General features: G+C 39.1%; 1 protein-coding gene and 1 non-coding gene across 2 annotated transcripts; one reads left to right on the forward strand and one right to left on the reverse strand.

Annotated features, from left to right (window-relative positions):
• Nucleotides 1–6,461: 6,461 nt before the first annotated feature.
• Nucleotides 6,462–6,568, forward strand: LOC133827882 (small nucleolar RNA R71). The gene has a single exon (XR_009890532.1). It is a non-coding gene; the product is annotated as a small nucleolar RNA R71 (small nucleolar RNA).
• Nucleotides 6,569–27,798: 21,230 nt separating this feature from the next.
• On the reverse strand, nt 27,799–32,698 carry LOC133822633 (glutamate decarboxylase-like). The gene is made up of 5 exons (XM_062255034.1): nt 32,328–32,698; nt 29,638–29,838; nt 29,020–29,488; nt 28,671–28,723; nt 27,799–28,527 (listed from the first exon to the last, which is right to left on the reverse strand). Exons 1-5 carry the CDS (start codon nt 32,640–32,642, stop codon nt 28,057–28,059), a joined length of 1,509 nt encoding a protein of 502 aa, XP_062111018.1. The 5' UTR covers nt 32,643–32,698; the 3' UTR covers nt 27,799–28,056.
• Nucleotides 32,699–72,089: the final 39,391 nt, after the last annotated feature.

The following is a 72,089-nucleotide window of genomic DNA, read 5'->3' on the forward strand; positions in this document are numbered from 1 at the left end:
TCGGTTTCTTAGGGGGGTTAGAAGAGTTTATGGTATCTAATTTATCTAAAAAACACTCAAGTGTTTTACTCCCACTTGACTTGACTTACTTAAAATGAGAATTTTATCTTTATTAAGTTAGGTTCACACCACTCTAAAATAGCACATGGCCGGCCACCCTTTGCCATATATGTGATCATTAATTTATTTTTTATTTTTTATAAAGGTTAATAAAGGTTTCATAAGAAGAAAAGTCCAAATTGGCTTTTGACACATTTTTTCACTCTTATTAAGTTTTAATCACCAAACTTAACATTAATTAATTAAATTTAATGTCTCTCACATTTAATTTAATTAATCACATAATAAAATTTAACCTAAGGTCCATTCATGGAATAAAATTCCCCATTTCGGCAAAATTAGGCATTTACCACAAAATGCCTTAAAATTTCCATTTTCTTTTAGGTTTATTATTTTTGACCAAACTTTAACTTTTATGAATGTATTTTATGCCCAAAATATAATTGCCATGATTTTTCGTTTTATTTTCCGAGATTTTTACCCGATCAGGGTTTTTGTGTCGGTCCAGGACCGAAAGTCTTATCTTGACTTTTAAAATCACAAAATTCATATTTTGGCTAGTAATAACTCATGGAATACTTACAAACAAAATATAATATTATTTAAAATAATATTCTTAACCCGGGGGAAAAATCCTGACCCGAGTCGTTTAAAGGTACCTGAAAACGTAGGACGTTACAGACGCGAACTAAGTTTTCAAATTAACGTCCTAAATATAACCAGGCCCTAAAACTTAGAAGTTAGTTCAAATCGATTGATCGATGTTTTTCTCAAAAAGCACGAGATATTGATAAAGGATTGACGCAAACTAAGTTTTCAAATTAACGTCCTGGATATAACCAGATCCTAAAACTTAGAAGTTAGTTCAAATTGATTGATCGATGTTTTTCTCAAAAAGCACGAGATATTGATAAAGGATTGACGCAAACTAAGTTTTCAAATTAACGTCCTGGATATAACCAGGTCCTAAAACTTAGAAGTTAGTTCAAATTGGTTGAATCGATGTTTTTCTTAAAAAGCACGAGATACCGATAAAGGATTGATGCGAACTAAGTTTTCAAATTAATGCCCTAGATACAACCAGGACTTAACTCTTAGAAGTTGGTTCAAGTTTGTTAACAGATGTTTTTCTTAGAAAAGCATAAGATGACAATCACAACACCAACAGAAACTAAGATTATTACCAAATGAATAGAAGAGAAGTAAGATAGAGGCAAATATGTGTAAATCAATTAAAATAAAGTTGAAGAAATCAATTGTCTCGAGGTTAAAAAACCTCATAACATAAAGTTACAAAAAATAAATAAATGATAAAGGAGAAGGAGAAAATTCGCCTGGCCGCTCTGTTGAAGTCACCCCCTCGCCGTCCAGCTCGGTTGCGGTCGGAGTTTCTCCGGTCTCAGAGGGCGCCTCTTGTTGGAGGCGAGCTTTGAACTTCCCCAGGAGGGACTCCCACGCTTCCGTCCCCAAGAAGGAAAAGTCACCATCCAGGTTAAAGGCCCAGCAATGGTACAACATGGTCTCCATGGAGGTGCTGGAGGTCGCCTTCTCCGCCACAAGGGCGACCTTAGCTTCTTCAAGTTCCACCTTCGCGGCGGCCAGGGAGACCTTGGTGGACTCGGCCTCCAGCAGCTTAGGTCGAGATGCGTCCAGCTCAGCCTGCACGATCGCCAGGGCATCTTTGCCGTCCTGCTCCTGTTTCCGGGCAGACGCAAGGGCGGACAGGGCAGTATGATGCTCGTTCCTCATCTCCTCGAGCCTGGCCCTGGATCGGGATATGCTCCGGTGAAGAGCCAAAACCGCCTGCAAGAAAGAAAAAATGTGTAAGGCAGGTGCCTTAGAAATAAAGCAAATGAAAAGAAACAAATGATAGAGCTTGCTTACCATGAGGGTCATTCCCATTGAAGACTCCCTCACGTTCTCAGGACTCCTCGTCTTGATCTCCCGCAGGTCCCTCGGGGTGGCGTTGTAATAGTGGTCCACTGTGTAGCTTGCAGTTTCGTAGACCGTCCCCCGAAAGACCTCAGGGATTTTCTCTAAGGCCTGGGTGTTGACTGGGATGCGCACCAAGGGAGCTGGGGTTGCCAAGGCCCCAGTTGACGCCTCATTTTCCCGAGTAGAAACAGGAGGTCGCGGGGGAGGAGGAGCCATCTTCTCTGCAGTAGGAGGGGGTGGAGGTACCTTTTCAGTGGTAGAGGGGCCTGGGTTTTTCCCCTTAGCCGGGGACTTGGAGGATGTCCCAGTAGCCTTCTTCATCATCCGAAGCTTCTTCACCAAGGGCCCAGAGGGAGGATTTCCCCCTTGGAACATGGCTCGCAAGTTGTCATCCTCGGCCTGCGACATCTCATCGGCTGAAACAAAGACAACAAAGTATTAAGTATACATGTAAAAATACTTTGATCACAAAAAAAAAAGAGGGCTAGTATATAGAGAAAGGTCTTACCCTCCGAGCTAGAGGAGGAATCTATTGTCACGACCTCTGGCCCCAGAGCTTCTATAGGAGAGGCTAAGGTAATGACCTCGTGGGTGAGAAGAGGTTCTGGATCTGGATCTGCCTCAGGGCTAGACTCCTCTACGTACTGCCTAATACCTGGAGCTATTGCACCCTCCAAAAGGGAGGGCCACGACCTAAGATTGGTCCCATACTCCTCAAAGTAGGCCGACCTAAAGGCTAGGGTGTTGACTACTACTACAGTTCCCCTAGGGCGGCCCATGTCATTACGCAACATGAGCTGATCAACACACAGGAGTAAGGTGACGTTGCGGTCTAGGTTCGTTCGGTGGCGGCGAACAAGTTGGCTGGGGTTAAACTTAGCAAGCCTTAGGTCTGCGGCAGCCCTGTCTAAGTCCCTAAATAAGTAAGGGTTACCTTGACCAGAGGAGCCGGCTGTTGCTCTGGGCTGGATCCTCACCGCATTAACTTCCTGGGCGACCTCCAGAGCCTGCTTCCGTCGCACAAGGGGCACCTCGTCCTCCTCGTCCGTGACATCCTCCTCGGGGATTGGCGGCATCTCGCGAGCAGCGGGGATGGGGGGCATCTCGCGAGCAGCGGGGATGGCCCGCGGCCTCCTCAAGGCCAGAGTCTGGCCAGGGAAGATTAACTTACATGCCAGCATCATCTCGTCAGGCACGAGCTGGCGATAATCTTTTTCACTTGGGGGAAGCCCCGCCAAGGTTTCATATTGACCCCCAAGGGTTACTGACTTGGCCGTTAACCTTATTCCCGATTAAATATGGCCTGAGCTTGTCACAAGCGAAGACGATGGCCAGCATCTCCTTTTCAGTAGTAGCATAATTCAACTGAGCATCATTCAAGGTCCTACTAGCATAGTAGATGGTGCGAAAAACCTTGTCAACTCGTTGACCCAACACAGCCCCGACAGCATAATCACTTGCATCACACATCAACTCGAACGGAAGCTCCCAATTCGGTGCAATGACTATAGGTGCCGAAATCAATTTTTCCTTAAGAGTTTGAAAAGCCTCCATACACTCCTTTCCAAACTCAAAGGGCACTCCATTAACAAGCAAACTAGACAATGGCTTGGAGATCTTTGAGAAATCCTTTATAAACCGTCTGTAGAAACCAGCATGACCCAAAAAAATACGAATCCCCTTTATCGAAACTGGAGGGGGAAAATTCTCAATAGTAGACACCTTGGTTCTGTCTACCTCAAGGCCTTCCTGTGAGATCTTGTGTCCCAAAACAATCCCCTCTCTAACCATGAAATGGCACTTCTCCCAATTAAGCACCAAATTGGATTCTTCACATCGAATCAATACCAGCTCCAAGTTCCTCAAACAATGATCAAACGATGAGCCAAACACTGAGAAATCATCCATGAAAATTTCTAGCCATCATACACCGTTGGAAAGTTGCTGGTGCGTTACATAGCCCAAATGGCATTCGTCGGAAAGCGAATGTGCCATAAGGACATGTAAATGTCGTTTTCTCTTGGTCCTCTGGTGCAATGACTATTTGATGATACCCGGAGTAACCATCCAAAAAGCAATAATACTCCTTTCCTGCCAGTCTGTTTAACATCTGATCAATGAATGGAAGGGGAAAATGGTCTTTCCTTGTTGCCATGTTGAGCTTGCGGTAGTCAATGCATATTCTCCAACCAGTAACAGTTCTTGTTGGAATTAACTCATTCTTCTCATTCTTCACTACCGTCATCCCCCCCTTTTTAGGTACTACCTGAACTGGACTCACCCACTCACTGTCAGAAATTGGGTAAGCCACCCCTGCATCTAACCACTTCACCACTTCCTTTCTCACAATTTCCTTCATTGGCGGATTGAGTCTTCTTTGGGCATCTATGGTTGGTTTGACTCCGTCCTCCATTAAAATCCGATGCATAACAGTAGAGGGGCTGATCCCCTTGATGTCTGCCAAAGTCCACCCAATGGCCTTCATGTGCTCTCTCAAAATTCTCAACAATTTTTCAATCTCCATATCAGAAAGTGAAGCTAAAACTATAACCGGAAGTGTCTTGTTTTCACCCAAAAACTCATACCTCAGATGGTTGGGAAGTACCTTCAGTTCTAACTCTGGGGGTTTCTCAACTGAGGGCAATGACCTTTTTGGTACTGCCCCAAGCTCTTCAAAGTATTTCCTCTTCAATGGCCCATAAGAATTAAGCCATTTTGCGTACTCCATAGCTTCCTTTCCATCTTGATCACTAAGCTCATCTTCAACCAAACTTAACTCAAGAGGATCATTTATCAGTTTTCTCTCTTCCACTAAATTACCCATTACATCCACCGAAAAGCAATTGTCACTAGCTTCTGGATAGGTCATGGCCTTGAGCACATTGAATACAACTTCTTCCCCTTGCACTCTCAACTTCAACTCACCCTTTTGAACATCTATGAGCGCTTGGCCTGTTGCCAAGAAGGGTCTCCCAAGAATAATGGGAACATTGCTATCCTCTTCCATGTCAAGAACTATGAAATCGGCAGGAAAAATAAACTTGTCTACTTTGACAAGGACATCTTCAATTACCCCTCTTGGATGTGCCAACGAACGATCAGCTAGTTGCAAAGTTACAGTTGTGGGCTTGGCTTCACCAAGTTGCAATCTCTTGAAAACTGACAATGGCATCAGGTTGATACTGACCCCCAAATCACAAAGAGCATTTATTCCCTCTATTCTCCCAATAGTGCACGGTATTGTGAAACTCCCAGGATCTCTCAGTTTAGGGGGGAGCTTCTTTTGCAGTATAGCACTACACTCTTCCGTCAATGCCACAGTTTCAAAGTCCTCCATCTTCCTTTTCTTGGACAAGATGTCCTTCATGAACTTGACATAGCTCGGCATTTGCTCTAAGGCCTCCGCAAATGGAATGTTGATGTGTAGTTTCTTGAATACTTTCAGGAATTTAGTAAACTGCTTGTCCATGTTGTTCTTACAGAGCCTTTGGGGGTAGGGAATCTTTATGTGATGCTCAATACTGATTGGTGGCGAAGCTTCTTTTGCTGGTATGCCTTCAGTAGCTTTCTTCTCACTGTGCTTCTTTTCCTCTTGTGTCGGTGCCTGTGCCTGTTGATCCTGACCCACTTCTTCATCTGGCTGCTTCTCACTTGGTCCCTCATAATTCTTCCCACTTCTTAACGTGATTGCCTTGTAATTCTCTTTCGGATTGACGTCAGTGGTGCTAGGCAAGTTACCTTGGGCACGATTAGCCATGAGAGTAGCCAATTGTCCCATTTGGGTCTCCAAATTTCTAATAGAAGATCGAGTTTCAACCATGAATTGGTTTAACACATCTGACTGAGCATTAGAATTTCCACCAAAATTTTGTTGTTGCTGATGATGAATGGGCGATTGGGGTTGTTGCTGCTGCCTAAATCTCGGCTGAAAGAACCCCTGTGGCTGTTGTTGGAATGACTGTTGTTGGTTTGAAGATTGGCCTTGCTGATCATTCTTCCAAGAAAAGTTGGGATGATTCCTCCACCCTTGATTAAAAGAATTGGAGTAAGGGTTATTGTTGCTCTGTCGAGGAAAATTCCCAATAGCCTGAGCTTGCTCCATAGGCATGTTGTTTACATCAGCATACTGACACTGTTCATAGGCATGAGGGCCCCCACATATTTCACACAGAGTCTGGGCCTGTTGCACTGGAGTTGTTATTACATTGCCTTGCAATTGCTTAGTCAAGGCCTCAACTTGAGCGGTCAATTTCGAAATTGCATCCACTTCATACATACCGGCCACTTTCCTTGAAGAGCTTCTTTCACTTGGCCACTGCTGATTATTCATGGCCATTTCTTCCAACAAGTCATATGCCTCATTGGCGCTTTTTCTCATAAACGCACCACCAGCTGCTGCATCAATGAGTGTGCGAGTAGTACCACACAGCCCATTATAAAAATTATGGACTAGCATCCATTTCTCTATTCCGTGATGCGGGCACTTTCTTATCAATTCTTTGAATCTCTCCCAAGCTTCATAAAGAGACTCATTATCCAACTGAGAAAAATTATTGATCTCTCCTCTCAACTTAGCTGCTTTAGCTGGAGGGAAAAACTTGGAGAGGAACTTTAGTGCTAGATCATTCCATGTATTGATTGAGTTAGGTGGCAAAGATACCAACCAACTCTTAGCTCACTCCCTCAGAGAAAATGGGAACAATCTAAGTCTGATAGCATCATCACTAACTCCATTCATCTTAAATGTCTGACAGAGCTCCATGAAGTTAGAGAGATGCATGTTTGGGTCTTCAGTGGGTAGTCCCCCAAACTGGACTATGGATTGAACCATCTGAAGTATGGCTGGCTTTATTTCAAAATTTTTTGCATCTACGGTGGGTGGTCTTATACAAGACTGGACCCCTGTCATTGTTGGCAACACATAGTCCCTCAGGCTACGGTCGGGTGGATTCTGACCATTAGCTAGGTCTTCTATGGCACCCCCATTATTACCGTAGTTGGCCATAACTTCCTCTTGCTCAATCCTGTGTACAACTCTTTCCAACCTTTTGTTTCTTCTGTTCTGCCGGCAAGTCTTCTCTATCTCAGGATCAACAGGCACTCTTACAGCTGGTCCTTGACGTCACATAAACCAATGGTACCTGAGATGAGATAAGAAGAATTTGACACAAACAAGTTAGCAAAAAGTGAAAAGAAAACCAAATTAGAATTTAATCCAATTAACGTAATATTAACTAAACAATTCCCCGGCAACAGCGCCAAAAACTTGTTGCTATAATTTTAATACACGCAAGTGCACGTATCATACAAGTAGTACTCACACAGGTGAGGTCAAACCCAAGGGAATTGCAGCTAAGTACTAACAAAATTGGATCTATATTTCTATTTGGCAACAATAAAATTTGGTGTTTAAATAATAATGCAGAAAACAAAACAAGCAAAACAACAATTAAAATGGGTTTAACAATGGATGTAAAATTAGGAATATGATTTCAATTGCTTTGATTACCCAATTGTTAATACTAGTCAACTATTCTTCTTCCTCCTATGTGATGACAGATTATAAAATCACCTAAACTCTTTTCAGATCATAAAGGTACTAAATTGCATTGTCAACTATTGCATCTCTGAGATAGTACAACAAACAATTCGCATTAAGCAATAATCTAAAAAGTCACATAAGCTATGCGAATACTTTCGTTTCACATCAAAACCTATGTTTATTCATTTAGAGCATTCCTAATATTCACTTTTCAGATTTCATATTAGGATCATGAATCATGCTTAAGGTGATCAATCTCAAACATGTATTGAGCACAAAAATGAACAAATCACATAAACAAGGAAAAAGGAATAATCAAATAGCATTAATCCATGGAATAATCTCAGTCAATATCCATCAAATCCCTAAATAGGAGTTCAGTTCATAATCTCAATATTCAAATCCATAATCAAACTAAACATAAAAAATAACATAGGAAATCAAAGAAAAAGAGAATGAAACTAGATGGGGAATTGTCACAGATTGCCCACGCTTGCTCCAAAGTCTGTCTTCTCTTGTCTTTCCTCCCTTTCTTTCTGTCTCTCCCTCTAATTCACGTTTTTCCTCTTCAAAAATCGCATAAGAACTCGTTACCCTAAAATAGCCCTTGTGAATGGACCAAAATGCCCTTCATTTAAAAATCTGCCGAATTTCAATTTCCAGCAACCTAGCGCGGTCGCGCTCTACAGTAGCGAGGTCGCTCTACTCTCTCAGAAAAGACATTTTTGACAGCTTTACGAATTTTTGTGCTTTTTGGCATCTTTTTCATTCTAAATCATCCCAATCCTTCAAAACCTGAAAATAAACAAAAACAACACAAAACAAGCGTAAAATAGAACAAAACAATCCTAAACCTCTAAAATACTTCCTAAGTAGACACACTAAAACAAGTCTAAAACTTGCTAATCAGCCGTCCTCACAATAATAGCTGCATGATAGTTTCTAAGTCAGAAACGAATAAAAAGAGGCTAATCGGCAGTCAACTTACGAGTTGAGAGTAGGAGGTACTTACGAGGACGGTTGAAATAATGGTGCTCGTAGTTGCGAAACTCCTTTGACATAAAGAACTGGTCCTTAAAGTCATTGGGGTGGCTGGGCAGCTCGATGACCGCAGCCGAATTTGGAAAACGGGTCAGGTAGTAGAACCCGTTGCCTCGCCCCCGCTGCTCCGGGATGGCTTTGAGGCAGAAGAAGTAGAGGATGTCCGCCGGCGTGGGGACCTCCCATTCCTGCTTCAGGAATAGATACTTCAACCCCGCTAATAGACGATATGAGTTAGGGGGAGCTGGAAGGGAGCCAGCTTCACATAATTTAAAAAATCCGCAAAGTACTGGTCCAGTGGGAGGAAGGCCCCGGCCTTGAGATGCTCGTCGCTCCAGGTGGCGTACTCCTCATCGAGTGGCGCGCAGCTCCGCTCGCCTTCAAGAGGAGTTCAGGCGTCCAGGGCGCCCCTCCCTATCTCAATGTTATGGGAAAGCAAGATTTTATTCACTTTCTCCTGGGTGGTGACCTTCGAGGCGATCCTCTCGGCCTCTAAAAAAGCGTTGGGCCTCACCTTGACCTCCTTCTCCACAGTTGGACCGAAGTCGGGGATCGGGGAGTCCATGGCCACCTCCTTTCCTTTGTTGGTTTGCTGGGAAGACGAGCCGCCAGCACTCTTCTTGGGTGCGCTCTTCTTTGGTCCCATTTGGTTGCCTAACTAAAAAAGAAGAAAATTTAGAAAGGGTGACCTAAGCATAAGAAATAATCTAGCGCGAGGTTTTTTCTTTACACGAGTTGAGGTAATCTCAACCCGTGGTGAGTGAGACCACGCGATTCTATGAACACGCACCTGTGCTCCGAACGGGTCCCCGATTACTCGGAATCCGTGTCAGGAGGGTCAGGGTAAAAGTTTGCCTTGGAAGGAAAGTTTCAGTAGGCAACAGTAGACAAAAACCACCTGTGAAGCGTGTCCCCTAAGCGTCTCGGTTTTTGCACCCTAAGAACTGGTTATTCCAAATAGGCATACAAATTTTATCTAGAAAATCACCCCAGAAATTGTATCCTATGAGTCATGCTCCTAAGTGGTTTTTTTCCTACGGTCGACACCCCTAGGATAAAAACCTATGCAAAAAATACCAGCAAAAAACAAGCAACCTACCGCATGCGATTAAAGAGAAAGTTTACCTAAGCAACAGTGAAGGAAAACATTTAAAACATGCACCAACGGATGAATTACATAAATGTTTTGCTGTGAAGAGGTTGAAAGGGTCGTCTGGGTTGAAATCCTGTTGAGATCGCTGGTACTGGAGTCTCGAAGGAGCTATCGTGTCTGAACTTCTAGGACGCTGGGAACAGTGACCGGAAGAAAAGAAGGATTTTGAGACTGAGAAGAAAGAAGAAAATGAGAAAATTTTCAAATGAGAGGGTAGCCCATGGAAAGGGTGGCCAGCCCTTTCATATACGTAAAAGGCCAAAGGATGAGGGCCATTCGATCGCCTTGATGTAGGATACGAGGATCACTACTCGAAAGATGAAACGACGGCCGAAGATAGGCTAGGCCATTTAATGCGGTTCTCGGGATACGGACTGTCACCAACCACGATGCTCCACGTATTCGATACCAGCGTAATGGGTGGAATGTGAAAAGTCCACAAAGAAGCCTAAAAGCCCCCACTGTGGCCCCAAGAGACGTCATGTGCCACGAGCAGGGGCTTGGGGGGCAAATGTACGCCCTAATTATCCACGGGCTATTAGCGAGCTGAGAAATGGCATAGTTATATCAGCCACGTGGATGCCATGTACCCGAAGCTGTTGTTACAAGATCCTACCTCTTTAGCTCGAGGTAACCAAAGGCTTAACGAGATTACTAAGGAGTCCAGTTAGAAGTATGGGCACCACAGGCTAAGGCTACGTCAAGCTCGGGGTACGAGCTTGGGTTGGCACCTCTGAACTTTTATAAATTCAACCACGCAATGTAAACGTGCATATATCAGACATCACGTGTCTGATCCATCCCTGAATTCTAGAACACGTAGCATAAACGTGCGTGTTCAAGCACCCACGACTAGGTTGGGCTGTGCGGCCCATTATCCCCCTTACCTATTGATTAGACCACACTTCATTGTCAGGTTTTAGGAATTAATCATGAATGTCACAGAAGTGACATGATAGGTAAGAAGGTCACGGGATGACCTCCCTTGCCAACCCCTAGGTGCCCTCTCCCTATAAATGTGGAGACCCTGGGAGTTGCAAGGGGTTGGATTCTAATTTGCAAGGAAATACCCTGTAAAGAATATCAGAGAGATATCAATAATATTGGCTGGTGGACTAGAATGATTTTAACCTTTGAACCACCTAAAAAAGTATTCGTGTTATCATTTTGCGTTGAGATCATTCATCTATTACGGTTCATTATTCCGCACTAATCCCACTCATTATTCTATTAATTATCTGTTGCCGAAGAACCGCGTCAACAATAACCAAATCATAAAAGGAGACAATTTAGTAAATTTTGGAATACAAAGTGTACCGTTCGGTTGCATTAGTATACTTAAAACAAAAATCTACCTATACAAGAAACCAATTGGTTTATAAAATATAATCTTGATTTTTCTACCTTTATGAAAAATAAGTTTCAAAATAATTCTAAAGTTTATATCCAAATTTAAATTTTATTGTTTGGTTGCTTTACTGTTTAGTTTCTTTAAATTGCGTAGCCATATAATGAATTCATAAAAAAGGATACAATTTAGTAAATTTTTTAAGACAAATTGTACTGTTTTGGTTCATTTAATAAAATTGAATTAACAAGCTACTTATATAGGAAACCAATTTGAATATAAAAAATTGACTTGATTTTTGTTAAGAAATACTAGCAACAAATTAGTTAGGCAACATACTACACAGATAATTAAAACATACAAGAAACCAACTAGTATCTTTTGTTGCATTATAAATCTCAAATAACACTAAGCTTAGTTAGGCAACTAATTGGTACAATATGAACCACACTCACTAAAAATAAACTTTTGATATGGTTTCCTATTTGTAACTTGAACAGGTTATGGATCCACGAACAATAATAATTTTTTACAACAGAAAATGGATAGACATGAGTGATAACTCCATTTTAGTATCATTTTAGGATGTGTTTTTGTGGTAATCTTGAGTCTTTATGTTTGTTTTGTGCAAGATTACGCTCGTGTTTGTCTTTGTTGTAGGATGGTGTTATGAATTATGAGCTAAACGTGGAAAGAAGTAGAAATGGTGTAAAATGGAATTTTTTGTGGTTGTTTGAGTCAAATTGGCATCAAGGAGGAGTTAGAAGAAGTTTGGATGAAGGTTGGACTTAAAATGGTCAAGTTTTGAAAAAAATAAAATTAGAGTTGCGGCATGGGCTTAAGGGCCGTGACTTTAGCAAAGTCATAAACTACCCAAATCTGGCAAGAATTAATGTCGCGGCATGCCATTTAGGGTCATGGCATGATGAGTGGCAGAGAGAAAATAAAATCTGGGTTTTCACATAGGCTGCAGCATGGAGTTTAAGGGTCGCGACGCTTGAAGATGGAGGCACAAATCTCCTGGGCATTTTGAAGACACGGGCTGCGGCATGGTCTCCTAAGGGTTGCGGTGCGCCTCCCTGAAGAGAAAAAAAAAATCTTATTTAGGTTTACAACATTATAAATTAAGAGATGGATTAGGGTTTTTACTGAGGAGTTTTCAGAGACTTCTTGGATTCAGGATTAGCAATTGTTCAACATTATTGATCTATTTTTCTTCACATTTCTCTTAGTTTTTAGTAGTTTATTTTTATGTTTCTGAACAATTGTTTTATGATTTTAGTCATGGCTGATATGAACTAAACATTTGTTCTAGGGTTTAATGTAGTCACTTGGATATTTGTTAATTTTCTATGAAGTTTATATAATTTCTTATTCTTCAATCCTTTATCAATGTGATTTGTGCTTAATGTGTGTGGATAATTGATCACTATTTACATGATGTATGATTTTGATTTGAGATTCGAGAGGGGAGAGTTAAATATTCTATAATTATATAGACATAAATTTCATATAGGACGATAGTACCTATAGGGTTTGTGTAGCGTTTAGGGTTTCTATGCTTCACGCCTGTTATATGTTAAAACTTATCACAGATTTGTAGAATGTTTGCATATAGGTTGAGATCTTTTTATCTTAAAAAAGAATTAGGATTGTTTTAATTAACCCGCTATTAGGATAGAAATTGAAGAATTATAATCGTTGATTAGTAAGATTAACAGGTTGAAAAGTTGATGAAGTTAATACCCTAGGTTTTTAAATTCTTGAATCAATCTTTATTAATACAAATTTTATTTCAATTTTAAGTCTTAGTTTAAAAATCACTCTATTTTCGACCGCCAAATAGAAATTCAAAAGCAATTATTGGTAATTGGTTGATATTCCTTGTGGGAACGATACTTTACTTACTATTTTATTACTTGAATCGATTATGTATACTTGCACATCATATTTTACCGATCAAGGAGCTACTACACAGAATATGAAGTGGTCGAAATATTAATACCAAGAATTTGTTCCTATGAAAATATTGTGCAAAAAATTTGTGTTGCTTTGGATTTTGAATAGGCTCAATTTTGACATTGATGTCCAATTTCAAATTAAAGAAGGAATCCCACCTATGAAGATCAAAGACGATAGTGGGTGCAAATTCTATGAACAAATCAGAAAGAAAAATGATGATGAGACTACTTACCCTCTAATGGTAAGTTCTGTAGAAAAGGAAGCATCTACAATTAAAGACACACACCCATTACATTGCATTGCTTTGAATCATACATGGAAATGATTGAAAAGTTGCCTACCCCAGACATAATATGCACAATCCATAGAAGATTTCATACTTGAACAAGCTAAAGAAGCAGTTGCCACAAGCTGGGAAAATAATACAAAAGTTATTTCTTATCCTAAAGTTGATGTGATAGTTGTTGGATAAGTTTTCAGCAACAAAGAAACGCTAAAAACTGCCATTAGCCTTTACTCAATAAAAAAAAAAAAACCTTTTAAGGAAAAAAGATCATCATCTCTTGATTACAAACTAGCTAGTGTGGATGACAATTGCAAATGGGGCTTTTTGGCATCAAAACATGGCAAAACAATAATGTTCATGATTATAAAAATAAAGAATACGCATACATGCTCATAAAAACATTACTTCTAAAGATCATCCTCAAGCTACAAGCAATCTAGTTGGGAGTGTCATAAAAACAAAATTCAGAAACCCAAAAAGAAACTACACACACAATGAAATTGTTGATGACATGGTAGAGGATTATAGCGTCTTAATTTCTTATCAAAAAGCGTGGAGAGCTAGAGAGAAAGTTATAAAGCATGTTAGATGCTGCCCACAAGATTTATATAGTGAAATACCAGCAATTTTATACATGATGCAAAAATGCAACCCATGTATTACTTACTTTAAACTACTCTAAATTACCTACAGAAACTTTTAGCTAAATAACTATATAATATTATACTCTTTGCTTACTTTTATAATAGGAACAGTAGTAGACCTTGTCACATATGAAGATAGGCGGTTCAAGTATCTTTTCTTCGCTGTAGGGGCTTCAATCAAAGGTTGGCAACATTGTACTCCAATACTTGTCACTGATGGAACTTTCTTAAAAAACTCACATGGAGGAACATTACTATTTGCTAGTGCCAAAAACGCCAATATATATATATATATTCCCAATTGCCTAAGCTGTTGTAGACTCTGAAAATGATGAATCATGACACTGGTTCTTCCACAAAATAAAAGAATCCTATGGTGAAAGACAAGTCCAATGAATCATTTCAGATAGACATGAAAGTATTGTAAAAGCAGCACAAGCAACCTTCCCAAACCTCATGCATGGGGTATGTACTTCAATCAAAACACAGTGAATCAACTGAGCATGCATTGCCATCAACTTCATCTCTAAAAAGTGGCCAAAACATGTACCACTAAACAGACTAAGTTGTTCACTAGTCAACTTAGACTTTATAGTAGCAATGCATAATATCTCTGAAGAAGGATAGAAAATGACTACCAAGAACGCTATTTTCAGGCTTGAAATAAAACTCCCATTCCTGAAAAAGTAAATTAAATAAAACAAGTAGAAAAAACACAAACATGAAACTCAATCTAAAAAATGGAAACCAAACAGATTCTAAAACATACAATACAACATAAACCATTTTGAAACCCCCCCAAAAAAATGACACAAAAAAGTAACCAAATACATAAACTCTAACATAAAAGAACAACTAACTCATTCAAAACCCCTAAAAAAGATACCAACTAGATAACCAAAAATTTAATAAAAAAAGAAAAACAAAATCAAAATCAAACTGACCCTAAAAATAAGATACCAAAATGTAACCAATAACTAAAAAATTTAACAAAATTGCGAACAATAAAAAAACCTAAAAAAAAGAAACCAATTAGATACCCTTAAAATCACACAAAACACATACAAAAAATAAAAATAAAAAAGAAACCCTCCCCTTAGATTTATTCTTCACGTACTTCCTCTTACTAGAACCCTCACTACTCAGATTCTTCTCACAAAAATCACCAACATTGTAACGCCCTAAACTCCAGGGACCGTTACGGTGTGCCTTATAAACAGTGCTAAACTCGCTAATCGAGTAATTTGGCCAAAATCGTGTAACTAAGTATGATTAGCAGTTTAGGGATTAAAATTTTTGGTTAAGATATAACGTTTCATTAGAACGTTAACTGTATACATTGGGATCCCAAAAAAATAATAATTTAAAAGTCTATTACAAGAAAATATTTACAACTGGCCGATCTAAGTGGCAAAACAGGGTTTAACCCTAGTTCCTCTTTCAACCCTCGGCCATGGCGGTCGAGTAGCCGCATATGTACACATCGTCACCTAAGCTCTCCAACTCAAGGATGGTCCAACTTTCTTTTGCCTTTACTTGCACCACATAGCACCCGTGAGCCGAAGCCCAACAAGAAAACTTAATATGCTCAAGATCAGTAATAACAAGTCATCAAATCATAAGGCACACACCTAGCAAATATAGCCCTATTCAAGCAGGCAAACAAATTCACAAAATGATGGGTATCCAGGATAAAGAATCATGCCCTCCTGAATGGATGACTATCAAATCAATCTCAATCAGATAAGTGATTTAACACTGGTGGTTTCGGTAACCATACCGGGCTTATAGCCCTAAATAGAAGAGTGACAGTTGTAATAGTCACTAAGGTGGGTTCCGTTCCCTTTAGCCATGTAACGATAGGGTCACTGGGGCTTTATAGATAAGTGATCATTTCACTAGCTTGAACAAGATAGGTGCTCGATGAACTAGGCACCAATATAACCTATCGCATGACCATAGAGTCACAACCATGTGATTCCGCTCCCTAGCCACGTGACAAACCGTCACCTAGGCCTTTGGCCTTGGCTCTGAGTAACTAGTCCTAGACTAGTCAAGCACTTATAAGTTTCATCGACCGTAGGGCCGGTCCAGCATTAATGCTCCTAGAGTCATTCAACGTTGATATTGATTAGATCTAATATTTTATCAGCCCTACGTTCATGACGCTTATGCCGTTCTCGGCTCTTAGGTCCGTAATACGCGACCAGTGCCGACCCTGACTAATCAGTGCCATACACAAGTAAGCAATGCTACCAAACATATATCATATGTCAAATATCTAAATACAGGGCATTCAACATGCTTACTTAACAATTGCTAGCACAATTAGGATTATGCATAAACACAGAGACTCAAGCTTTGACCAATCTCATATCCAATATTCACGGCATGCCCTAATCACATGTTTCTTGTGCATTACATGCATCACATTTAGACATCCATCATGCATCAAGAATAACTATGCATGTCACATATACACAGGGTGCAGTTTTCTTACCTCTAGTTCGAGCGAGAATTAGAACAAGAATGACCCTTGAGAACAATCGGTCCTTTAATCCCTTAACGGTCACCTAGTCATAACCAAATAAAATATCCGATGAATGAAAATCAACAATAATAGGGTCTTGATCTAAACCCCACTCTCGGGACCCCAAAATGTACCCACACGGTGAGTAGATTCGATCCTGGGCCTTAAGGATTGAAACCCCGAGCCAAAAACCCTTAAAAACACTCAAAACGGGGTTCAGAAGAAATAGGGTAGCGCTGTAGCGCTACCCCCTAGCTCCCCAGTGCTCAAGATAGAACCAAACCTCCCCAGCACCTCTTCAGGTAGCGCTGTAGCGCCCCCCACTGGGTGCTGTAGCGCTACCTTCAGCCTGAAAATTCCCAACAACTTCTTTCTTCGATTCCACCATTTCTAACCCAAACCAAAAGCTTCCAAACATCAAATTAAGTCCCAAATGAACCCAAAAATCATCCCCACATGTCCTAGGCACCACAACCCCAAGAACCCTAGCCAAAAACATCCATTGAAACTCAACTTTCCAACTCACAAACCAGCTGAAACTCAACTAGGAAAACAGAGCAAAAACAAGAGTTCTAATGGCTAAAAACTCACCTCAATCTCAGCAACACACCCTCTTCAATGGTAGAGCATAACCCTATCTCATCACATCTTGGTTCCTCAAAAAGAGCTTGAAAATTCAAAGAGAAATGGAGGAGAAAAACCATCGGGAGAGAAGGGAAGTGAGACTCTGTTTTTGGTAAGCTTCTATAGCCTTAATGGCTCGTTAATCATAATTAACACTGTAACGACCCAAAATCACTAATATGGCTTAAGGGCCTTGATTAGCGTGCCGGGAGGGCATAACTGGTTTATGTGTGAATTTATTGATTTAATGCATGATTACATGATAAGCATGCTTGTATGATTATATGAATATAAATGTGATTAAATGTTATACTTGTGAGAACCACATTATTATGTGGGTAAATCTGCAGTAGGCGACTTGAAGCGATCTTAGGGAGCTAGATAGCGGGAAAGTCACAACGGGGCTTAATATTTGACTTTGGACAAGTCAAGGGGTATTTAAGGTATTAGGTGGTTATTTATATTATCGGGTTATGAAAATAAATAATTGGAGATATATTCGAGGTTAGGAAGTCTAGGTGGGAGTATTGGGGAATTTTACTATTTTGCCCTCGGGGACGTTTCCGGTACCCCGAGCCTTGGGATTAACTTGATTGCTTAAGGTTAGACTTAAGAAGATTTTAGAAAATTGTGGAATATAGCAAACCGACCCTCTCTTCCTTTCTCTCCCAAAGAAAAACACAGAAACTTAGAGGTCTTGGCTGGAATTCTAAGAATTGAAGCTGGAGTTTAGAGGATTAGCTCAAGGATTATCAAAGGAACTTAATCAAGGTTGAGGTAAGCATTGAATTCCATTTTCTGTGGTTGAAATTCTGTGTTTTTGAGTGTGTTCTAAGAGGTTTTGGGTTTTTGGATTTGAAGATTAAATTGAGGTTGGAACCTTGGAAGTTAGGCCAGAAAACTCTTGGAGGATTGGTTTTGCAGCTGAGGTAAGCTCTAATTTAAGTTTTAAAGGTTGAGTTATAGTGTTTCCATGGCTGGGTTTTGAGTTCTTGAGTTAGAAAGTTTCAGTGATTGAAGTGGGTTTTTGATGGGTTTCTAGTCTAGGTTTCAGCTGGGTTGTGTTGTTGGAATCTTGTGGGAAGCTTTTGGATAATTGGGTTGTGGAATTGGGGTAGTTTTGGGTGAGTTTGCATGAGGTTTGAGAGTTAAAAATGGAGGTTTTTCTGGGTTCGAAGGGGTCGGGCCGCGGCATAGTTCTTGGTGAGCCGCGGCCCTTCGAAACTGATGTGTGCTGAGGAAGGAGGGTGGGCCGCGGCATGGTCTGAGTAGGGCCGCAGCCCTTAGCTGTTTTTGGGCATTGGGATGCCTCTGGTTGGGGCCATTCCGCGGCATGGGTGGCTAATGCCGCGGCCCTTACGGGATTTTGGGATTTTGAGATTCTAGGCTTGGGAATTTAACCTAGGGTGCTCGGGATTGAATCTTTTACCATGTTTGGTAAAGTTCAATGTTCCGGAGACTAGAACTTTGTCTAGAAGCTCATTTAAGATTGTTGATGGTATCCTTTATCTTGGTTGTGACTAGGTGCTAAGCTAGGGCTCGGGGATCGGATTGCGCTCAAGGAGCATCGCTCGTAACTAGTTCACTTGGAAGCCAAAGGTAAGAAAACTGCACCTGGTTGTGTATATGTAATGGGACTAAGGGTTTCCTAATATGTATGCATTGAAAATGATGGTATTATGCCATGTAAATAGTAAACCAATGGCCTAAGAGTGCCAAAGGTTACACTTGCGCATAGGGCGCAGCTCAGCCACTGGTAGCCGAGGACAGCTTATTATACACCAAGCTCGGTTTAAGCAGGTCGGAGTCAGTGGGGTAAACAGAGGGTGCGGCCTAAGTTGTCGGCCCTAATTATTATGTGATTTGACTGTTGTTAATGATTGGTTGCATCTCTGATTATGATTACATGCTATGTGATTAATGTGGAATGTTAAGTGGTTGATCATGCTTGATGAATTATTCTCTTGATATGATTGTTGAGATGTGTAATATGTTTTCTTGCTGGGCCTTGGATCACGGGTGCTACGTGGTGCAGGTAAAGGCAAGGGCAAACTTGATCAGCCCTGACTTGGAGAGCTCTGTGAGCGGAATGTACATGACCAGCTGCTCAGCCGCCACAGTTGAGAGGATAACAGGAACAGAAAAGCTATAAATGTCTGTTTTGCCTTAGAGTGGCTGATGGTAGTCTGTATTTTGGAAATTTTGTAAACTAACCTTTAAACACTGTTCCTTTCTGGGATCCCATATGTAAATTTGTTTAAGTATATGAAATGTATCTTTTGAGACCAAAACCATTTTATCCTTAGCACATTTATGATTTAGTGACACGTTTTGACTAAATGACTTGATTAGCAAGTCCTGCACCTTTATAAGTACACAGTGTAGCGGTCCTGGCTATCCAGGGCGTTACAAACACTCTCCAATTCTCATTATTCTCAATATTCTCAAATACCAATAAATCATATCACATTACCCTTTAACTCCTGGTAAGGTTCTAACCATTAAAATCACCCCGAGCCCCTAACTTAAACTCGTTATGACCAGACCGAACACTTGCATTTCATGATCGTGTCATGCCAAAAGGCTCGAAAAAATCCACATATAATGTGGTACCATTCATAACTCACCCACATGCACGAAAATACACAATTACGCCATCAATGGGCCAAATTACCAAAATGCCCTTATAATTAAAAGTAAACCCATATGCATGCATTTATCATCATTTTATAATATAATTCACATGAACATGCATATAATCATTTAATAACATAATAAACCAATTATGGTCCTCCTGGCCTCCTAATCAAGGTCCTAAACCTTATTAGGAAATTTGGGGCATTACAACTATCCCCTCCTTACAGAAATTTCGTCCTCGAAATTTATCTAAACAGCTCGGAATAAGAATTCTGCACAATTAATTCCAGTTTCCTAGGTCGCTCCCTCGACCTCACTGTTTCTGTAACATTTCCTTAACTCAAGGTACACTCTGTTCCTCAGCACCTTATTTCTTCCGTTACAATCTGAATTGGCTATTCCTTACCGGAATACCTAACCTCAACCTTTAGATCCTTATGACTCAACTCATGAGTTCCTTTTAACCCACGTCTGCTGCATGGAAATACATAACACACTGAATACAACTGACAGTGCCAAAGATAAGGCTGATCCAAAGTCAACCTAACCAGTCCTATCCAGGATTCAAACTATTATACTACTCTAGGGCTCAACTTGCCCTTAACTCCTCACTCCTTTCCCTGGTGATACTTTAAGGAAGACACAATTCCCTTCTTGGAACTCCATGTTCCTGCTTTTCTATTCAGTAAAATTTTTCCATTTATTCTGAGAAGTGAGCATTTACGCTCTAACCTCTAACAATCTCAATGGTCCCCTGAACCATCACATGATCTAGAATCAACACCTCACCCATCTCATTTCAATGAACTGGTGCTAAGTATTCTCAACATACCTCATCTCATAAGGTACTTTTTCAATACTGGATAACTCTTTTTCTCTCTCTGATTTACTATCAATTTGAGAATCATGAACTGTAATGGATTCCATCTATATATTCATTGCCTTCTTTAACCCTTCCATAACTTGGAAGTAACAATAAAGTCTTCATTTGATAAGATAGACCTTGAATTCTCAAGAAGGCATACTATCTCTTTCACATAGAGATCTAATTACTAATCAGCTGCATTATTCATCCTTGCTGACAAAAATAAACCCACTTAAAACACTGGTCCACAATGACCTAAACCAATTCACGCTGACCCACTAACCTGGGCAATCCCACCACAAAACCCATTGCGATGTTTCCTTATTTCCATTACAAAATACTCAAAGGCTGCAATGGCCCCACTGATTCTGATACTCTGATTTGACCTGCTAACAGGTTAAGAACTTTATCACGCATTCTCTTATGCCCCTGTCCATCTCAGGCCACCACATAAAAGCTTTCAAACTCTGATACACTGACAGGATGCTTGAATGAAAAGAATAAAAAAAAGTAACATGAGATTCATCCAGAATCTCCCCTTTTAATCCCAGTGTCCATCGGATTCCAAATCCGATCTCTATACCACAATAAATTCATACCTGACACTGTATGACCCTTAGCTAATCCAGCTAAGACATTCTCCTTAATCTTCCTATCTGTGGTTCACTTAATTGTTTTTCCCTTTTAAATCTTTCTGAGATAGTCATCTCAAGCACAAACCTGGACACATGGCCCACCAGAAACTCTACTCTAGTTCTGGTCAGATCCTTTAACCAACATGTTGCATAGGCAATCATTTTTTTCTGCCACTGAGGTGTCATAAACACCTACTAACTGATTCTAATCTGCAAGAAGACTCAAAACTCTTTCTCATGGCACATGTAATATCCTGCCCACCGAGGTGTTCCTTGACCTTGGCAAATCTTCGCAGAGAAAACATCACGATACCATCGTCCAAGATGATCACAATTTCCCATTCAAATAAACCTTTGAATGCTCCATCTATCTAATTCATCAAGATAACTCAACGTTAATCAAACTCCCACATCATAACTCAGCACTCCCAGTGCTCTTATCTGTTATAACAGCAGACTTCTGCATATTCTTTTCCCCTGATCTCTAGCTGGTACTAACCAGATCAAAGATCCACCTTAGAGAATACCATCTAACTCATTAGCTGAACCTTAAATTCTTACAACTCCGCTGAGCCATTCAAAACAGTGCCCTAAAACCTGTTTCCATTCCTGGCATTAACTCAATCACCATTCTATCTCTTCACATAAAGGAACCCTGGCACAACCCCTGGAAACACATCCAGAACTCACAGACCAATCCAATCTGTCCTGACCCCGCTGGCACAATCTAAGTGGTATCCACCACACTAGCTAAGAGTTCCATGCATCTCTCTGCCATAAAACTCTAGCTCTCACTACGGATGTCATAAGCATACCAAATCCATGCACAGTGCCAATTGTCACAAGGCTTCCCACTCTCAAGCTCAAGAGTTACTATACCTTCCTTGCCATTTAAAATTGCCCCATAATTACTTAACCAATCCATACCCTGGATCAAACCAAAGCCAGTCATAACTAGCTTTATCAAAGTCACTGATGAGTCCTTCCACAATAATTCACCTGATCTCTTAAATTACCAATACAATATCACTTTTTCATCATAACATAACCATATAACCTGTATAAAAACTTTATACCTCTCTATATGCAACAAATAAAGGACAACATGGCACCAAATCAGTCATCACAAAATAAAGATCAGAACCAAAAAGCTGACCTGCCACCCTCGAGGAACTAGTCTCGGTCTCAGACTCTGACTACCTTGGAATAAACACTCGAGTTGGAATTGAGATGTCTATCCCCTTTTTCTCATCCTCTCTTAGCCTTGGGCAGTTCTTCATGATATGCCCAACCATATCACATGCAAAACATGCCTTTGCTCGACATTCTCCCAGATGACGCCTATTGCACCGAGTGCATATTGGATAAGTCTTCCAGCTTTTCTTCTTGCTTGCTCCAATAAGTGGAGGTACCACTATCTGAGCTCCGTGCTCCCTAGCACTCTTCTTCTCATCTTTTGTGCTCTCAACAGCAAGAGCCTTCTCTACCACCTGAGCATAGGTAGAGATTTCATGCACTGGGGCAACTCTAATGCCCTGAGCTATTCCAGGATTCAATCCCTGAACAAACTTTTCCTTCCGAGCTACATCTGTGGGTACCATGTATAAAGCAAACTTGGTCAACCCATAAAATCTGCTAACATACTCGGTTACTGTTGCTTTTCCCTGAACGAGATTCAGAAACTCATTCATCTTAGCAGTCTTAGCTGCATCACAATAATATCTTTCATTGAACAACTGTCTAAACTCCTTCCAGTCCATCACAGCTGTATCTCGTGTCTGGGATACTATTTCCCACCACGTCCGGGCATCATCCTGCAATACAAATGTTGCACAAGCCATCATATCGTGACCTACCAGCCCTATGCTATCAAGAATGGAACTGATCATGACCATCCATTGCTCAACTTCGAATGGATCTAGGCCTCCCTCGAAGACTGGAGGGTAATACTCCTGGAATCTTCCACAGAGAAATTCCCATTTGTTCTCAACCCTAGGTTGAGCCAAAGCTGGTGCCACTCCTGGCATAACAAAGGAAGGGGTACTCCCCAACAGATTCTGCTGTTGCTTCAAACACCTAATCTCTTCCTCCTGTCTCAGCAATCTTGATTGCAAATCTGTGAACATCTGTTGGAAATTCATAGGAGCAGATGAGGAACTAATACCCTGGCTATAACTCCCAGCCTCTGTATAACCACCACTAGGCCTCATTATCTGCCTTGAATATAAACCTGTTGATCAAATCTACAGTCAAATACTTGACCCATTAATCATGATGAGCATATCAAGAGTTTTCCCCCACAGGATCAATCTTACCACACCACATTCTCAAACCACTTGCAGTGCTAAAAACATACCCATGGCATTCATACATTAATCATGATCCCTGCTCTTCCAACATTCACACCATGCCTCTAACTCTAGCATGCAAATATTACGATTATATATTCATGGAGCAGGTAATCATATGATCGCATTCATATACATATATATTCACGGAGCATATAATCATATAGTCAAGAGCCAGGCTCTATCAGAATCTCATGCTCCCTAATACAATGTGCAGGTAAAGCATTTACATTCTATTTAAGCAATTAAGCACATAACTATAGAAATAGTTACCATTCCCTGAGTGAAGCTATCTTCAGTGACGAGTGTACATGCCCGGCTTGTCTTCAGGAACCATAAACCTTGGCAAGCTCTGATACCAAGTTGTAACGCCCTAAACTCTAGGCACCGTTACGGTGTGCCTTATAAACAGTGCTAAACTCGCTAATCGAGTCATTTGACCAAAATCGTGTAACTAAGTATGATTAGCGGTTTAGGGATTAAATTTTTTGGTTAAGATATAACGTTTCATTAGAACGTTTATTGTATACATTGGGATCCCAAAAAAAAAATTTAAAAGTCTATTACAAGAAAATATTTACAACTGGCCGATCTAAGTGGCAAAACAGGGTTTAACCCTAGTTCCTCTTTCAACCCTCGGCCGTAAAAGCAGTCGAGCAGCCGCATATGTACACATCGTCACCTAAGCTCTCCAACTCAAGGATGGTCCAGCTTTCTTTTGCCTTTACCTGCACCACATAGCACCCGTGAGCCGAAGCCCAGCAAGAAAACTTAATATGCTCATGATTAGTAATAACAGGTCATCAAATCATAAGGCACACGCCTAGCAAATATAGCCCTATTCAAGCAGGCAAACAAATTCACGAAATGATGGGTATCTAGGATAAAGAATCATGCCCTCCTGAATGGATGACTATCAAGTCAATCTCAATCAGATAAGTGATTTAACACTGGTGGTTTCGGTAACCATACCGGGCTTATAGCCCTAAATAGAAGAGTGAAAGTTGTAATAGTCACTAAGGTGGGTTCCGTTCCCTTTAGCCATGTAACGATATGGTCACCGGGGCTTTATAGATAAATGATCATTTCACTAGCTTGAACAAGATAGGTGCTCGATGAACTAGTCACCAATATAACCTATCGCATGACCATAGAGTCACAACCATGTGATTCCGCTCCCTAGCCACGTGACAAACCGTCACCTAGGCCTTTGGCCTTGGCTCTGAGTAACTAGTCCTAGACTAGTCAAGCGCTTATAAGTTTCATTGACCTTAGGGTCGGTCCAGCATTAATGCTCCTAGAGTCATTCAACGCTGATATAGATTAGATCTAATATTTTATCAGCCCTGCGTTCATGATGCTTATGCCATTCTGGGCTCTTAGGTCCGTAATATGCGACTAGTGCCGATCCTGACTAGTCAGTGTCATACACAAGTAAGCAATGCTACCAAACATATATCATATGTCAAATATCTAAATACAGGGCATTCAACATGCTTACTTAACAATTACTAGCACAATTAGGAATATGCATAAACACAGAGACTCAAGCTTTGACCAATCTCGTATCCAATATTCATGGCATGCCCTAATCACATGTTTCTCGTGCATTACATGCATCACATTTAGGCATCCATCATGCATCAAGAATAACCATGCATGTCACATATACACAGTGTGCAGTTTTCTTACCTCTGGTTCGAGTGAGAATTAGAACAAGAACGATCGGTCCTTTAATCCCTTAACGATCACCTAGTCGTAACCAAATAAAATCTCTGATTAATGAAATTCAACAATAATAGGGTCTTGATCTAAACCCCACTCTCGGGACCCCGAAATGTACCCACACGGTGAGTAGATTCGATCCTGGGCCTTAAGGATTGAAACCCCGAGCCAAAAACCCTTCAAAACACTCAAAACGGGGTTCAGAAGAAACAGGGTAGCGCTGTAGCGCTACCCCCCTAGCGCCCCAACGCTCAAGACAGAACCAAACCGCCCCAGCACCTCTTCAGGTAGCGCTGTAGCGCTACCTTCAGCTTGAAAATTCCCAACAACTTCTTTCTTCGATTCCACCATTTCTAACCCAAACCAAAAGCTCCCAAACATCAAACTAAGTCCCAAATGAACCCAAAAATCATCCCCACATGTCCTAGGCACCACAACCCCAAGAACCCTAGCCAAAAACATCCATTGAAACTCAACTTTCCAACTCACAAACCAGCTGAAACTCAACTAGGAAAACAGAGCAAAAACAAGAGTTCTAATGGCTAAAAACTCACCTCAATCTCAGCAACACACCCTCTTCAATGGTAGAGCATAACCCTAGCTCATCACAGCTTGGGTCCTTGGCTTGGTTCCTCAAAAAGAGCTTGAAAATTCAATGAGAAATGGAGGAGAAAAACCATCGGGAGAGAAGGGAAGTGAGAGACTGTTTTTGGTAAGCTTCTATAGCCTTAATGGATGCTATAAATCCTTAAGGGTGAAAAGACCTAAATGCCCTCAAGTCTAGAATAGAACCTCAACAACCACCAAGGGCAAAACCGTCATTTCGCACCTATTTCGTTAATCATAATTAACACTCTCCCATTCCCGTTATTCTCAATATTCTCAAATACCAATAAATCATATCACATTACCTTTTAACTCCCGGTAAGGTTCTAACCATTAAAATCACCCCGAGACTCGCTTCGAGCCCCGAACTTAAACTCGTTATGACCAGACCGAACACTTGCATTTCATGATCGTGTCATGCCGAAAGGCTCGAAAAAATCCACATATAATGTTGTACCATTCATAACTCACCCACATGCACGAAAATACACAATTACGCCCTCAACAGGACAAATTACCAAAATGCCCTTATAATTAAAAGTAAACCCATATGCATGCATTTATCATCATTTTATAATATAATTCACATGAACATGCATATAATCATTTAATAACATAATAAACCAATTATGGCCCTCCTGGCCTCCTAATCAAGGTCCTAAACCTTATTAGGATATTTGGGGCATTACAAACATCTTCCTCTGAATCATTTTTTCCTGAATCAGACATGGCTTTTTTCTTTTTATTTCTATTTTTAGTGACAGACTTGGACGATGGAGAAATGGACGAGCGAGTTATCGCCATTACTTAAACTCTTACAGTATTTAAAGAAAGAACCCTCAAGAACACCACTAACCTATAACTCCTATATCGACTATACCGCTACTCAATAATAGAGGAATTGGGAAGACCCTATAAACCACGATCGGACGGAAAAACTTTTATTAGACTAGAGGTGCTGCAAAAACATGTCAGAGACGTGCTTCACAAAAAGTACATGCACCATACGTGAAGCAAAATGTGGCAACCTATTAAAGTCTAAAAAACAGTATAAAAAAACGGTATATTAGTAAATAAAAAAACCAGCGGTAAAATCAGAATTAAAATGTAAAAAAAGGATGCCACATGTAATTTTTCCAAATAAAATAGGGCAAACTTAGTAATGGAGTGTAATTATAATTTTTTTGGTACAAATATAATGCCCCTTATACCTAAAGTATTTCAAGTTAATATGTACATTTGTTTTCCTTTTTTTCTAATTTTTATTTTTGGATAGCTTAAAAAAAATTAAGCAAAAAGTTAAACATAATATAACATATAATGTGATTCATAATCCGGAGTAATGATTGAGACATACTTAAATTACAAACACTTTTTACCCACAATAATATTTATTTAATTTTAGTTATATATATATGTTTAAGTGAGGATCAAATCAATTTTAATTGTGTGGTTAATAATTTTTTTTATTGCAATTTTGTGATTAAGATTAATTACAAATCATTATATAAAAAATGTGTACAGTGTGTCTAACATTACTCAATCCTTCATAGATTATTTAAAAAAAATCATAAATAGATGGATATTATTATAATTATTTCTCTAATAATGCTAGACAGTATTTTATATCACGCAAAAATGGTGTTCTTACTTATACGCGGGTGATTTAAAACACATACTACAAAATTGTGTGTATTTTTTTTTTAACCACAAAAAGTAAATGTGTATCATTACATAGCAATAAACATAGAAAGGGTCCCTTTCAATAATAATAAAAAAAAACATTGAAAGGGCAATTTGTTTTCCAATTTGAGAAGTCTGCTATGCAGATTTTTTTTCTCCAATTTGACTGGCAAATACGAAACCTTTTCTTCTTCAAGCTTTCATTATTACCCTTTACATGGTTCTTTTACCTCAAAGACTACAATCTTCTCAATTTCACACACAGTTTTTGCTTTTTGGGTTCGTTTTATTTCATTTCTCAGTACATAACTCTATTGCAATCATGTAATACAAACACATATAGTAAAAGTCCCATAAACCACACACCATATCATATGATTTCAGTAGTTTTTTATGTGTTTTGGTGACACAAGTACTAATAGTTTTGGAAGCTTAGCATACTCCAGTTTTACGTTCCTTAACAAACCGCTTCCAATGGCTGGTTACTTCTTCTTGAATCTGTCTCATAGTCTTATTGACATGGCCATCATCGACCAAAGCAACGTGGGCTGTTTCAGAGGACACAATGTGACTTGGTAGAGTGTCCATTTCCTTCAAAACTTTCTCAATGTCCGAGATAAGTCTCTCAGCCAAGCTGCGGCTGAAGTCCTCCCTGATCACCACCCGAAGAACTGCGATGTGTTGAGCGTCGGCTGGCATGGTGTAGGCCGGCACAATCCATCCAAACCTCCTCAAGCTGTCTGCTATGTTGAACACTGTGTATCTGCTACTGTCTTTTAGGGAGAATGCCACCAAAGGCACCCCTATGTCCTTTGAGACTATGTCAAAGTGCCCTGTTTTCTTTATTCCTTCTTTTAGTACTTTGGCATTTTCCATACAGTTTACCATTATGTTCTTGTAGCCCTTTTGAGATTATATTATGTTTAGTGTTAGAACATGGAACTTAGTCACAAAAAGAAACATATATGTATATATTAAATACATACAATAAAGCCTTTCAGACAAAACAATAGGATTTTAGAGTTTCTTGGACAGCAAAAGCTTACCTCAAATCCTAATCGGATGAACTGATAGTACTGAGCAATTATTTGACTAGAGCCTGCCAATAATATATTAGAAAAGGCAGCAGTTATCAATGCCGAGAATAATTTATTTCAATTTAGATTATGAAAGTTGTATAATGATAAGCTCATTGGTTTGCTTCTCTAAAACACTAATGATAAGGTTGTTTTGGCTCATACTTGGCTCACTACTTAGCCTACATTTGTAAATTCATGCTATAGTTTTGCAGAGAAGATGGCACATAGAGAGTCAATAAATATTACTATTCAAAAACAGTTCGCACCAAATGTTTAAACAAGCAAATCACTAATTCTACTGCAAATTTAGAAGTACCTTTAGAAAAGTTAAGGGTGAAAGTAGGTTGATCAGATCCAAGGTAATTGATGTGGAAGATAAGCTCATCAGGTAAGTCCTCTTTACTCCTCCACACAACCCATCCAACACCAGCATACACAAGTCCATACTTATGGCCACTCACATTGATACTTTTCACCAGAGGCAATCTGAAATCCCACTCAAGATCCGGATAAAGGAACGGCGCAATGAAACCGCCGCTAGCAGCATCTACATGAATTGGGGTGTCCCAACCTGTCTCCTTGTTCTTCTGAGTAAGGAGTTCATTGAGTTTCTTCACATCCTCAAACTCTCCAGTCAATGTGGAGCCAAGAATGGCTGCAACACAAATGGTGTTCTCATCCACCATCTCAACTGCCTTCTCAGGATCCATCACATAATATCCCTCTTTTAGTTTAACCTCTTTCAGCTCAACCTCAAAGTACCTTGCAAACTTCTCCCAGCATACCTATTGATTCTCCCATTACCTCAATCAATCAGTAAAATGCAAATATAGATATTCGTTCTAAAAGAGTAAAAATGCTAAAGACACTATTTGACTAAGTATTACTAGCAACACTGTATAGAAAGTTATTTGAGATTGAAAAATGAGATCACCTGAACATTGGCACCAGTGACTATATTAGGCTTATCAAAGGGCTTTCCCTCTGCTCTTCTCTTTTGCTGCCACTTTCTCTTGAAAGCTAGACCAGCAAGCATTATGGCCTCTGATGATCCAACAGTTCCCACACCAACAGCAGCTTCATCATCTCCCACAGGAGCATTGAAAAGGTGGGCAATCATGTTCACACAACGATTCTAATTAAACAATCAGTTAGTGTTAGTGATGGCTTTATCAAGAAAATATATAAGAATGAAAATAAAACTGATTTTTCCAGCCACACTCCAACATCATCTAAACATTAAATCAAAACTTTTAATCTGCAGTTTGATTTTAGATGTTCTATATGTATATATATATATATATTTTTTTTTTCTTTTTTGTAAAGAAAAAGATGTCAACATATATTGTTGTTGGATGCCTCAAGACCATATGCAAAATTTAAGAAAACAAATTATTTTAATTATTTAGTTTATTTCTTTTAGAATTAGTTAGTTTTCTTTTTTTTTTCTTATATAAAAATATATTTTATTCTTATTAAAGATTGGTTATTATATTCATTTTTTAAAGAAAAATATCAATACCTATATTACTAATTCGTTTAGATATATTTATTAAATGTAAAAAATAAATAAATAATAAGAAAGACATAACTTATGTTGCATGAAATAATCTTGTATCACAGAATAATAATAATAATAATACTATCACTATTATTAATAATAATAATAAAATCTGAATTAGTAAGAATAAGCTGAATATATTGCAGGCTATTTAAATTGTCAAACTCCTCCATAAATTAAAACTTTATATTATTTAAATTGTTAATTTCTCTCTCACATCATTTCTCTATTTTTTTCTCATTTTTTTATAAAAAAATGTCGTTAAATAATTATCATAGAAAAATATACTTTTTGTTTAAGAAGATAAAATAATATAACATCGCTACACTATTTTGTAACTTCTGTTTTTTATTTCAAAATTGTTTTTAAAAAAAGATAATCCAATACAATTTTTGCTATTATCAAATTATATGTGTTTTTTAAAATTTTGTTTATGTTTTTTTATTTCAAAGTTGTATTCGAAAATGAAAATCAAGAGGAAGTAAATGCAAAAATGATGAGAACTTTGTTTTAGATAAAGCGATGATGAGAGAAAATGAAAATAGAGTTAGTAATGATAACGAAAGTGATAGGGAAAAAAAAAAAGGAATAAGCCTAAAAAGTATATATAGGAAATAATGTAAGAAAAATACTAACGAAAGAAAATGACAATCGGTAAATTAATGAGGTTTTCTTTTGACAAAATAAATTAGATTTTCATATTAGAAAACACAAATAATTTAGTTGTATTTTTTTGACAAAACAAATAATTTAGTGTTATTTTTAATTTTTTTTTCAGTCTATTAAAAAATTGTTGTAAGCAAAATGCCGAAGGGTATTTATTTTGTCAAAAAAAAATAGTGCAAAACATATCCTAAACTCTTTACAAATGGTGATAACATGAGTGACATGTAAAGCACCGTCTAACTAATAATGATCTATGCCAATAAGATGGCACCTTATTGGCAGTCACCTAGACAGTATTTTGTACTCAATTTAGGGAGTATTTGGTACGAGAGTTTAATTTTGTAGGAATAAAAATAACAAATTTAATAAATTTATTTTTAATGATTTCAGTATTTTTGTTTTGGTGTCTATTTTTTAACTTGATTTGAAGTAATCGTAATCTTTTAAATACGTGAGTTTCATATTACCTTAATCCAAATCTCTCTAACTCTATTGTCACTAACCCAAACCTAGAACCAAACATCCCTTAATAAAATTAGGATCTAAACCCTCGTGTCATAACTTTTTTAGGGTTTTGAATTGATGCCAATTTTTTTTTTCCATTTATAAAAACACTCATTAGTAGTGCTCTAAGTAGTGTATTCATATCTCTAATTGTAAGTTCTTACTCTATATTCAGTATTAACATATTATCCTTTGAAGAGCACTCGAACTTCTATGCTTTTTAACACTAGATTTTTAGTAAGAATAACGATGGTTACACATTTTAAAAAATATACATAAAAAATGTGGTATGCTTCTTAAATCACGTGGAATCCACTATTTTGATGTGTGGTCTGGCCTTTGTGTATAACTCTACTAACAGAGTCTTTTAAACTGGAACGGTGGGAAAAAGTTGTAGATAATTACTGTCCTATAAATGAAGAGAAAGGGGAAATGAGTCTCCATCTCTTATATCTTTGTTTACAGTTTTCTTCTTTTTAATAATAACTACTTTTTTAATGTCATTAGACATTAGTCATGCATATATGACAGATGTCATGGATTTATACATGTTGAAGCCACGTCTACCCGATATGACATTGTGACTCACACACTTGGAAGCCATTGATATTGTCTTACTTCAATTAATTAAGAAGTTGATATTTATATGATTGAAAATTAGGTGTATAGAAGAAGAAAAAAGAAACTGAAAGACGATAACAACTAAAAAACTTTTCATCAAAAAAAAAAAAAAAAAAACTAAAAAATGGAATGGAGGAGTCATCACTTCCATCACTATTTTATCTGTCTTTCTTTTTTAATATGACTGTAAAACATTAAATAACAAGAAGAGTAAAGAAAGATTGTAAAACATGGATAATGATAAAGATAAAGATAAAGATAGAGATAGAGACCTGGATTTCGGTGGTGACAGGGTACTCATCCATGTCGACGTAGTTCTTGTTGATGGAGGCCATGATGAGTTGATCGCACTCAGGCTCCATCCAAGTGGTGACAAAGGAGGCCAAGTTGAGGCGAGGAGTGCCGTCCAGCATGAGCTCGTCGTTTATGATCTGGTACGCCGCTTCCTTCGGTATGGTCTCCTCCGGCATCCTCCACTTCGGTATTGGCCCCCGCACGTACCGAGACGCGAACGTCGAGTGCACGTAATCGCTGCTCCGATATTCATCACCACCACCACCGCTACCGCTCGTTTTTGTCACCACCATGCTGATCTCTCTTTCTTTTCTTTCTTCTTTGATGTAACCCACACATCTTTATATACACCCACGCACGCACAATCGACACAAGATAGTAAAGAAATAGTAATAGTAAAGGGTAATTGTCTGGTCTTTGGCCTTATTATTAAAGTGGGGAAAGGGATATATCTTATCACTTTAAAAAATAAGCTATATGGTCACAATTTCGGGAATATCACCATTAATTAAATAAGATATTTAAAAATTGATCAGTTTGACTTTTTTATGACTTCATTTATATATACTATTAAATTTTATAAATAAAATAAAGTAAAATAGAAAAAAGTACACGATATATTATTATTAGTAAGATTTTATAAAATTAAAAAAAATGTAAAAATATATAAATTAAAAATAAAAAATAAAAGAGTGTTATCTAATTTTTATACATATAATTTAAATTAAATCCATATATGTATTATATCATTTATTCATTGTTATTTAGGCTTTTTTTTTGGTTTATTATAATATTCATACAAGATATTAGTATTAATTGTTATATTATTTTAAATAATATAATGTTATATTAAATAATGTGACATAATGTGATTTGTCACACAAATGTGATTTGTCACATTCTGTAACATATTATTAAAAGTCAGAAAATTGGATATATGTGTGTGTCCAAATGTGACATATTTTGGAATTACAAAATCAGTTACAAATTTGTAACTCTCAAATATTACCCAATAATATGTAAATTGTGTATTACACATTTTAATTTGGATTTTACAAAGCCATTATGAAATATGGATGTTGGAGACATGTTTTTAACTCTCATTAGGTGTATGGAGATTACAAAATCATGTGGGAAAGGGTTTGGCACATCTTGGAAAAACTGAATTTTTTTATGCTGAAAATGGGTCGTGGCCGCGACCAATGATATTCCCTGGTCGCGGCCTAGGGGACAGAGGCCAGTGGCTGTGGCCACTGATTCTCCTGGCCGCGGCCAGTGAGGCTGACAGCCAGTACCACTTTTCAGTTTTTTCCAATTTGAACGGTTCTAACATCCCAAGTAATTCCCAAATCTCAATTTTAATTCCATAAAAATTAAACATTGGTAACAAACATGGGGGTTGGTGGAATTTGAAATTCAAAGGGTATCTCAAATTCTATAAATAGGAGCCTATCCTCAATTGTAAGACACACCATTTTTCTATCCACAAAATACTTGGCTGGAAAATACACCATAGAGGCTTGATAATTCCTGAGAGCTATTTCCTTGAGAGATCCCTTAGTGCTTAGAGAATAGGGGAAAATACGCTTTTGGACAAAGGTTTTGAACCTTGTTCAAGTTGGTGATCCCCACTACTCTACACTTTGGTTGTGTGAGAGTTTGTGTTCTTATTATTGTTCTTTTCATTCTTTTGATCTTGTTGTTCTTATTTACTTGCATTATTATTGTTTTAAATTTGTGATCTTCCTCTTCTACATCTTTCTATTTACTTGTATTTTGAGCAGTATAGTTGTGACACTTGTTTAAATATTACCTTGTTTATTGTATTTTTTTGCATAGAGTTGTATTTTGGTTTTACCATTTCCATTGTGTATAATATATATTCTCTAACAATTAAAAGCTTAATTTCTTTTTGAATGGAAGGAGAAACCATATGAATCTTGTGAGGATCCAACTTTGAAAAGATGGTAAGATAAGTTAATGTTCTTCTTATTTGGTTTTCTTTGAAGATTTAATGACTTTCATATAGTGATAGAAATGAGAAAGAAGAAAAATGTATAAATGAGATTCATTGTTTTCTAATCTTCTTTGCTTTTACAAAATATGGTGGTTAGTTAGAAAATAATTTAACATCTTGAGTTTTGCTAAATGTGATTAATTAAAATATTGTGCAAATAATCTAGTAGATTATTGGGTAATATGCTAGCATGTTATATAATTGTCTTATTTTGTGATAATGAGAAATTATTAGAATGACAATTTTATGAGTTTTATATGACATGTATAAATATATTGATTTTGTGAATCAATAGAAATGTGAAATCATATGTGTATGATATTTGTAATTTATGCTTACATATTAATAAAGAGTTATGTTAGTATGATATAAGTCATATGTGCTGACAATTGTGTATTGAAATATAATCATGCAAACATTTGTGAGATGTTAATAGGTTTTATCCTATATTATTGTTGTTAGGAATACTTATAAAAGATCTTGTTTATTTTTATGTTGATCTTATACTAAACGAATTAATATAAGAAAACCTAAAACATGTTTCTAAAATTGAATTCAAACAGAAATAATGATAAGAACACTTACATTATACGCAGCAGAATGATTGAGTCATTCCTTCAGTTTCTCTAACCATTGTATCCTTTCTGTCGCAGAATATTACCAAGAAACTGAACCGTTCTTAAATTTTTTTCACAGCCTTCCAAAGTATCCTTTAGAATCACTTAGACTAGGGTGGACAATTCTCAACACGTGAGATAGTTATAGAGAGAAGAAGAGAAAATAATTATGAGGCTTAGAAAATGACTTCTGTTTGTAGAGAGAATCTAAAACCTACTAGATCTTACAATCTTCTCATAAACTTGTGATTCAAAAATCTTTTTTTTCAACTCCCACTTAACATTCATTTTATAGACTCAATTATGTCACTTATTTAATTAAAAAATCAATAAAATAATAGTCAATAATTAGCCCTAGGCCCGTGAAATTTCCCATTTAATTATAAGCCCGTTGGACTTAAAATCAATGCCTGTATTATTTTCTATTGATTTAATTAATTAAATACTTTATCAAATTAATTATTTATAATTTGAACCTTGATTTAAACTTATTTATTAATTTAGATACCAATTTATCTTAATTAATAAATTTGCCCCAATTTTTCTTTTCTTCTCTAAATTACATAATTATGTGAAATTATCCAAAATTGACCTGGTCAACTTTGATAATTAAAGCAATTAATTGAGACTATCTAGATGATTTTATCCAAGGTACAGTGGAGACCATGGGCCTATGGAATCAAGCTCCAATAAGTTATCATAAATCTAACAAATAAATTTACTAACTTATTAATTCCTCGTGACTCCACTAAAGACTCAGAATTGCACTCGCTCTATAAGCAATATAGATACATTATTAATTATCCATTGCTACAACCATAATTGTCACTCAATCCTCTATAGACGGTCTACAATGAGATGGGACTAAAATACTATTTTACCCCTCATTATATTTTATCCTTAAAATACTTAGTTCCTTGTAAATGATATTTCAGTAAACTAATATTAATTACTGAAATGAGATCTCTATCATTTAGCACCTTGAACCAAACTAAAAGGAAACCATCGTTTCACTTCTTCATCAGAAGCTATAGATGTTCATATCTATGATTAACACTCCCACTCAATTATACTAACGAGTTCCCAAGATGTAAGTATGGGCTAGTCCGTAGGGTAAGCTGGTAACAAACAAGTCAACACTACTACAGAAACGGGCTTTCCCGACAGTTTTTAACTGTCGATACTGAGCAATGACGACAGTCGACTAACTGTCGTATTTGCCTATGCCGGCGTAGGGGTAGCTACGCCGACAGTTAATAGGTGTCGCCGTTGCTGGCAACGCCAACAGTTAATAGGTGTCGCCGTAACATTAAATTTATATGTATAAATAATAATATTTTGATATATATATTTTTTAAAACTTTTAATTATATATTTGTTTACCCAAAAAATGGCTACTGATGACGTGACAAGAATTTCTCACACGTAGTTGACATGTGGCAGAGTTGAAATGAAGAGGTGTTGTTCGCTTATTGACCAGCTCCCTGTTGCCTCGTCAAACCTCACGATTAGTTGCGACCAGACTGGTCGTATGCTTCGGTTTATTTCCTTAAAAGATTGTAATTTTATAATATATACGTTGATTATTTCCTCTTTATTACCTTGATACGCAAATATGAAGGATAATTAAGGCCCATTAGCCCATGTAACCTCCATTGAGCCTATAAATATGCACGAGAGAGCTCAAGGAAGGGACTTTTGACTTTTGAACCTTTTTTGGGAATACTGAGAGAAAGGGCATATAGTGCAATTATCCTTCAAATAGTTGTAATTCTCCTAAGGCTTGTGAAACTCAAGAACCCTAGTTCTTTGATCACGACATTGGGATTCAATATCAATAATAGCACTAATTGGACGTAGGTCATTACCATTCATTGGGGCCAAACCACTATAAATCATATGTGTCATTTCTTTACCATTAGATTCCATTCTTGATTATCATCTCATTTCTTGTCGTATTTCTGACTCCGTGTCGTTGGTCAAATCGAGGGTCAACATTCTTGTGCTTTCATTGAGAGTTTTGATCAAGAAGCTGTAAGAAAATCAAATGGCAAAGACATCTAAGAAAGCTAGACCGGCCTTTGGTGCTGCATCATCTCAACCTCCTCCAAATGTGGCGGAGAATGAACCACATTTAGAGTTTGAAGAGGAGGAGTTGGATATGGAAACACGGAGGGCAACATTGGGGGTGTTGCAAGATGAGTTGGCCAATCTGAGGGCCAATTAGGAGAGCGCAACAGAGACAATGGCGTTGCAGCAGAGAGAGATTGAGTGTCAGCGCCAGGAGCTGAATGAGCGGTAGACGGACATGGACCGTCGGCAGAGGGATGCCATGGACGCTCGTGAAGAAGCCATTCAATTGGCTCAAGGACAGGCTATGCGGGCCTCTCAATCGGATCAGCCACCAAGTGCGCCACCACAACGGGCTCCCAATCCAAGTCCTCTGCTCCAGCCAGCAAGCCCCCAAAGGCCGGAGCAGCCACCTGTGGCTCAGGATGATTTCCCAATTCGAGATCCTGAGTAGCACCCTCCATCTCAAGCTGGTCGAGGCAATCCCCAGCGCCAGAGGCAGAATAGGGACGGGCAACCGCCCCGCAGCCCTAGACGCTGAGGGGATGAAGAGCCGAATCTGCCGAGCAAGGGGCAGCGTCCTTCTGCTAACAGAAGGAACAACAAGTCAGGCTTTGCGGTCAGAGGCCCCCCATGGCATAATAATGGACGGGGACCCAACGACCAGTGCAGGCCTCCTCCTAACGCTTGGGAGATGCCTGCCCGAGGAGGAAATAGCGTGAGCAGCCGGTCACGCCGCAGTCAGCCACAGTTTAGAGATGACCACGACTATAATGAAGCCGATTCTGGCAGAGGGAATGCCGGTCGGCGGAATGAGGAAAGAGGTGGAGCCAGGAGCCCTCCACCTAGAGAAGATAGGCCAGCAAGCCATAACACTAGGGGGAAACCCAGACAAAACAACATCTTTGATCGGCTAGAAATTAGCGAGCAGAGGCGCATGGATGAAGATTTGAGGGATGTTCTCAATGACCGTCGCGAGAGACACGATGAATACGCTCCTCCGGCACCGGTCGCCCCAGCGATCCCATAAGCGATTTAGGCTCAGATTGATGCTCTGAACCAGGCAGTACAACAACTGGTTGGGGGTTGAACATCCCACATAGAGTACGATCGGAGGAGAGGCACTCCGTCTGTGCAAAGGATTGTTGTGGCAGAAACCCCCAGTAAATTCAAAATGCCAACACTGCCAAACTTTGATGGGTACGGAGACCCAGTATCTCATGTCAACAAATTTGAGATACAAATGGACATACAGAAAGTGTTAGATGATGTCTGCTACAGGATCTTCCCTGCAACACTGTCTGACATCGCCTAGGAGTGGTTCTTTAAGTTCCCCCCTACTAGTATAGTATCCTGGGAAATGTTCGTGAAGGAATTTTACGGACAGTTTTATGCGGGTCGCGTACACCCCACTGAGGCCAACCAGCTGGTCGAGATACGCTAGAAGGAGGGAGAGCCCTTGAAGGAGTATGTCCAGCGCTTCATGCGAGCAGCAGTTGGAGCCAAGACACTGGGGGACGAGGGAAAAATGATGGCCCTAACTGCTGGGGTTAGACGTCATTCTCCCCTCTGGAGTAGCCTAAGAAAGAATGGGGTAAGAAGTACCCAGGAGTTTTTGGATCCAGCTGATCGATATATCAAGCTCAAGGACGCGATTGCCAATGAGGGGAAATTGCCAACGAAGGACAAGGGGCCAAAGGAAGAATCCGCCAATGCCGCCAACGGGTCGGAGAAGCCCAATGGCAACGAGAACGGAAATGGCAGAAATGGTGGAAAACGGGCGAGCAATGATCCGTCAGTTTTGAGAATAAATGCCCCAAAGGCAATAGATACAAGCCGAGATTCACCAACTACACGACCCTTGTCGAAAGTTGAGCAGAGGTCTATCAGGCGACCAGTTCTAGTGTTCCTTATAAGCGACCCGCACCTATAAGGAATGATATCTCCAAGAGAGATACCACAAAATTCTATCATTTTCATAACGACTACGGACATGACACTAATGAGTGTAACCAATTGAAGGACGAAATTGAGTTCCTGATCAGACAGAGACATTTAATATGTGCGAGCCGTAGGAGGGCTTAGCGAGAAGCTCAAGGTGGCAACGAGCAGGTGCCTGCACGCCAACGCTCGCTGCCTTTACAACCAGCTCCTGTGGCAGGCACGTTGCTCACCATCTGTGGTGGCCCACACCTTGCAGGGGATAGTGGGAAGGTAAGGGAACGATACACTCGAACCCTACACCACGACCAGGACATCGAGATGATGAGTGTGGAGGATCGAGCACCAAAGAAGGCTCGAACAGAGGAGGAATTAATAACCTTCTCTGAGGACGATTCCCACACTCCGATTCGCTGGTCGTTGACGTTCAAATTGCCAACATGATTGTTAAGAGGGTATTGGTTGACACAGGAAGCTCAGTCAACATCCTATACAAGTCCTCACTGGAAAGAATGAGTTCTTGATGCATCAATACCAGTACATCGACAAGAAGTCTGCATAAATGTGGAAGATTGGTTATCAGTTTCAAAGCAAGCAATGCAGGATGTGGATATGGGTAAGAATGTTTCTTCTCCGATATTACATTCTAACTCTTCTGGTGTGAATCGTGCCAGTTACAAAGGGAAGAATGTGGCTGGCAATGGTTATTCTATGAATCAGGAGAAGACTTCAGGGATCAAAATAGATATGGAGGATATTGCTGAGGAGGTGAATTATTGGCAATCTTCGATTGTTTTCTATGTGCTCGATGCTAATCCCCCAATTCGAGTCCTAGAGGGTTTCATGAGACGGTTATGGAAAGATCAGGTGGACAAAGTAGGAATCCTTTCTTCAGGTATTTTCATTATTCGTTTCCTGGCCATGGAATATCGTGATCATGTGTTGGATGGGGGTTACTTGTTCTTTGGCAAAAAACCTCTGATAATGAAGCCTTGGAATCCTGTTGATGATTTCTCTAAAGAAGACATTTCTTCAGTTCTGGCTTGGGTTCAATTGGGAGGTCTAGATATCAAGTATTGGGGAGATCGATCACTTTTCAAGATTGTGGGTCAGATTGGGAAGCCGATCCAAGTCGATAACATTACCAAAAACAGAGATCGTCTAGCCTACCCCAAAATTCTTATTGAGGTTAGCATGGCTCAGGATTTCCCTACTCATATAAGTTTTATGAATGAATTTGATCAGGAAGTAGACATTCAGGTGGAGTATGAATGGAAACCCATTTCTTGTAAAATCTATTCTGGTTTAGGACATGAGTCTCATTTATGCAGGAAGAGCAAATCAGTCAAGCAAGCATGGATTCCTAAACAGAGTGATTTAATGCCACTTTCAGGTCAAGCAAATGTAGATGTAGAAGGTTTTCAGTCAGTGGTAAAGGGGGTTAAGATAAAGGAACCTGATGCCATTCTAACTAGTGTGACACATCAGTTTCAAATGCTGGAAGATGATTCTGTTACAGACCTGCTACAGAGGACCAATACAAGAGAGGGGGGAGTTCCCTCTATACTCAATGGATAGGATACTTTGCTAGAATGTACGAGGGATTAACAACCAACATAAGCATCGAGAGATTAAACATTTAATCCTTTCAAAGAATGTTGGGTTGGTTAGTCTTCTCGAAACAAAAGTGAAGAATAAAAATATGGGTTCTCTTTATACTAGTTTGTTTTCTGGATGGTGTTTCACTAATAATAATCCTTGGATTGATAAAGGTAGAATAATAGTTGCTTGGAATCCGAAGGTGTATTCTCTGGATATTAGGTTATGTACTACTCAGTTGATTCACTGTTTGGTACAAGTTCCAAATCAGGCAGGAAGTTTCCTTATCACTTTTGAGTATGGTTTTAATGATGAATTATCTAGAGATCAGTTGTGGAAAGATATGCAGGAATTGGCTGTATCTATAGTTGTTCCTTGGATGGTGATAGGGGACTTTAATGAGATTCTTTCTCTTCATGAGAGAATAGGTAAAAAGGTTACTGCTAAACTCTCTAGCAGATTTCAGGACTGCTTGTCATTCTATCACTTGGAGGACTTAAAATTTTCAGGATGCTTCTATACTTGGAATAACAAACAGAGGGCAGAGGAGAAGATTTATTCAAAGATTGATCGAGCTTTGGTTAATTCACAATGGACAGATTATTTTCCAAACTCAGAAGCTGTTTTTCTTTCGAAAAGGATCTTTGATCATAGTCCAGTTCTTGTTCATTTTTACTTGGAGTTTACAATGGAGAAGAAACCATTTAGATACTTTCGGATGTAGAAAGAAGCTCCATCTTATGCAGACAAGATTCAGACTAGTTGGAATATTCCAGTTGTTGGTACTGAAATGTTTCAAGTGGTTTCTAAATTGAAAAGATTGAAACAAGTTTTTCCGGGTATTAATAGAGAAGGTTTTTCTGATATCCAACAAACAGAATTTAAGGCAAATCTTTTACTGAGGGAGCTTCAGGAAAAACTGCATAAGGATCCGCTTAATGAATGTCTTATTAATCAAGAACAATTGGCTAGAGAAAATTTCCTTCATTACCATAAAGCTTACATGGTGTTCTTGGCTCAAAAAGCTAAAGTAATTTGGATGGCTAATGGAGATGAGAATACTCATATTTTCCATGCTTCTCTGAAGGCTAAGAGGTTACAGAACATGATTATGTCCATCAAGAATGAGGGAGGCACTTGGGTTGATACTCCAGCTGGTATAAAAAAGGCTTTTTTGGATTATTATCAACGATTACTGGGGACAGTTATGATGCAAAGGAAGCAAGTTTCTCGGTCAATTATGAATTTAGGCCCAGTTCTCACTGCAGCTCATACTCAGATTCTTACAACAGACTTTTCAACTCAGGAGGTTAAGAATGCTATGTTTGCAATTCCAGGTTTGAAAGCTCCAGGCCCCGATGGATATAGCAGCTACTTTTATCAAGATAACTGGAATTTGGTGGGTTTGGAGGTTAGTGCAGCTGTACTATCATTCCTCAAATCAGGTAAATTGCTCAAAGAGATTAATAATACAACTATTACTCTCATTCCTAGGACTATTTGCCCAGATAATGTTTGTGATTTCAGACCCATTGCATGTTGTAATGTCATCTATAAAGCAGCATCCAAGATGATATGTTCAAGACTTCGGCAAGTTTTACCTGACTTAATAGCAGAAAATCAAGGGGGATTTGTTCATGGTAGATACATAGCATACAACATCATGATATGTCAAGACTTAGTTCGACATTATGGGAGGAAAAATTGCAAACCATGTTGTATGATCAAGTTGGATTTGAGGAAAGCTTATGACACCATAGAATGGGATTTTATTGAAGAGATGCTCACAGCTTTTCAATTTCCTATGAAATTTATTCAGCTTATCATGATTTGTGTTCGAACACCAAGATATTCCTTGATGATCAATGGCTCAATGCATGGCTTCTTTGCGGCTAAGAGAGGATTGAGACAAGGTGATCCTATGTCTCCATTGTTATTTGTACTTGGCATGGAATATCTATCCAGAATTATGCTTAAAGTTGGCTTTTCCTTAGGTTACAAATTCCATGATAGATGTTCTGGTTTAAAGTTGAATCACTTATGCTTTGCAGATGATTTATTATTATTCTGTCATGGAGATTTTGTTTCTATTCTTTGGATGCTTAGGGGGCTCAAATTGTTCTCAAAGACTTCGGGACTTATTCCAAATGAGACTAAATCTGCAATCTATTGTAGTGGCATGCCTGAAACTGAGATTGTTAAAGTGGTGGCTATTTCAGGATTCACTTGTTGTTCCCTGCCTTTCAGGTACCTTGGTATCCCTATATGTTCCAAGCGTATTTCTACTGCTGAATGTGGGGTGATTCTTGAAAAAATGGTATCCAGAATTAAGCAGTGGAGTTTTAGGAACTTATCATACATGGCTAGAGTCACATTGATTAACTCTATTTTGTTGTCAATTCACTCTTACTGGTCTCAAATAATGATTCTGCCAAAACAGTTATTGAGGGATATAGAGGCCATTTGTAGAGCCTTTCTTTGGAAGGGAATGGCAGAGACTCAAGGTTCAGGTTTAGTTGCTTGGAGCTCTGTTTGTACTCCAAAAGCTGCTGGAGGTTTAGGCTTCAGGAAGATTTCAGAATGGAATTTTGCATCATTGGGGAAATATGTATCGGCCATAGCTTCCAAAAAGGATAATCTGTGGGTCAAATGGATTCATAGCATTTATTTGAAAAAGGTGGACTGGTGGGAATATACAGTGCAACAAAATTACAGCTGGTATTGGAAGAAAATTGTTGCCATTAAAGATCTCTTTAAAGTCAAATTAGATAAGTCAGCTTTTATGGCAATGCAATATAGTATTCAATCCGGTTATGATATACTATATGATCAACATATTAATGTACATTGGAGTAAGTTTGTCTGGGAGAGAAGTAGTATTCCGAAGCATAGATTTATCCTATGGTTAGTGATGCTTCAGAAGTTGAGTACCAGAACTTATATCAGCAGGTATTTACCTGGGTTAGACACAGTATGTCTGCTGTGTGGTGATCACAATGAAGATTTTCCTCATTTGTTTTTTCAATGTACTTACAGTAAAGCATGTCTTTTGAGGATGAAGGATTGGATTGGTTACCGAGCACAAACAGAGCATTATCAACCACTATTGCAATGGATATCCAAAGCAAAGCACCTGAGTAAAGTCAGGAAAGGATTCTTTATAGCTGCTGTTACTGCACTAGTGTACCACATATGGAGGGCACGTAATGATGTTTTGTGGTCATCTAAACTTTGGCATGTAAATCATATTGTAGAGGTCATTAAAAGAGAACTCAAATTGAGATTGGCTTTGTCAATGCCAAGGAAAACAAGAAATAGGGATAAAGAATGGTTTCAAAAATTGTAAAGATAGATACATGAATTGTAAAGTCAAGATAGGGGTATTAGAAGACCTGTAAGTGTACATGATTGGGTTTTTGAGCAATACAATGATTCTTATTTACCAAAAAAAAAAAGAATGAAATTTTCCGTCAAAGACTTGGAGCCATGCAACCAAACCATTTATGGTTTCTCTGGCGAAGGGCTCGCCCTAATTGGGTCAATTAGGCTCCCAGTTACAACAGGTACTGCACCTGCAAGCATGACATTACTCACTACTTTCATAGTAGTTGATTGTCCTTCAGCATATAATGCTGTAATTGGGAAGCCAATTTTGGTCGACCTACAAGCCGTTACCTTGATATGGCACCTAGCCATGAAATTCCCAACCGACGTAGGGATAGGATGCATGTTGGGAAATCAGCGGGAAGTGAGGGAGTGCTACAACGCCTCGATAACTAAGGCAAAGAAAGGTATATCGAGGGAAATTGCTGGAAAAGAGTTGTAAATGGCGGCTGATGTACAAGCCCAATCAGGTGATGATGTCACCAAATAAGGCGTTGCCCAAAGTGAGGACAGAGATTTAGATCCTCACTTTGGGGATTTTGATGAAGAGATATGACCCATCGAGGACCTTGAAGAGGTCCAACTCGATGAAGAAAATCTGACCAGGGTTGTGAAAGTCGTTAAAAACTTAGAGACAACAACAAAACAAGCACTGGTGGAATTTTTGAAGGAAAATCAGGAAGTCTTTTTCTGGTCGCACAAAGACATGGTGGGAATAGACCCTGCAGTCATTAGCCATGTCCTGAACATAGACAAAAGTTTTACACCAGTGCAACAGAAAAGGAGGCTGCTCGACAAAGATAGATCAAAGGCTCTAAAGGAAGAAGTCAAGAAGCTGAAGGAGAATGGATTCATCAGGGTAGCGTTTTATCCATCATGGGTCTCTAATTTTGTGCTTGTTCCCAAGCCTAATGGAAAATGGCGAACATGCGTGGATTTCACAGACCTTAATAAAGCTTGCCTTAAAGATTGTTTCCCACTCCCTAGGATCGACCAATTGGTCAATGCCACTGCAGGGCATGAGATTCTCTCATTCATGGATGCATACTCCGGGTATAATCAGATTAGTATGCATCCTCCTGATGAGGATCACACTAGCTTTTGGACTGACACAGGGCTTTACTGTTACAAAGTAATGCCCTTCGGTTTGAAAAACGCTGGTGTGACTTACCAGTGACTGGTCAACCACATGTTTAAGGAGCTGATCGGCACAAACATGGAGGTATATGTCGACGACATACTGGTTAAGTCGAAGAAGGAAGAAGGGCATATAGGGGACTTGCAAGAATGCTTCAACGTCTTGAACAAGTATCAAATGAAGCTGAACCCCCTCAAGTGCTCCTTCGGTGTAGGATCAGGGAAGTTCTTGGGATTCATAGTAAACTCGAGAGGAATTGAGGCCAATCCTGAGAAGATCAAAGCCCTGGTCGATATGAAATCGCCAGCAAAGATCAAGGATGTTCAAAGCTTGACTGGAAGAACTGCTGCTCTCAGTAGATTTATTTCCAAATCGACAGAAAAATGTGTCCCAATCTTTAATCTACTCAGAGGCAACAAGAAATTCGAATGGACAGAGGAGTGCGAGCAGGCTTTTCAAGCATTAAAGACGCATATGTTGCAACCACCGGTCCTATCAAAGCCAGTTGATAATTCATCTACTTGGCGATCACAAAATACGCTGCTAATGCTGTCTTAGTAAGAGAAGAAGAAGGCGTACAAAAGGCTGTTTATTATGTAAGCTAGAGGCTAATTGGAGCAGAGCTGCAGTATCCTCCTATTGAAAAGTTAGCCTATTGCTTAATTTTAGCCTCCAGGAAGCTGCGGCCCTACTTTCAGGCTCACCCAATCATGGTTTTGACCGACTAGCCTCTACGGAAAATTCTGCAGAAGCCAGAAGCCGCATGCAGATTATTGAAATGGGCGGTCGAACTTGGGCAGTTCGATATCTCTTACTTGCCACGAGCAGCGATAAAATGGCAAGCCTTGGCTGACTTCATCACAGAGTTCACTGGGCTTCCAGATAGCGAGCAGCCAGAAGCACCTGAAGAACCTGAGCCTCAAAGCCAAAATCCCTCATGGAAGTTGTTCACGGACGGCTCCTTTAATGAACATCACGCAGGAGCAGGTGTGATTTTGATAACGCCTGAAGGGCATCGATTTCACTGCGCAATCAGGTTCGACTTCACTGCTTCTAACAACGAGGCCGAGTATGAAGCACTGCTCGTCGGGTTACAGTTGGCCATGGACATGAACATAAAGGCACTTGACATCTACAGTGATTCTCAGCTGGTAGTAAATCAGATCATGGGAGAATACTAGGCTCGAGGTTTAAAGATGGTTGCTTACTTAAACAAAACGAAGGATCTATTAGCGCAGTTTAACAAGTACACCCTTCAGCAAGTACCTTGCGACTAGAATTAACGCTGATGCTTTGGCCAAATTAGCAAGTGCGAAGGATGTTGATACTCTGAACATAGTGCCAGTTGAACGACTATCTGTGCCAAGCATCCTAGCAGAGGAGACTACTTTGGTGATCCAGGCGGCGGATACATGAATGGCACCATACATAGAGTACCCTAAGCAGGGCGTCTTACCGACGGACAGAAACAAAGGTAAGACCCTTCAGCGACAGGCTGATAGGTATATCCTGGTCGATGGAATCATGTACCGAAGGGGATACTCATTGCCACTCCTCAGATGTATTTCAAAGGAGAAGGCCAAAGAATTGATGAAAGAGGTCCACGAAGGCTTTTGTGGAGACTATGCTGGAGGGCAGAGCTTATCGAAGAAGATCCTAAGGCAAGGATACTTCTGGCCAACAATGAATGAAGACTCGATGGAATTTGTGCGAAGGTGCGACAAGTGCCAGAGGTTCTCCAAAATTCCACTAGTAGCCCCTAATGAGCTAAAACAGATGCAAAGTCCGCGGCCATTCGCAGTCTGGGGTATATATTTAATCAGATCTCTGCCTTCAGGAAAGGGCGGCATCAAGTACGCTGTGGTTGCTGTTAATTACTTCACTAAATGGGCCGAAGCTGAGCCACTCGCAACCATAACGACCAAGAAAGTGCTGGATTTTGTGGTAAAAAACATCGTATGTCGCTATGGATTGCCAAGGAAGATTGTCTCAGACAACAACACCCAGTTTGATAGTGATCTGTTCACAGATTTTTAGGAACGACATGGAATTATCAAGAGCTTTTCTTCAGTCGCTCATCCTCAAGCAAATGGACAAATCGAAGCAGTCAATAAAACGCTAAAGGATACTCTGAAGAAAAGACTTGAAGAAGCTAAGGGGGCATGGCCGGAGCAATTGCCTGGGGTACTTTGGTCGTACAAAACTTCCCATCGAACAACAACTGGCCATACTCCATTTTCCTTGGCATATGGATATGAGGCTATGTTGCCTGTTGAGTTATATCCGCCGTCGCATCGCAGAAAAACGTACGATCAAGGCTCTAATAGTCAACTATTGATGGAATCTCTTGATTTGGTTGATGAAAGGCGCGAGCAAGCCCAACTCCGAGTAGCTGCTTACCAGCAAAAGGTCGCCCAATATTTCAATTCTAAAATACGTGAAAGGAAATTCAATGTCGGAGATCTAGTACTTCGAAGAGTTTTCCTTAACACCCGCGACCAGGCTGCTGGAGTACTCGGACCTAATTGGGAAGGACCATACCAGATTGAAGAAGTCCTCCATCCAGGCACCTATAAACTTGCTCGCTTAAATGGAGATCTCATTCCTCACTATTGGAATGGAGAACACCTGCGCAAGTACTATCAATAAACAACTCTTCTTAAAGATTTGGCTTGTATTAATTTTACTTTTTACAAGTTATGAAAAAGGGTTGGTCATTTTATGTGACTGATCGCTTATAAGTGTAAGATCATTTCGGTGATCACTCGTATAGACATGATTTGTCCATTTATTATGAGAATATAAGGGACTTTGCGCAGCCAATCAATCTTGCCAATTATTGTATTTATTACAAGTATTTGATCATTACGTGTGTTGTTTTGCTGTATTATCGTTTTAAATTCTTTGCTCCGAGCAGTAATGTTCGAACAGGTTTTGGTCAAGGCAAGTGACCAAGGACCTAAAGCTCCTTAATCACTTGGGGGGCATATAAGGCATCTAGTAAGCAAATCATATCGAAAGGTATGTAAACACATGAGCAAAATAAGTGAAAGCATGCTAGGGTACTTAGAGTATTTTTCAAAATTTTGTTATTTTATTAAATCAATCCAAAGTACTATGCTAAGTTCGGTCATGCAAACAGATATTATAATATCAAAATAAATTATTTTACACCGCGAGCAGTGACTGCTCGGATGTAACTGTTTAATAAAAATGGAAAAGCTGCCCGTGCAGCAATACAAGTTAAAACATAAATTGTTTTTACATCATGACCCGTAGGTCATATAATCCAAAAATAAAAAGAAAATAAAAAAAGATAGATTATGAAGTAGCCGGGGGATCCTATGGTGATTTTTGTCGCTGCTGATCGACAATAACTCCAGCCTCTTCTCGGGCACCCTCGATGCCGGTTGCTAAAGAGATCTCTGGAGACCTTGGAGTTATTTCTTCTTCCAGGCGAGCAACACACCTAGCTAGCTCCGCCTCCTTGATATGGTCTGGAAGATAGGAGAAATTAGCGCTGGGGTTGCTTTTCCAGAACAGGTAAAAGCATCCGAACGCCGCCCCTTCATAGTCTTCAAGGTTGCGGGCATTTTATTCCTCCAATGCAGCAACTTCTTTGCAGCTTATTTCCAGCTAAGCTTGAAGCTTGTGGGCTTCCCGGTAGTTTATGAGCAAAGTATCCTTGTATTGCTCCTTAGAAGTAGTGATCTTGGCAAAGCTTGCTTCCTTCTTCTTCAACTCCTCTTCGAGAGAAGTGAGTTTGGCCTCGGTCACTTGTAGTGCCTCGATGTGCTTTGCCTCGGCTTCCTTAAGAGCCTCAGTATGCTTCGCCTCAACTTCCTTTAGCTGCTCGGCATGAGTAGCTTTAGTCGCCTTGAGTTGCTTAGCCAATTGGGCCTCAGCAACACTAAGTTGATTGCTGAGTTTCTTCTCGAATTGAGCGGTCAGCGTCCTCGAGCTTCGCCAACCAGAAGTCATGGTAAGAACTCCTTGCGATCAGAAAGAGATAAAGCTGTTAATATGGACGAATTGGGGAGGAAATTCATAAAGTACAATAAAAAGAGCAACTTACAACAAGCACTTTGTTCAGTGTGCGATTGAAGACTTGATTAACCGCCATGGAGCTAGTCTCCTGAATCGCCTCTCGGCTGGGATGGTGCTTTGTTATTCTGGACAACCTATCTTTGGCTGAATTGAGCACCACGCCTTTGAGGTTTTCTCCCGAGGCTTCTTCTCGGTGACCAGCCGGCTGTTGGACGGTGGAAGCTGGAGGCGTAAGGTCGGCTGGAGCTGGTGGAGGAGACCGTCCAACCGGAGATGGGGGATCTGGATTTACTAGAAACGGCGGAGTTGCCTCTCTGGCAGGAGTTGGTGGAGGAGTTGTCTCCTTTGTGGGAGTAGGCGTAAGAGGGTCTTCTGTTCGAGACCTCTTCGCGGAGGGATCGATGCAGGCTTCCCCAGACTGGCACTTGTGGGATATTTTCTTGTTCGCCGATTTGGCATACAAGTCAAAAGCTCGTTTGACAGGCATGTCTACAAGGAAGAAACAAGTGAACAATCAGGCAATATAATAAAAGGAGCTTGCTAAGTTTAGGAAACAAGGGCAAAGAAATTAAAAGTATAATACCCGAGCTATAATTACTGGTCGCTACACTATTTACTTTACTAGTGCTACACTCACTCTCTGGCCTTAAGAAGTCTGAATTTAAAGCAGGTGTGTATTTAAAGTTTCCATCCCCGTAAAAAAAGTGACAGGGAATAGGCAGACTATCTGAAAGCAAAAATCGGTACTGTTCTCGTCCAATGACTCAAGAATAGGCTCGAAGGCCTTCTTCTTGCCCTTCCCTGGAGGGGCCGGTGCAGCAGCAGGTCGCGGGGCGCCGATTTGTTCATTGATAGTCACCCCTGTTGTTGTTCGGGGAATTCAGTGCCAGTGGCACTCCCCGCGGTAGATTCCCTTACATCCTGGTGAGGTGCCAGAAGGCCGACCAACCTCAGATTGGCCTCTATGACCAGTTGTTTGATGCTTTTCTCTACGTCGATCATGCTGGCCAAGAGGAATGATCGGAATTCCATGTCTGGAGTGGGAGCCGGTCGCAGCCATGGACCTAAAATGCACTAAATCTCTAAGGGGAATGCAGGAAGAATCAAAGGAAAATAAACGACCAGGGGTGCAAATATATTACCTACTTGGATGAAGGCCAGGTTGTTAGATATAAAAGTGGTATCACTCAGGAAAGTGCGGGTCATTTCCTGGTGGTAGAAATGGAAGAACCCCGTGTTTTCTTGGTTGGGGTTGGATTTTAGGTCGAACAGGTAGTTGACCTCGTGTGGCGTGGGGACCGACCACTTCTTATGACTATAAATGATATAGAGTGCAGAGAGCATTCTATACCCATTTGGGGTTATTTGGAAAGGAGAGACCCCAAAATAATTGGCCACTCCTTGAAAGAAAGGATGGAGAGGCAGGATCGCTCCTGCCTCGATGTGATACCTCGACCAGGCGCTAAAGGCGCCTCCAGGCAGATTTGCCCGTTGGTCTTTGGTGGGTTGGACTAGGGTCATCCCAGGATGCTCGTACTTCTTGATGTAATTGGCAATCATCCTAATCGTTACTCGACTAGGAGGGGTAACGTACCATTCGACATCTGGTCGAATGACGTTTCAGAGTTGGGCTTAAGTTTGGATTCTTGGCTCGGGAGTACTCTTAGCTCTACCACTGGTCGAGGGAATTTCAGCATGAGGAGCAGGCTGGTTTTCAGAAGGTTTTGATGGTTTCTTTTTCTGGCCAGTGGATTTTAATCTACCCATGTCTGAAGGGTTTGAGTAAGGTCTGTTAGGTGGAATTCGAGAAAAAGGGATGTCTGGAATAAGTAATGACGGTTGTTCTTCGTCCACGAGCAGTTGAGCGAGCAGGTTGTCGTCAATTGGTCTCTCACCTCCCCACGGATCTTGCATGAAAATCTGCGAACAGAGAAGGGGAGATGAGAACTTAAAGCCTAAAAACTTGTGTTGAGAGTTGGAACAACGTTGCTCGCGTATAAAATTTAAGCTTTAATATGGCCAGCAACATTCTAGCGAAAACACTAAGTTTCATATGAGCAGTTTGAGAAACGGATTAAAAAGCGGAAGTAGAAAAACTTTTTCAACTTTGGAGGGGCACGAAAAACCCAGTTTTTCAACTAGCTTAAAAATCGAATTTTTACTTTGGTTTTACGCCCTAAATCTACAATCTTGACTACCAAACTGACTCCTAACTCCTATAAAACATTATTTCACTACCCTATCAAACAATGATCAATATGCCCATTTACCCTAAGACAGTTTCAGTCAAGAACATTCAAGAGCTCAGATACGAAACAGATAAAAAATGGTTTTGCATGGCATCTCAAACGACTGAAAGGTTCGGAAAACTTACTTGGATGAAAATTAGAGTACGAACACGAACGTTTTGAACGTCTGAGCGATAGTTCCTTAGATCAGCAATGAAAGCTTCTGGGTTGTTTGGCTCGGTTCTTTAGAGTTCTTGAATAAAAGAAGATAAGTGAAAACTAAAAAGTAAAAATTGAGCTTGGGGGGATTATTTATATTGATCGCGGCACTGTAAAAGAGGTAATCATGGAATTACTTTTTTCAAAGCATGGGGAAACGCAATAGTCGTCAGACAAATTTTTGGGAAACCGGCAAGACTTGGTTGGACATGATTAGTTACCTTTTTCGAGAAGGCATGGGCGGCTCTGACAGATTTGGTGGGGTATGCAAATGGTCAGTTTCCTAAGTTTACTTTATGCTGGTCACAGTAAAATAAACTTAGGGGGCAAATGTTTACCCAAAAAATGGCTGCTGATGACGTGGCAAGAATTTCTCACACGTAGTTGACACGTGACAGAGTCGAAATGAAGAGGTACTGTTCACTTATCGACCATCTCCTTGTTGCCTCGTCAAACCTCACGATTAGTTGCGACCAGACTGGTCGTATGCTTCGGTTTATTTCCTTAAAAGATTGTAATTTTATAATATCTAAGTTGATTATTTCCTCTTTATTACCTTGATACATAGATATTAAGGATAATTAAGGCCCATTGGCCCATGTAACCCCCCTTGAGCCTATAAATATGCACGAGAGAGCTCAAGGAAGGGACTTTTGACTTTTGAACCTTTTTTGGGAATACTGAGAGAAAGAGCATATAGTGCAATTATCCTCTAAATAGTTGTAATTCTCCAAAGGCTTGTGAAACTCAAGAACCCAAGTTCTTTGATCACGGCATTGGGATTCAATATCAATAATAGCACTAAGTGGACGTAGGTCATTATCATTCATTGGGGTCGAACCACTATAAATCATCTGTGTCATTTCTTTACCGTTAGATTCTATTCTTGATTATCATCTCATTTCTTGTCATATTTCTGACTCCGTGTCGTTGGCCAAATCGAGGGTCAACAATATTTAACAATTGAAGTTTGATAAAAATTTAAATAAAAAAATTACTCACATAATTAATTATTATTTCCATAGCTTGTAAAAAATATTATATTTATCATAATAAAAATTCATATACATACAACATTTATTCATACAATTAAAATATAAATAATACATCAAATCCCCACGAGACTAAATAATTATCAATAAAAATTCATTATAATATTATAAATCCATAAACTTCAAAATAAATAATACAACATAATTCTCTTCTCCAAATCACTACAAACTCAATCATGTTTCTTTTCTCAATATTCTTCCTAATAAATCTAGGCATCCACCTTAAAAGTGAGTCATATGATATTCCCTGCACCAATGAATTAAAGACTTCAAATTATAATTAAATAGTATATCTCACCATAATATATTAACGAATGAATGAGTGAACCAACAATAAAAATATGTAAAATTAGTTGATTAATCCCTTTTAGATATTATTAAACAAAATCTGACGCCGACAGTTAATAAGTGTCGTCGTTGCTAGCTACGCCGATAGTTAATAGGTGTCACCGTTGCTGGCAACGCCGACAGTTAATAGATGTCACCGTTGCTGGCAACACCGACAATTAATAGGTGTCGCTGTAACATTAAATTTATATGTATAAGTAATAATTTTTCGATATATATTTTTTTAAAACTTTTAATTATATTTTTAACAATTGAAGTTTGATAAAAATTTAAATAAAAAAATTACTCACATAATTAATTATTATTACCATAACTTGTAAAAAAATTATATTTATCATAATAAAAATTCATATACATACAACATTTATTCATACAATTGAAATGTAAATAATACATCTAATCCCCACGATACTAAATGATTCTCAATAAAAATTAATTATAATATTATAAATCCATAAACTTCAAAATAAATAATACAACATAAGTCTCTTCTCCAAATCACTGCGAAATCAATCATGTTTCTTTTCTTAATATTCTTCCTAATAAATGTAGGCATCCACCTTAAAAGTCAGTCATATGGTATTCCCCGCACCAATGAATTAAATACTTCAAATTATAATTAAATAGTATATCTTACCATAACATATTAACGAAGAATGAGTGAACCAACAATAAAAATATGTAAAATTAGTTGATTAATCCCTCTTAGAGATTATTAAACAAAAATTGACCTTGTAAGAATGCCAACAAGGTTTGAGACGACCTTGTAAGAATGTCGACAAGGTTTGAGACGGTTGGGAGACCAATGATGTTGTAAATTATAGTATAACAAAATTCCCAATTTAATAATAGAATATCCTTAATTTAATCATCATAATGATTTCAGAAAGAAAAAAGAATGACTTATGATTGTCATTTATGACACTTTGTATGCCTTTAAAAATATAAGAGCACAATAAGTCCTATAATCACCATCATAATAAGCATACTCATTATTTTAACATCATTGGCAAAAAAAAAAAAAAATACCATAAATATAATTAACCATAATAATACTAGAAAGAAATATCCAACAAAAACATATTTATATATATACCAAAATCAATGAATGTAAAAAATGAATCACAAAAAAGAACTTAATTACAATAGTACACATATACTCTAAATCTGAATAAACATAACAAAATCCAGAACATTGAAACAATAATCCAGACTATGAAACAAAACTAGAACACAACTTAATACCTCAAACCAATAAAGCACATAAACCTCATTAAAGTACTTAATATATCAGCATAGCCAAATTAGGCAGTTGAGTCTATACCTGTAACGCCCTGGTTACTCCAAGAATGTTACTGTGAGCTTTGAACTGTGCTTAACTCGCTAATCGAGTCATTTGGTTATAAACGTGGATCTAGGTGTTATTAAAAGGCTAAGGTGAAAAACTCGATCAAAAGGAAAGAAATTTTTTATTTAAAACATAAAACTATTCATGGGCCCATAAAAAAAATGTTTACAAGTTATTTACAATACAAAATGGTCATTACAGTGTAAAATTACAACCCGCCGACCTAAGCGGCAAAAATAGGGTTAACCCCTAGTTCCTCTGAGAAACTCCTTGGTCGTGATGGTCAAGCGGCCGCATATGTACACATCGCATCTAAGCTCTCCACTCAAGGCTGAGTGAGCTTTTCTTTCCCTTTACCTGCACCACATAGCACCCGTGAGCCAAGGCTCAACAAGAAAACTCATTACTGCATGTATATAATATCAAATGATGATCATGATAATCATATAGAGCTTATAGCCCTGAACAGATGAGTGAATAACACTTTGAGGTTCTCTTTAACCATGATGGGGCTTATAGCCCTAATCAGATGAGTGATTTAACACTTGAGGTTCTGTTAACCACGATGGGGCTTATAGCCCTAATCAGATGAGTGACGGATGAGCAAGTCACTAACGTGGGCTCAGCACCCATAGCCATGTGACAATGCAGTCACCTGGACCTTCTGGCCCTGGCTCTAAGTGACTAGCCATAAGCTAGACAAGCACTTTTAGTTTTCATCGAACTTGAGGTCGGTTCGACATTAATGCTCATAGTGAGTCATTCAAAGCTGATGTTGATTAGATCTAATCTTTTTCAGCTTGCGTTAAACACGCTAAAACCGATCTTGACTCTTAAGCCAATAGCATACGACCAGTGCTCAGTACTGCTGCCAAACTTGACTAGTGAGTCACAGCTTCACAGTTAATACCGACACCATTGCTGATTCTGACTAATAAGTCAGTGCCATTCACAAGTAAGCAAGATTGCTAAGCATTTGATATGCAATCAATGTCCACATTTAAACACTCAATATGCCTCAATAATAACCATCCATGTCACATATGGGGTGCAGTTTTCTTACCACTGGTTTGAGCGAGAAATTGTAAAAGAACGACCCTTGAGAACGATTGACCTTTTGAATTCCTTAGCGGTTACCTAGTCATAACCAATTATAACCTCAATCAATGAAAATCAACAATAAAAGAGTCTTGACCTAAACCTCACTCCCGGAACCCCGAATTGTACCCAAACTGTGAGTAGATTCAATCCCGAGCCTAAGGAATTGAAACTCCGAGCCAAAAACCCTAAAAAATGCCTAAAACACGAATCTGGAAAAGCAGGGTAGCGCTACCCCCCTAGCTCCCCAGTGCTATTGGCAGAGTGAAATCACTCCCTGGCTAGCACTGTAGCGCTACAACCAGGGTTTTCAACCCTAGTTTTCCCATCCTTGAACACCACCAATTCCAACCTGAAAAACCAGCTTCCAAACCTCATTTAAACCCCCAATTGAACCCAAAAACCATCTACACATGTCCTAGGCATCATAACCCAAGTAACCCTAGCCAAAAACTCCCATCAATTCTCAATATCAACTCTAGAAAACCAAGCTGAAATCCAATAGAAAAACTGAGAAAACCATAGTTTTAATGGCTAGAACCTTACCTCAAGCTCAGTTTAGAATCCTCTTCAATGGTGGAACACAATCCTAAGCCCTCAACGTCCACTTCCCTAGCTTGAATCCTCAAAAGAAGCTAAAAAATCCAAGAAGAAAATGAAGAGAAAATGATGTATAGGAGAGAAGTTCTATGCTCTGTTTCTTTCAAGGTTCTACAGCCTTCAATGGCTTATATAAATCCTTAGGGTGAAAAGACCTTATTGCCCCTAGGTCATTTAAAATCTTTTAAAGGTTCCCAAGGGTAAAACCGTCCTTTCCCGCCTATCTCATTAATCATAATTAACACCCTCCAATTCTCGTTATTATCAATATTCTCCAATACCAATAAATCATATCTCATTACCCTTTAATTCCCGGTAATGCTCTAATCACCAAATTACCCCGAGACTTACCCCGAGCCCCGAACTTAATCCCGTTATGACCAAATCGCTAACTTGCACTCAAAGATCGTCTTGTGCCCATTGGCTCGAACAAATCCACATTATAATGTGGCCTAAAAAATATTTCACCAACATGCATACAAATATACAATTATGCCCTCAACGGGCCAAATTACCAAAATGCCCCTATCATGAAATGTGGACCCACATGCATGCATTTAACATCATATTATAATACAATTCACATAAACATGCATATAATCATTTAATGGCATATTAAATTAATTATGGCTCTCCCGGCCTACTTATCCAACCATTAAACCGCATTAGGGATTTTGGGGCATTAGAATACCAAAATCTGTTTTTCACCCCATACTCAAAATCTCATATTTCATTCAAGCCAATTAGTCAACAACATAAAATATAATTTGGCATAAATCATTTAATAGATTTGAATAACCACAGAAAAAACTAAAAAAAAATCATAGAGAACCATAGAGCCTAGTAAGGTCTTTAGAGCCTATCATTTAGCCTAATGTAAGCAATGAGAAACAGCAAGCCAGTAATGAATGAGTTACTCTCATTAGAAACAATACATCATAAGCAAGTATGAGAAAAGAGTAAGACAATAATGAATGAGTTACTCTCATTTGAAACTAACTGAACCCCCTTTGGATGAATAGATTTGCATTTCCCTACAGAGGAAACAATTAATCTACATAACAGTGGAGTAAACATTTAATTTCTCACTAACATACATCACCCAATGATTCATTGAATCCAAACTTTTAATTTCAAAATCACACAAAATGCAAAGAACTGATAAATGGTCACAATCACAGTGGGCAGAACTACAGAGATAATAAAAGCGTATCAAAATATCTAGATTATAAAAACTCATCAATATTAATAACTATTGCTTTCAAACAAGATAAAAATGAAGATATACAAGACATTCTAGAGCCACAAACTGTGACATTTAAAGCTTTTCAGAGACACAAAACAGATTAGAAACACACAAAAAAAACTAAATCTAAAACTAATATCAACATAACAAATAATCTAAAATCCAAAAAATATGCCTAAGATTAATGAAACATCACTAATCCTTCAGATTATTGGGGATTTAGTCATTGTGATCATACAAAATACCTCAATTCGAAAATCTCAAATCCACCAGTCAGTTTGAAAAATTCATAGCCTCCAAGCAATCCAAAATCCTCAATCCAAACAAAGCAATCCAAAACAAATATTACTAATTACACATATTCTAAACAATAAACAGAGAAAAAATTACTTACATAGAACAGAGGGCCTCAAGATCAAAGATGGCTTACTGAGAGAACAAAGGGTCACAAGCATATACAGCACATGATGGAGCCTTAGTCATGGACATAGTGGCTTAGATCGAACTGCAGAAATCTGGGTTCAAGATCGGAGATGAGGCGCCTGGGTTCAAGACTATAAATGAAGACATTTAGGTTCAATAACAGAGATAAGCCTTCGCCGTCGCCGTCGCCATCATCGTCGCCAGCAGGAGCCTTCATTGTCCACGGTGGAGGCCAGAAAAATCCTCCAAACTCACAGCGACGATGGAACTTCAGGGAGCCAGTTGCGACGGAGGCCGGCGAGTGGAGAGGCGAGCTTCACGGGTTGGGGGTTTCGAGGGCCAAGGAAGCTTGTGGTGGGGTGCGTGTCATTGGGTGGTGGTCGAAGATGGCTCATCTAGTCTGGCCGACTAAGATGTGAGAGAGGAAAAGAAAGAGTGGTATTGGGCTGGGAAGAAGAAAGAGGAGAGAGAAGGGGATTCTAGGGATTCATTTAGGATACTGATATAATTTTAGGGATTTAGTATTTTTAACTCCCTTTTCTTATTTAATTAAATAAAATTTGATATTTAATATATTAATTCATTTATTTATCAATTATTTTATTAGTTACTCTCTTTTGTTAATTTACCACTTAATTACTAGAGTAATTTTTTTTTTAAGTTAAACAAATATTTATCTAAATCTGCCACAAAAAAATATTTATCTAAATCATTTTTAAATCCCAAAAAACAATCAGATGGCATTTTAAACTAATTTATCACCATGAGTTAATATAATTATATTTTTATTGAAATTAAAAATATTTTGATATTATTTTCATAAATAATATAATAATTGAGCGATCGATTTTTTATTTATTTTAAATCTCACAATTTAAAATGTAAAATATTCAATTCTTAATAAATTCCATTTATAAATTGAAAGAGTTCTTATTATTTATTCCTCAATAAATAATTATAGTTAATTTTATAAATATGTTAAAGAATAATAAATTTAAATTTTGATATAAAAATTATTATAAATACAAAAGTTAATAATATGAAAAATTTAGAAACAAAAAAAAAAAATCTAGTTTTAAAAGTTTTTAATAAATACATAATTTATATATATATATATTTACACAATTTAGTTTATTTTTAAAATTATACTATTCATTAATTTTTTTTACAATATTTTTCCAATTAATAAAACAACTCTTTCTTAACTAATACAAATTTTATAAATATGTTAAAGAATAATATAGTTAATTTTATAAATATGTTAAAAAATAATAAATTTAAGTTTTGATATAAAAATTATTATAAATACAAAAGTTAACAATATGAAAATTAAAAAAAATCTAGTTTTAAAAGGTTTTAATAAATACATAATTTTTATAAAATATATATTTACATAATTTAGTTTATTTTTAAAATTATACTATTCATTAATTATAATTTTAGATTTTTATTTGAATTTTGGAGACATTTTATGACTTTCGGCATTTGACTTTTATTAACTGTCGGCGTTGGGGTCAATAGCTACAACATTTAACTGTTGTCATTGGTCTTGAATTAACTGTCGGCGTTGGGGTCAATAGCGACACCTTTTAATTTTTGGCATTGGTCTTGAATTAACTGTCGGCATTGGGGTCAATAGCGACACATTTTAACTGTCGACATTGGTCTCGAATTAACTGTCGGCGTTGAGATCAATAGCGATAGATTTTAACTGTCGACATTAATATCAAATTAACTGTCGGCATTGGGGTCAATAGCGACAGTCAAAAACAACGGTGACAGTTAACTGTCGGCGTAGAGTCCTGCTAAGCAATTACGACAGTCAAAAGAGTTGACTGTCGTGGTTGGGTCTCGGGAAAGCCCAGTTTTGTAGTAGTGCAAAGAACTCAAATAATACAATCAGTTAGAATACTAACCATTCAGAATTGAGATTGAATTGACCAATGATCAACTATATGATATCGGTCAACTATATGACTAGAATATATAATAACGGTATGTTTACTTATCTATCAACTGTCAATATCGGTCCAGTCCGATGTAACAAATACATCTAATCTTATCTACTTTGCCAATGTTCTGGAAAGAACATAACAATGCGATGTGTAAGTAGATCATATCGTAGATTGACAAATCAATGTAATTCATGTGCACTGACTAATCTTAGGACTAACTTATTTTGAACATATAATCATATTTATATTCAACTATGATTACGTCACTATAAATATGATTAGCTATATGCTCGGGATTTAATAGAAATTTATATTAAATAAATAATTATGAAAATAAAACACGTGAGCAAAGTGATTGACCAAGTAAAAAAATAATTTATTATTTTTTTGATAATAAATGAGATTACAAAGAAATTGAGTTTTAATTAGGGCATAATACCCCAACAATTGTTAGTATGTGATTTGTGAATAAAAGAATTATTTGAGAATTTAAAATTTTCTCATTTAAAAGATGAGCATCTCATTTTATGAGATAAGAAAAGATGAACCTAAGGGGGTTACATTTTTTAATGTTTGTGTCTTGCTATTGCAAGAGAAAATGGATCAAGTGGATCCAAAAATTTGAGATAGCATATTGTCCAATAGACTTGGAGTCTAGAGTGTGGTCAAATGAAATATATTTGAGAATTATTTAGTGACAATAATTCTTAAATATTCAATGTCTCAATGAGGAGACATTTCAAAATTGGAGAAGCAATTTCTATTCTTTACACCAATAGTGAATAGATTAAAGTGAACTTTATTCATTTTGGTTAAAGATGATGGTATGTTTAAATTAATCTCAATGAGGAGATAATTTTAAACTAAAGCATAAGAAATCAAAATGTTTAAATAAATCAATGAGAATTTATTTTCTTTGATTCAAGGTGTTTAAAATTGACATCTTCAAATTGATTTTGATGAGAGAATCAATGGATGTCAAATTGGTGTTTTCAAAAGAATCTCAAAGAGACTGTTATGAAACACACAAAAGTTGTTTAAGTGATTTTGAGATTATTTAGACAACTAAAAGTGAAAATTAGTGATTATTTATTTGAGAAATTTTCACATGACATTTGTGTTCACATATTTTATTTTGTGAAATATATAAAAGAAAGCAACCAAGTGAAAGTTACTTTAAGATAAGTGTGTCTTGCTTTAGCAAGTAAATAAATCAATATAACCATTGAGGTTTTTTATCTTGATCTATTGAGAGTTTATCATGTGGCTTAAAAGACTCATGATGAACTTTGTGAATTATAAGTCTAGATTTACCTTGAAAGATAAAGACTTAATAGAAATAAAGAGATTTCTATTTAAAAGTGATATTTTCACTTTATATGAGAAATATGGGGGTGATTCTCCAAAGTTAATAAATTTATTTTCATAATGGTTGATTAATTTGGTCATCCTATCAAATAAGTGATTTGGAATTCCACATTGTAAATTACTTTTGCTATATGTGTATAGAATGAATAATTGTAGACATGTTTGGTGTCTAAAGTTATTGATTTAATATTTTGATTCAAGAAGGAATTAATTTAAAACATAAAGTAGAATTTCAGAAACAAAGAGGCTTCTAGAATTAATATTTAAGAATTTTTTTATCTTGGATATTGAACTATAAAATAGTGGGGGTGTTGACTATGGTCAAAATCACTATTTTAAAGGTGTAACTATTTTAATCAAACTATAGCTAGCAACAAAGTTTGAATAAAATAATGAGAGTGTTTAAGTATGCATACATGACAAAAGAAATGACTCAAATTGAATCATTTCTCGGTAGGACTTAAACTCTCTAAAGACATTCACGATTGATGGTGTTGACACGGTTTTTCACCAACAGATAATTATACGAATAAATAGGATGGATTAGTACTGATTGATAAACCGTAATATGATAATGATATTAATTGAGAATGTGGAAACTAATTGCAAAGAAAAGGTGGTCACTCCTTTTTTAGGTGGTTCGGAGGTTAAAATCCCCCTAGTCCACCAGTCGGTATTATTAATCTCTCCTTACTATTTCTTACAAAGTGTTTGCTTTACAAGAAGAAGCCAACCCCATGCACTACCCAGGGTTTCAGTATTTATAGGAGATTGATCATTGAGTAGGTATTGGGGTCATCCCGTGATCTAATCATCCATCATGTCATTTATGTGACACCAATGATAAATTCCTAAACCTTACAGTGAAGTGTGGTCTAATCAATAGGTAAAGATGGGTAATGGGCCGCATGGCCCAAATCAGGCGAGGGATGTCTGAACACGCACGTTTATACTGCGTATTCGAGAATTTAGGAATAGAATATACACGTGATGTCTGGTATATACACGTTTATATTGCGTGGTTGACTTTATAAGGATTCAGGGGTGTCAGACCTCTGATGCACTACGAGCTAAATGTGGCACTAGCTCGTGGCTTCTATTATGTTGACACAACGGCTCCACGCATAGAGCAGCTAAATGATCCATCAGCTCAGGCTGGTTGTTTAAGGGTCCGTAACAAACAGCTCCGGGTGGACGGTTGACACATGGTAGATTGATTTAGGCCATTTTCTAGCTCGCCAAAGTGTGTGCGGATATTCAGGGCGTACATTTGCCCCCCAAGCCCCTGCTCGTGACCTATGACGTCATCTTTGATCTTCACAGTGGGGGCTTTTAAACTTCGCTTTCGACTCTTCATGTCCTGCCCACCACATGGGTACCAGACACGTGGAACGCCGTGGTTGGCGACTGTTCGGATTCTGAGAATTGCATTAAATGGCCTAGCCACCTTTCTGCCGTCGTTTCGTCTCTTGAGTAATGAACCTTGTATCTACAATTAATTTGATCGGACGGTCCTCGTTTCCTTATGCCTCTTACGTATATATAAGGTTGGAAATCTTCAGTACTAGTCACTCTTCATTTGAATTTTTTTCCTTATTTTCTCTCTTTTGAGTTTCAGAAGCTTTTCTTCTTCTTCTGGTCATAATCCCAGAAATCCCCACATTCTTGCTGCAAGAGCCTTTCAGAAGTCCAGATTTAAGTATTCCACCAGGACTCATACTCCTACGTTGCCTACAACTTTCATTCGGAATATACACTGTAAGTTCCTTGTCCGTTGCATGTTTCGATTTCCCCGTTTCTTTGTTAGGCAAACCTATTTCTCAGTCGTAAACAATAGGTTGTTTTTGGCTGGTTTTTGGCGCATAGGTTTCGATTTTAGGCATATTGATTATATTTAAAAACATGTCTAGGAATGCGATGTTCATAACTAGGTAATTTCTGGGTAACTTTCTGGGTAACTTTAGGAAATGCCTATTCGGAATATGGAAGGTGAGAGGTTTTTAGGGTGTAAAACCGGGTAGCTTAGGGGTCACGCTTCCTAGGTGGTTTTCCTCTCAAAACTTCCCCTCCAAGGCAAGCAATAGTCTGACCCTCTTGACACAAAGATCCCTGGAGATCAGGGATCCGTTGGAAACGTGGGCGCGTGACTATGGAAACGCGTGGCTTCACACACCGCGGGCTGAGATTACCTTAGCTTGTGTATGAAAGTCACTTCTTCTCGCGTTGTTTTCCCTTTTTTTACTTTTTAGGTCACCTATTAAGTTTTTCCTCGTTCTTGTTTGCTAGGCGACCAGATGGGGCCCAGAAAGAATGTGTCCAAGAAAAGCATGGCCGGCTCGTCGTCCTAGCAATCCAGCAAAGGGAAAGAGATCGAGGTGGAGTCTCCCATCCCTCAGTTTGGTCCCATGGTGGAGAAGGAGGTCGAGGTGGGACCTAGCGCTTTCTTCGAGGCGGAGAGGATAGTCTCAAAGATCACGACCCAAGGGAGGGTTAACAAGATACTGCTGAACCACAACATCGAGGTTGGGACAGGTGCCTTTATCGCCCGACCTCCCCTCGAGGGTGAAAGGAGCTGCGCGCCTCTTGATGAGGAGTATGGGACCAATCTTAGGTCGTGGCCCTCCCTTCTAGAGGGTATAGTTTCCTCTGGACTTAGGCAATATGTGGAGGAATCTAGTCCCGAGGTAGAGCCTGATCCGGCACCTCCCCTAATCCAAGAAGTGGTTATTTTAGATTCTCCTTCCCTTGTAGCAGCTCCGAGGCCGAAGGTCGTGGAAATAGACTCTTCCTCTAGCTCGGAGGGTAGGAATTTTTCTACTTCACGTATGTCTATTGTTAATAATTTTCTTTTGAAGAACGTACATGCATCCTTAACGTATTTTCATTCTTCTTTTCAGGCGAGGAGATGGCACAGAGGGGGGAACCGGACATCCGCTCGATGTTCCCAGGAGGGAAGTCACTCGAGGGTCCCCTTGTCAAGAGGCTTCGGCCTACTTCCAAGAAAACGCCGCCCCCGGCTGCAACCGTTTCTCAATCCCCAGCTAAGGCGAAAAGCTCAGGCCCAGGAGTTGCGCCCGCTACAGCCCCGACTGCGACCCTTCCTTGCCTTCCTCCTCCTCCTCCTGCTCAGGAACTGGTAGCACCGGTTGGTCCTCAAGCTCCAGTGCCCCCCACTGCCACAGTTTGCATCCCCGTCAACCCCGAGGATCTGGAGCTGATCCTAGAAACTTTTCGGGGGACCGTCTATGAGACGGCGAACTACTCGGTGGAGCACTATTACAAGGCCAAACCCACCGACCTGAGGGCAATTGAGGAGAGGAGCCCTGAGAACGTTTTGGAATCTTCCCTGGGGATGAACCTCACAGTAAGCACACTTCCTGACTTCTTTTTATATATATATCTTACTTTTTGGGTATGCGTCTAACTGTCCCTTTGTTTTTTGTAGGCGGTCTTGGCTCTTCACCGCAACATCTCTCGGTCTAGGGCCAGGAATGAGGAAGTTAAGGTCGAGCTGACCGCGGCCCAAGCTGCTCTCGCCACCTCTCAGCAGAACGAGCAGAATGCCAAGGCTGCTTTAGCGGTGGCCCAAGCGAGCGAGCATGAAGTGAAGGCTGCCCTTACCACTGCCCAGGCAGGCGAGCAGGAGGCGAGAGCCGCCTCGGCAGCCCTTCAGGCCGAGCTCAAGGGGGCCAAGGAAAAACTGCTGGAGGCTGAGGCGGCCGTTCTGGAGGAGAAGAAAGCGTCGGCATCCTCCATGGAGAGTATGCTGTACCACTGCTGGGTCTTCAACCAGGACGGAAACTTCTCCTTCATGGCCTCCGACGCATGGGGGCACTACCTCGAGAAGTTCAAAGCTCGGTTGCAAAAGGAGCTGCCGGTGGCGACTGACACCGGGGAGACCTCTGCTGCCGGCGAGTAGGATGTTGAGGAGGTGACGTCCTCGGAGCGGCCTGGGGGGGCTTAGAATTTTTTGTATTTTCATTTTTATTTATTTCTGTAACTATTCATCATGAGGTTTTTCTCCTCATAACAATTTATTGATTTCAGTTACCTCGAGTTTTATTTCAATCTATTTTATTTTTATGATGTGTTTGGTAAAAACTTAGTTCGTGTTAGTTTATTGACCGTTTTTCTTTGAGATTGCTAGTCAATTTTAACCAACTTCTAAGTTTTAGGACTTGGTTGTGTCCAGGGTATTTACTTTTAAAAACTTAGTTCGCGTTAGTTTTATCGACACCTCGTGCTTTTTAGAAAAAACACTGGTTAATCAATTTAACCAACCTCTAAGTTTTAGGACCTGGTTGGGTCCAGGACTTTTAAATTTAAAAACTTAGTTCGCGTTAGTTTTATCGATACCTCGTGCTTTTTAGAAAAAACACTGGTTAATCAATTTAACCAACTTCTAAGTTTAGGACCTGGTTGTGTCCAGGATATTTAATTTTAAAAACTTAGTTCGCGTTAGTTTTATCGATACCTCGTGATTTTTAGAAAAAACACTGGTTAATCAATTTAACTAACTTCTAAGTTTTAGGACCTAGTTGTGTCCAAGATATTTAATTTTAAGAACTTAGTTCGTGTTAGTTTTATCGATACCTCATGCTTTTTAGAAAAAACACTGGTTAATCAATTTAACCAACTTTTAAGTTTAGGATCTGGTTGTGTCCAGGATATTTAATTTTAAAAACTTAGTTCCCGTTAGTTTTATCGATACCTCGTGCTTTTTAGAAAAAACACTGGTTAATCAATTTAACCAACTTCTAAGTTTTAGGACCTGGTTGTGTCCAGGATATTAATTTTAAAAACTTAGTTCGCGTTAGTTTTATCGATACCTCGTGCTTTTTTGAAAAAACATTGGTTAATCAATTTAACCAAGTTCTAAGTTTTAAGGACCTTCTTCTCGGGGTATATGCCCCCTAAGTAATCAGAAAGAGATCTTTCTCGGTTACTTGGAACACGCTCTTTCAAGCCTATACACACACAGAAACATACAACGATACAAGAAATATACTTCTCATTTTTTAATAAAACAGGGTATAAAAGCAAGGGGTTGGCTTTTATAATTAAGCCTTACAAAAGTATGACTATTGATAATATTTCTGTAACGACCCAAAATCACTAATATGGCTTAAGAGCCTTGATTTGTGCGCTGGGAAGGCATAATTGGTTTATGAGTGAATTTATTGATTGGATAAGCATGTTTGTATGATTATATGAATATAAATGAGGTTAAATGTTATATCTGTGAGAACAAAATTATTATGTGGGTAGATTTGCAGTGTGTGACTTGAGGCGATCCTAGGGAGGTAGATAGCGGGAAAAGTCACAACGGGGCTTAATAGTTGACTTTGGACAAGTCAGGGATATTTTAGGTATTGGGTGGTTATTTAGACTATCAGGTTATGGAAATAAATATATGGATATATATATTTGAGGTTAGGAGAGTTAGGCGGGAATATTGGGGAATTTTACCATTTTGCCGTCGGGGACGTTTCCGGTACCCCGAGCCTCGGGATTGACTTAACAGACTAAGATTAGACTAAGTTAATGAAAGCAGTAGAACAAAAAGACACAAACCGACCTTCTCTTATCTTTTCTCTCCCAAGAAAACTACAGAAAATCTAAGGGAAATCAGTTGGAAAATTATGTGTTTGAGCTGGATTCATGAAGGTTTAGCTTAGCTCAGACTAAGGGTCACTCAACCAAGATTAAGGTAAGAGTTGAGTTGTGTTTTTGGGTGTTAGAACTCTGAGTATTTTTTTTGAATATTAAGGTGTTTATGATTTTGATGTTCAAGGGCTGAATTGAAGCTGAGTGCTTGGGTTTTAGCTCAGAGGTTGTCAAGGAAGTGGTTCAGCAAAAGAGGTAAGCTTCAACTCGTAATTTGGAGGTTAAAATCTGAGTTTTGCATGACTGGTTTTGGTGTTTTGAGTTGCTGGGTTTCAGAGATCAAAATGGAATTTTAGTAGGTTTTTAAGCTGGATTTATGTTGGATTATGTTGTTAGAATCATGTTAAAGGTTTTGTGATTAATGGGTTTTGAGTTAGGGTGCTTTGGGATGCTAGAAATGGTGGATTTTCTGGGCACGAAGGGTAGGGCCGCGACTCTGTTATAAAGCGCTGCGGCCCTACGAAGCAAGAGAGCCAGGGAGGCTCGACCAAAGGAGAGCGCCGCGGCGCCATAGGGCAGGGCTGCAGCGCGTGTCTGCTTGCTGGGTGGCTTGGGTTCTGTTTAAGGGGCGGACCGCGTCTAGGTTTCAAGGGCCGCAACCCTTGGGTGCATTCTTGATCTTTTGGGGATTTTAAGCGCGAGAATCTAACCAAGGGTGCTTGGGATCGATTTCACCACCGTGTTTGGTGGAATTCAATGTCTTAGAAGCTAGTATTGTATCCGGAAACCTTTATTTGAATATTAATGGAATCCATTACCTTGGTTGTAACGCCCCAACTCCTGGGACCGTTACGGTGTGCCTTGTAAATAGTGCTAAACTCGCTAATCGAGTCATTTGACCAAATCGTGTAACTAAGTATGATTAGCGGTTTAGGGTTTAAACAATTTGGTTAAGATGTAACGTTTCACTAGAACGTTTAATATATACATTGGGATCCCGAAAAATATAATTTCAGAGTTTATTACAGAAAATATTTACAACAGGCCGTTCTACGCGGCAAAACAGGGTTCAACCCTAGTTCCACTTTAAACCTCGGCTGTGGCGGTCGAGCAGCTGCATATGTACACATCATCACCTAAGCTCTTCAACTCAAGGATGGTCCAGCTTCCTCTTGCCTTTACCTGCACCACATAGCACCCGTGAGCCGAAGCCCAGCAAGAAAACATAACACTATACATAAACATTATCAAATGATTATCATTATAATCACACTGAGCATAAAGCTTTCAAACCAATGAGTGAACATCACATGATTCAAGAGGGAGAGTGGCTGCTAGGTAAGCCAATAGCCTCGAAGCACTTATTTCATTCATCGACCCTCGGGGTCGGTCTGGCATTAATGCTCTTTGAGTCATTCAATGCTAATAGTCGATTAGATCTAATCTCTGTTGGCTTGCGTTATCCACGCTAAGGTCGTTCTGACTAATAAGTCAGCGCTATGTGACCAGTGTCCAGTATCACTGCCAAACCTGACTAATAAGTCACAGCTTCACAGCTGACACTAACACCTTTGCCAATTCTGACTGACGGGTCAGTGTAATGTGACCAGTGCCCAGTACCATTGCCGAACCTGACTAATGAGTCACAACTTCACAGTTGATACTAGCACCTTTGCCAAATCTGACTAATTAGTCAGTACCATGCATAAGTAAGCAATGCTATCAATATGTATCATATGCCAGTTATCCAAGAATAGGGCATTCAACATGCTTACTAAACAGTTGCTAGCATAATCATGATCATGCACAAACCCAGAGACTCAAGCTCTGACCAATATCATATTCGTCATTCATGGCATGTCCTAATCACATGTTTCTCGCGCATCACATGCATCACATTTAGTCTCCCAGCATGCCTCAATGATAATCATATGCAAATGGGCAAGATTGACAGGCACTCATTATGCTATCAATGTTTACATTTAAACATCCAACATGCATCAAGAATAGCCATGCATGTCATACTCAATAACCAACCAACATGCATCATAATAGCCATGCATGTCATGTTCAATAATCAACCAACATGCATCCATAATAGCCATGCATGTCACATATACACAGGGTGCAGTTTTCTTACCTTGGGTTCGAGCGAGAATTAATAAAAGAAACGACCTTTGAGAACGATAAGCTTTTAGTCCTTTAGCGGTCACCTAGTCATAACCAAACATATAGGATACCATTAATAAAAATGACCAACATAGGTTCCCAAACCAATATCTAGCCTCCGGGACATCAATCCACACTTAACCGAGTAGTAGGATCAACCCCGAGGCCTATGGCAAGCGTCCCCAAGTAAAAAACCCTATTCTGGCCAAATCTGCCCTGATGGGCCGCGGCTCACCATAGCCATGCCGCGGCTCACCCTCAGACAGAAGCCTAAATTTACCCAGAAGCACACTCAGGCCATGGCACGCCATAGCCAGGCCGCGTCACAATACCCTGATCAGCCCAAAAACCAGCAACGCACCAGCAAACTCTCCTGCATTTTTCCCCTGGAACCAGCCCCTCAAACCAATCCAAAACACCAACCTAACACCCAATTTAACCTCTAAACATCATCAACATCTCACCCTCAACAAAACCCAAGTTTCCAAACTCAAGAACTTCCATTAATTCACAACTAACACATCAAAATCCTCAACTGAAAACTTAATAGAAAAACAGGGTATACCATGAAACTCATAGCTGGAACTTACCTCAAACTTGATTTTGAATCCCCTTTCATGAATGAATCAAGTTCCTAAGCTCCCACCTTTGATCTCCCAGCTTAACTCCTCAATTTGGCCTCTCAAAATTCAAAGGAAAGTGAAGGGAGGAACATGAACGGGAGAGAAGGAGAAGTGATGAAGATAGACTCTATTTTTGTTCTGTTTCCACAGCTTTCTAAACCCCAAAAGCTGATATAAATCCTTAAGGTCAAAAGACCATAATGCCCCTAGGCCAATTTAAAAGCTTCTAAGCACTCCCAAGGGTAAATTCGTCATTTCCAACTTATACTGTTAATTATAATTAACGCTCTCCGATTCCCGCTAATCTCAACATTCTCAAATACCAATAAATCATAACTCATTACCCTTTAATTCCCGGTAATGCTCTAATCATTAAATTCACCCCGAGACTCACCCCGAGCCCCGAACCTAAACCCGTTATGACTAGACCGAACACTTACATCTCATGATCGTCTCATGTCGAAAAGCTCGAACCAATCCACATATAATGTGGCTATATTAATTAATCACAATCATGCACCCAAAATACATAATTATGCCCACAGTGGCCAAATTACTAAAATACCCTCACAATAATAAATTCTCCCATATGCATGCATTCACCATCATATAATAATATAATTAATGTAAACATGCATATAACCATTAAATACCATAATAAATCAATTATGGCCCTCCCGGCCTCCTAATCAAGGTCCTAAACCTTATTAGGAAATTTGGGGCATTACATTGGTTGTGACTAGGTGTTAAAGCTAGGGCTCGGGATACGGATCGTGCTCGAGGGACGTCACTCGTAATTTGTGAATGTGGAAATTAAAGGTAAGAAAACTGCACCCGGTTGTGTATTTGTGATGGGACTAAGGGCTCCCTAATATGTATGCTTGAAAGGATGGTTTTATACCATGTAAACAGTAAACCAACAACCTGAGAGTGCCAAGGGTTACACTAGCGCACAGGGCGCGGCTTGGCCACTGGTAGCCGAGGACAGCTTATTATGCACTGAGCTCGGTTTAAGCAGGCCGGAGTCAGTGGGGTAAATAGAGGGTGCGGCCTAAGTTGTCGGCCTTGACTATTATGTAACTTAATTGTTATTGATGCTTAGTTGTATCTTTGAATCTGAATACGTGCTATGTGATTATTATGAGCATTGAGTGTTTGATCCTGTCAAAGGATTATTCATATGTTATTGTTGTTGGTGATGCATATTATGTTTTCTTGCTGGGCCTTGGCTCACGGGTGCTACGTGGTGCAGGTAAAGGCAAGGGCAAACTCGATCAGCCCTAACTAGGAGAGCTCTACGAGCTGAATGTACATAACCAGCTGCTCAACCGCCATGGTTGAGGGGAAAGCAGGAACAGGGGAACCAGAAATGTCTGTTTTGACTTAGAATGGCTGACGATTGTCTGTATTTTGGAGATTCTGTGAACCAACTTTTAAACACTGTTTCTTTTTGGGATCCCATGTGTAAAACTGTTTAATTATATAAATTGTATCTTTTGAGACCAAAACCTTTTTTTTAACCCTAGCACATTCATGGTTAGTGACACGTTTTTAATTAAATGACTTGATTAGCGAGTCCTGCACCTTTATAAGTACACAGTGTAGCAGTCCTGGCTATCCAGGGCGTTATAATTTCTTTAGGTGTACAGCGTTCCATGTCCGTGGGATTGTTTCTCCATTAAGCTGAGCTAGTTTAAAGGTCCCTTCCTTCACAACCTCTATTATTTGGTAGGGTCCTTCCTAGTTTGGTCCCAAAGCTCCGTCCTTGGGATCCTTACTGGCAAAAAAGAGTCTTCGGAGCACCAGGTCGCCTAAGTTAAAGATGCGTTTCTTGACCCTTGAGTTGAAATAACGAGTGATTTTTTGTTGATAATGCGCAAGCTACAGCTGTAAAGCTTATCATTTTTTGTCAATTAGGTCGAGGGACGCGCTAAGCAATTTATTGTTCTGTTCTTGGCTGAACGCCCGGACTCTGTTCGAGGCTATCTTTGTTTCGACAGGAAGGACGACTTCACTTCCGAAAGTCAAGGAGAAAGGAGTATGCCCCGTCGAAGTTCGGAGTGAGGTTCAGTATGCCCACAACACCTGTGGGAGCTGTTCAGGCCAAACTCCCTTAGCTTCATCCAACCTCTTCTTAAGGCTCGCCTTGAGCGTCTTGTTCACAGCCTCGACCTGCCCATTAGCCTGGGGGTAAGCCACGGAGAAAAAACTTTTAATGATGCCGTGTCTTCCACAGAATTCGGTGAAGAGGTTCCTATCGAACTGGGTTCTATTATCCGACATGATCTTCTTCGGCAGCCCGAATCGGCAGACAATATTCTTAACCACAAAATCGAGGACTCTCTTTGATGTTATTGTCGCCAGGGGCTCCACTTCTGCCCACTTCATGAAGTAGTCAATAGCTACTACCGCATAGCGAACTCCTCCTTTTCTCGTGGGTAGGGCACCAACTAAGTCAATCCCCCAGACCGCAAACGGCCATAGGGACGAGATCATCTTCAGTTCGACTGGTGGAGCTTGGGCGATCGTGGCGAACCGCTGGCACTTGTCACACCTTTGGACGTAAGAAATCAAGTCCTTTGGTAGAGTGGGCCAATAATATCCTTGCTTCAATATTTTCAAGGCCAGGCTTTGCCCCCCCAA

The sequence above is a fragment of the Humulus lupulus genome, chromosome 3 (genome assembly GCF_963169125.1).
Source record: "Humulus lupulus chromosome 3, drHumLupu1.1, whole genome shotgun sequence".
In the NCBI taxonomy this organism is placed as follows: Eukaryota; Viridiplantae; Streptophyta; class Magnoliopsida; order Rosales; family Cannabaceae; genus Humulus; species Humulus lupulus.

Excerpts from the sequence above, each read along its gene's own strand:
- LOC133822633 (XM_062255034.1), bottom strand. The coding sequence starts at position 32,642 with ATGGTGGTGACAAAAACGAGCGGTAGCGGTGGTGGTGGTGATGAATAT. Across the intron at positions 29,839-32,327 it reads CTGTCACCACCGAAATCCAG|AATCGTTGTGTGAACATGAT; the intron begins GTCTCTATCTCT and ends TTGTTTAATTAG. Across the intron at positions 28,724-29,019 it reads CACCCTTAACTTTTCTAAAG|GCTCTAGTCAAATAATTGCT; the intron begins GTACTTCTAAAT and ends TATTATTGGCAG.